At 43.8% G+C, this 72089-nt stretch overlaps 2 protein-coding genes across 2 annotated transcripts; one reads left to right on the top strand and one right to left on the bottom strand.

Moving 5' to 3' along the window:
• The first annotated feature begins 22523 nt into the window (after positions 1 to 22523).
• Positions 22524 to 27837, top strand: LOC123140184 (probable alpha,alpha-trehalose-phosphate synthase [UDP-forming] 7). The gene is made up of 3 exons (XM_044559900.1): positions 22524 to 24713; positions 25553 to 25826; positions 26938 to 27837. The coding sequence occupies exons 1-3, from the start codon at positions 22657 to 22659 to the stop codon at positions 27313 to 27315; spliced, it is 2709 nt and encodes a 902-aa protein (XP_044415835.1). The 5' UTR covers positions 22524 to 22656; the 3' UTR covers positions 27316 to 27837.
• Positions 27838 to 29113: 1276 nt separating this feature from the next.
• LOC123140200 (gamma-glutamyl hydrolase 1) lies at positions 29114 to 33531 on the bottom strand. The gene is made up of 10 exons (XM_044559901.1): positions 33138 to 33531; positions 32416 to 32502; positions 32140 to 32229; positions 31735 to 31829; positions 31104 to 31164; positions 30729 to 30818; positions 30452 to 30514; positions 30098 to 30186; positions 29611 to 29703; positions 29114 to 29499 (listed from the first exon to the last, which is right to left on the bottom strand). Exons 1-10 carry the CDS (start codon positions 33447 to 33449, stop codon positions 29466 to 29468), a joined length of 1014 nt encoding a protein of 337 aa, XP_044415836.1. The 5' UTR covers positions 33450 to 33531; the 3' UTR covers positions 29114 to 29465.
• Positions 33532 to 72089: the final 38558 nt, after the last annotated feature.

A 72089-nucleotide genomic window follows, 5' to 3' on the forward strand; every position in this document is an offset into this window, starting at 1 on the left:
CATCGTGAATACCTCAAGGATCATCTTATTTATCCCTGATATGTTATAGTTCATCACGAAGCTCTAGCAGCTCGGTGGCAATGACTTTGGAGAAACATCATTATCTCATTTGGAAGATCAACTCCCACTCAATTCAAGTGATTGTTGCACTCAGACAATCTGAGCACAAGCTCAACGATTGAGATTTTCTCCCTTAGTTTGCAGGCTAAGAGAATCGTCGGAGGTCTTATACCTCTTGACGTGAGCACGAGCCTGAAATCCCAATTTCAGCCCTCGAAACATCTCATATGTTCCGCGATGTTTCGAAAACGTCTTTGGTGCCTCTACTTAAACCATTTAACTGAACTATCACGTAGTTATCAAAACGTGTATGTTCGATGTTCGAAACATCCACAAACGACGTTTGGGGTTCAGCACACTGAGCAGTGCATTAAGGACATAAGCTTTCTACTGTTCGCATAATCGCTACTATCAACTTTCAACTATATTTTCTCTAGGAACATATCTAAAACAGTAGAACTAAAGCGCGAGCTACGACATAATTTGCAAAAGGTCTTTTGACTATGTTCAGGATAATTAAGTTCATCTTATGAACTCCCACTCAGATAGACATCCCTCTGGTCATCTAAGTGATTACATGATCCGAGTCAACTAGGCCGTGTCCGATCATCACGTGAGACGGACTAGTCATCATCGGTGAACATCTTCATGTTGATCGTATCTACCATACGACTCATGCTCGACCTTTCGGTCTCCGTGTTCCGAGGCCATGTCTGCACATGCTAGGCTCGTCAAGTTAACCCTAAGTGTTTTCACTGTGTAAAACTGTCTTACACCCGTTGTATGTGAACGTAAGAATCCATCACACCCGATCATCACGTGGTGCTTGGAAGCGACGAACTGTAGCAACGGTGCACAGTTAGGGGAGAACACTTCTTGAAATTTTGTAAGGGATCATCTTATTTACTACCGTCGTCCTAAGCAAACAAGATGCATAAACATGATAAACATCACATGCAATCAAATAGTGACATGATATGGCCAATATCATTTTGCTCCTTTTGATCTTCATCTTCGGGGCTCCATGATCATCATCGTCACCGGCACGACACCATGATCTCCATCATCATGATCTCCATCATCGTGTCTTCATGAAGTTGTCACGCCAACGACTACTTCTACTTCTATGACTAACGCGTTTAGCAATAAAGTAAAGTAGTTTACATGGCGTTCTTCAATGACACGCAGGTCATACAATAAATAAAGACAACTACTATGGCTCCTGCCGGTTGTCATACTCATCGACATGCAAGTCGTGAATCCTATTACAAGAACATGATCAATCTCATACATCACATATCATTCATCACATTCTTCTTGGCCATATCACATCACATAGCATACCCTGCAAAAACAAGTTAGACGTCCTCTAATTGTTGTTGCATGTTTTACGTGGCTGCTATGGGTTTCTAGCAAGAACGTTTCTTACCTACGCAAGACCACAACGTGATATGCCAATTGCTATTTACCCTTCATAAGGACCCTTTTCATCGAATCCGTTCCGACTAAAGTGGGAGAGACTGGCACCCGCTAGCCACCTTATGCACCAAGTGCATGTCAATCGGTGGAACCTGTCTCACGTAAGAGTACGTGTAAGGTCGGTCCGGGCCGCTTCATCCCACAATACCGTCGAAACAAGATTGGACTAGTAACGGTAAGCATATTGAACAGCATCAACGCCCACAACTACTTTGTGTTCTACTCGTGCAAAGAATCTACGCAATAGACCTAGCTCATGATGCCACTGTTGGGGAACGTAGCAGAAATTCAAAATTTTCTTACGTGTCACCAAGATCTATCTATGGAGAGACCAGCAACGAGTAGAAAGAGAGTGCATCTACATACCCTTGTAGATCGCTAAGCGGAAGCGTTCAAGTGAACGGGGTTGATGGAGTCGTACTCGTCGTGATTCAAATCACCGATGATCAAGTGCCGAACGCACGGCACCTCCGCGTTCAACACACGTACAGCCCGGTGACGTCTCCCATGCCTTGATCCAGCAAGGAGAGAGGGAGAGGTTGAGGAAGACTCCATCCAACAGCAGCACAACGGCGTGGTGGTGATGGAGGAGCGTGGCAATCCAGCAGGGCTTCGCCAAGCACCACGGGAGAGGAGGACGACTTGGGAGAGGGGGAGGGCTGCGCCAGAACTTCGTCTATAGCTCCCATGCGCCTCCCCACTATATATAGGGGTGGAGGGGCTGGTTTCTTGCCCTCCAAGTCCATTGGGGCGTTGGCCAAGGTGGGAGGAAAGAAATCTCATTATTTCCTTCCCCACCGATTGTTATCCCCCCTTTTTAGGGATCTTGATCTTATCCCTTCGGGATATGATCTTATTCCTTCTAAGGGGGGATCTTGTTGCGCCTTGACCAGGGGTGTGGGGCCTTGCCCCCACTACCCACGTCCATGTGGGTCCCCCCATGCAGGTGGGCCCCACTCCGGAACCTTCTAGAACCTTCCCGGTACAATACCGAAAAATCCCGAACATTTTCCGGTGGCCAAAATAGGACTTCCCATATATAAATCTTTACCTCCGGACCATTCCGGAACTCCTCGTGACGTCCGGGATCTCATCCGGGACTCCGAACAACATTCGGTAACCACATACAAACTTCCTTTATAACCCTAGCGTCATCGAACCTTAAGTGTGTAGACCCTACGGGTTCGGGAGACATGCAGACATGACCGAGACGTTCTTCGGTCAATAACCAACAGCGGGATCTGGATACCCATGATGGCTCCCACATGTTCCACGATGATCTCATCGGATGAACCACGATGTCAAGGACTTAATCAATCCCGTATTCAATTCCCTTTGTCTATCGGTATGTTACTTGCCCGAGATTCGATCGTCGGTATCCAATACCTTGTTCAATCTCGTTACCGGCAAGTCACTTTACTCGTTCCGTAACACATCATCCCGTGATCAACTCCTTGGTCACATTGCGCATATGATGATGTCCTACCGAGTGGGCCCAGAGATACCTCTCCGTTTACACGGAGTGACAAATCCCAGTCTCGATCCGCATAAAACAATAGATACTTTCGGAGATACCTGTAGTGCACCTTTATAGTCACCCAGTTACGTTGTGACGTTTGATACACCCAAAGCACTCCTACGGTATCCAGGAGTTACACGCTCTCATGGTCGAAGGAAGAGATACTTGACATTGGCAAAGCTCTAGCAAATGAACTACACGATCTTTTGTGCTAGTCTTAGGATTGGGTCTTGTCCATCACATCATTCTCCTAATGATGTGATCCCGTTATCAACGACATCCAATGTCCATAGCCAGGAAACCATGACTATCTGTTGATCACAACGAGCTAGTCAACTAGAGGCTCACTAGGGACATATTGTGGTCTATGTATTCACACGTGTATTACGATTTCCGGATAATACAGTTATAGCATGAATAAAAGACAATTATCATGAACAAGGAAATATAATAATAATACTTTTATTATTGCCTCTAGGGCATATTTCCAACAGTGACATGACAAACAACATGGCTGAATGTTTAAACATGGTGCTAAAGGGTGTCCGTGCATTGCCGGTGACAGCAATAGTAGAGTATACATTCCAGAAGTTGAATGTCTATTTTCAAAAGTATAGTGAAGAAACATCCAACTTGATGTCCGGGAAAAACAAGGCCAAAAACATGTACAAGTATCCACCAAAGGTCGACGATTGGATGGAATACCAAGCAAGGAAGGCGGATTCACACAAAATCCAGTCCTTTGATAACATAGAATTGATTTACCAAGTTGATGAGCACGGTGGAATGTTGCGTGACGGCGTGCCATATGGAGGTGGCTCCTTCAAGGTTTATCTTAAGATGGGCGCATGTTCATGCGTGAGGCCTACATTGCATCATCTCATGTGCTCTCACTTGATGGCTGCATCTCACACTAGAAATGTGAGTGTCAACATGACCAACAATGTAAGATTGGAGGAGTATTCGATCGATGCAGTCAAAAATACATGGGCTGCAAGGTTTCATCCCTATCTATACCAATCTAAATGGTCGGAATACCATGGACCCCCACTATACCCTGATTTGGAAATGAAGGTGGTGACACATGGAAGACGGAAGACAAAGCGTTTCTTGGGTGACATGGATGATTGGGGTGGTGGATTTCGTAAGGAATGGGGGAGCCAACATTTTGCAGAGCCTCGTGATATCAGTTGTTGCGGTGAATGTAACAACGAGGGGCACAATAATAGAGGTTGTAGCTCAAGGGGCAAAAGAAAGAGATCAAAACAAAATGGTGATGCTGGTATCAGCTGTGGTGATGGTGGAGCTCGAGGACGTGGCCGTGGTGACGGTGGAGATTGAGGTGGTGATGGTGGTGCTTGAGGACGCGGCTGTGGTGATGGTGGAGCTCGAGGACGTGGATGTGGTGATGGTGGAGCTCAAGGACGTGGCTTCGCTTATTGGCTTGGGGTGTGAAACAAATGTATGTGTGGAATTTATGTATGTCGTGAATCTTTTGGGTGGTCGAACTTATGTATGTGTGGAACTTATGTATGTCGTGAACCTTTAGTATGGTTGAACTATGTATGTGTGGAACTATGGAAGTTAAGAACTTATGTATGTGTGGAATCAATGTACGTGGTGGTTGAACTATGTATGTATGTCAGGAAGTTGTGATAAAAGCTGCAACTATGGAAGTTACAAAAAAACAGAAACCACCTAAGTTTTAAAAAAGTGAGCATGTCGCCCTATCTTAAGGCGTCGTGTTTGTAAGTATAGCACCCCGAGGCAGGGCACCATACATGGCGCCCAGAAAAAATGGATGGCGCCCCCAACATGAGAAGCTTACAAATTTTAGGACTTAGCCATTTTCGACGACCATGGCGCCCTGGGCTGGGGCGCCATGCTGTCGAACCATGGCGCCATGGAATGGGGCGCCATGCTGTCAACATGCCCAAATTCTGTCAACATGCTGTCAACATGCCCAAATTCTGTCAACTGCAACTATGAATGCTACAAAGTATTGACAAACAAAAATGACATACATCAAAGTTTTCAACAAATAAGTTCACGACATCAAGTAGACAAATACTACAAGTCCTCAACATACATAAGTTCACGACATCAAGTTTTGGACAAATACTACAAGTCCTCGACATACATAAGTTCATGACATCAAGTTTTGGACAAATACCACAAGTCCTCGACATACATAAGTTCACGACATCAAGTTTTGGACAAATACTACAAGTCCTCGACATACATCAACTTGACGACAAATGCATCATTTCCTTCATTTTCCCCACTTAGCAGGTGCATCATCCTTCCCCTTCACTAAGCGCCTTCTTCTCTATAGCTGCGGCACCTCCTCTTCCTCCTCCTCCTCTGAGGCGGCCTCGATCACCGGGTCCTTACGTGCCTTCCTTGCATATTTTCCCGGAGTATACTTTCCACGCCTTTGACTAGGATGAAGCACATCGGGCATCTGCGAGGTGTTAATCTCATCATGCATCTGTTCACCCCCTCCTCATCCACATCATCAACCGATTCTTTGCCTTGCTGCTAGGTGCCGCTTGATGATGCTCTCGACCTCGAAGCAGTAGGGACGGCGACATCGGTGGAGCGGCAACCTAGTAGAGAACCTACGCCACATGCACAAGACTTGCTCCGCTATGAAATTGACATATCATGAAGTTAGGAGATATACCTCAAAAATGTGTGTGGAAAGAAAATTATCGAATGTCATACCTCAACAAAAAATTTAAGCTTGTTGTATGACTCTTCACCTGGAGGGTACTTGAGTGCCTCATCGGCGTCGTTGACATGCTTTGAGAGCTCGTTTTGCTATTGGACACAATAGGAAAAATCATTTTGGCACAATGTAGGCAAGCATATAGATATAACGGTAACTTACCACAAAGCGGATAGTTGGCGCCGAGTCATACCGTCTACCATATCTAATAAGCCTGTTGTACTCCATATTGGCCATCCGATCAAAACCTGGATTGGGTTCATGTAATATGTCCCCTGGCGAAATGCGAGTGCGTTAAGTTGAGTACGTGCAACGGAACGAAACCGCACAAGATAATTGTTGAATGCTTCCGTATCAAAAGGCCGTGGGGGAGGCTTAGAAGTGGGTTGACGCAATGAAAGCTCAATCTTATTGAGCTTGTGCTTGAACTCCTGGATATACATGTCATGCTCTCGGTCCCATTTTTTATACTCTTCTGCTTCATCTTGTCGAGACTACATAGCATTTGACAATTGCATTTTCATTACTATCTCGAAAACAATGGAGAAAGCATTGAAGTGCTAAACACTTACCTGTGCAAATGTAGCGAAGTGTCCTTGTACTTCGACGGGGTCTCTTGAAATAAGCCAAACTGTGTCATAACTCATTGTGTCTGATAAAACTCAACATCATAATAACAAATCAACGGGAAATGCATCCGCCATAAGTGTGCTTCCTGTAGACACTTTGTGTTAAGTCTGAAAGTAATAAAACCAGCTCCCCTACCAGTATTGCCCTCTGTTCCGTACGGTTCCCAGGTAACCTATAAACAAAGATTAAGAACAAACTACATTGTTAGTATGATTTTTGTAAAACCAAATAAACCTTAGAGACAAAGCAAGAAGCTACTAAAGATAACCTGCTCCGGGGTCATGATGTCCAGCTCATTGCAGTAGTGCAAATACATCGTCTTTGAATTGCCAACAAAACCTTCAACCTTGTCCCACTTATACGCCCATGTAGGCATACGGTATGGGTCATCATAATCATCCCACGGGTCATAACCCTTTGGTGTCGGCTGCCCTACTGGTAAGTGCTCCCAACTCCAGATCGATAATAGAAGTATCGGACCACCGATGTTGGCTTCCTTTGACTCTACGATGTTTCTTGCATTCGTGCCCCTGCGACACGCCTCGTCCAGCTACACGCCTCGTCCAGCTACACACAAACAAGAAATATGTCATTACAAACTAGAGAAAATTTCTACATGGTGAACACACTATTATAAGCAAGACTACTTACTTGACGGTACAAATAAGCCAACGCCGTCGTACCCCAACTAAGTCCATGCTCCCACCCACCAAACAACTTAAGCCACATAAAGGAAGCGTTCACGCCAATGCCGTCAGAGAAAAGAGTCCGGCTGACTACATACCACAAGTATGCCCTGGTATACTGCTGCACTGTTTCATCGTCTGCATCAGTCGGGCATTCCCCAAAGTGTTCAGCAATCCAATGATAACTTACACCGACGGACTTCCCTTGTACCACTGGCTCCCTCCCTATGAGTCCAACCATAATCTCATGCCATCCATCAAAATTTGTGCTAAAACAAATAGGCTCTCCTTTGATGGGAAGGCCAGTGATCAGAGAAACATCCTGCAAAGTGACCGTCATCTCCCCAGCATAGAAGTGAAAAGTATGTGTCTCATGGCGCCATCGGTCAACGAGTGACGTGATCGCACAAGGGTTCATCTTTGGCATCGAACGAGACACGAGTGAGATGAAAGGGAGAAGCCCCGTCTTCCAGATATACTCAGTGTATTGCTCGTCATACTCCATCTTGTCATGAACCGAACCGGACCTCAGGTGAAACTGATCAAAAACCCTTCCTTCATCTGCCATGAACCGTCCATGATGCAATTGATCATACGATGGATGGATAAGAGAAGCCATCCTGCAAATTACAAATGTATATGGTAAGCCCCGTTGTCATTTGCAAATATCCGCAAAATTTCTACACTTATTCTTCTTCCATACACCATATATGTGCATATAAATTTCTACAATATCATACACCATATATTTGCACTAATTTTTCCATACACCATATATGTGCGTACATATCCTAACCAAATTCATAGCACTTTCATAAAAATCCTACATCATACATATTCTAAGCCATACATATCCTAAATCACACTAATCCCCACATTATCACACAAAAATCCACTATCCATTTCAACAAAAGGATGAACTAGGGTTTCACCCAAATCAATCAAATGCAGAGATTTCAACCAATAGAAAGAGGGGAACGGGAGGGGAATACCTTGAGGATTCGAAGGGCAGCCGGATCCACCAATCTTCAGCTCAGATCCGCAGCTCTTGAGTGGGGAGAGGGAGGGGCGATTTGAGGGGCGCCATGGTTGGGAAAGAACAGATGGAGGAGAGAAAGAAAGAACGGAGACCAGAGGGGCTCGGGCGGCGATGTGGTGAAGGGGTATGGCACCCCAGGCCGGGGCGTCGTGGTTCAGCCCATGGCGCCCCGGGCCGAGGCGTCATGGGCCCAAGGCCATGCCGACGCACATGGCGCCTTTGACCGGGGCGTTATGTTATCTAGCATGGCGCCCCGGGCGCGGGCGTCATTGCGGGTAGGGCCATTTTACGAAATATTTTCAAAAGAGGGCCATTTTATGCTGAACTTTAGCCAAAGGGTCAGTTTTGTGATTTTTCACCTCCCTGTTCTTCTAAAAAATGACACTGTCATAGCCTAGGTGTGCCGGTCTGCAGAGTTCATCGAGGGTTTGCCTCAAAGAAGAGCCTAGCCTAGTAGCCTGCGTTTCTAGCGCTATCCACGAATTATTATGACAGTTTGAGCCATGTGTGGCCTGTTGCTGTGGCTATTGGTACAGTCTCCTGTTTCAATACAGTCCAGCAACCTGAACTTCAAATTACGCGGCGCGCCACCGCTCAGCCCTGAAAAAGACTGGGAGCGAACGATCTGGAGCACCAATCCAAAAGGAAAATCAAATCAAAAGCCGAGACGGGCGCAAAAGGGCGGTCCCTCCAAAAAAATAGAAACCAGCGTTCAAAATGGAAACGGATCCCTATCCACATCGCACAATCGCACATGGCCCGAGTGTAACTGTCAACTCTCTTGCCTGCCGTGCCGCGAGTGTCAAACGGAAAGCCAATGCGCTCGCTTTCACTAGCCCCGGCCCATCCGCTTGCCTTTTTTGCCGATCGAGACGGCGCCTAAAGAGAAAGATCCGCTCGAAATGGCCGAGGACACATACATCCAGTGGGAGCAAATCGTAGAGCCTGCTCGAGTGTCTACAGCACGGGAAAGATGCAAGAGAGCTCATGCTTCTTTCTCTCCAATATTGAGGATGGGGCGTCTACCCGTTGGCTGGGCAGCTGAGCTTGCTGCCAGCCCACCCGAGTTCAAGTCTTGACTTGCTTCTATAAAAAATGCCAACGAGTGTTAGCCCTTGAGTTGGTCTTTTTTCCCCTTTTCAATATTACTCCTTTGTCGTCTTAAAAAATGAGGAGAAGAAAAAACCTTGTTGTCTGATAAGTCATGCTTTACACATTAAGTCCATATATATGATTTTCAAATCTCGGATACAAATGGTTTTAGATGACGTCCCTCCTTTCCATAATCTAGTGCGTATAGATTTTTCAAAAGGTCAAACTTTACAAACTTTGACCAGGTTTTTAAAGATAAAAGCATTCATTAGATACATCATGAGAAGTATATTCATATTGTATATATTTTTTTATTGTTGACATAAATAATTTTCTCTATAAATTGGTTACAGTTCGGAAATTTTGATTATTCAAACAATCTATAGGCACTACATTATGGAACGAACAAAGTATTATCTAAAGATTAAAAAGTTTGACTGTGGGAAATATAAATCGACTAAGATGCTGGTTCTTGTAAAACCACACTCATACAAATTTTTCTCCTTTCTCTAAAGACACAAGGGAGTAAAGTAAAAGAGGGGAGGGCGGGAGAATGTCCAGTGTTCCAGGAGCAGCTAAGCTCAGGTGCTCCCGTGTGAGCTCCACCGTGGTCATCTGCGGAGCCCTTGGACCTGCACATAATTAAGGGACTTCTAGAGGGGCTTTTCACAAAAATTCCAAAATAGGAAAACGAACTTGCGGCAGCGGTAAAAATTGCAAAAAATGGTATTGAAGGTTTCTTAAAATATGGAATTCTTAGGCAAAAGAAGCGACGTAAGGCGGGGCCCATGCGGGTGGGTCCCTGGCCACACCACCTGGCCATGTGGAGGCCACGCGTGACACCTAGCACCTCCCAGCACTTTCTGGAATCGTATGAACTTGGAAAAAATTATTAAAAATCCCCAGGGTTTTGGAGCTCCGTAGGTATGAATTTTCAAAAAAAAAATCAAAAACATGAAAAAAAACAACTCTGGGGACTGAATTAATAGGTTAATCCAGAAAAAAAAATTGTTATAAAAAGTTTTTAGAAGTGATAGTATTATAATAACATAAAATAATCAAAAAATATAAATACTTTTGAGACGTATCAGTTCGCCATATGCATGAATGTTGTTGATTGTCCAAACCAACTAGATCTTGAAAATCCCTCTTTAAAGATCTTCATACCCATCAATAATCCTTGCAAATGTGGCCTGTGACTTGGAAGGGGAGTAGACAGAAGAGTGTGAAACACCAAGAAAAACACACTAGCAACACCTGTTATCTCGACTTGTTTAGTTCAATAGTTGAGTTTCGTGTCACTTTTGGAGCCAACTAATAGAGACAACATACTGCCAATTTTATAAGACAGATGCACAAACTCAAGAAAAATAATAAATAGTTGTGTGCATCACTTGATGACGGGGAAAGGGGTTGTTACACCGGCCTTTTGAGAAAATATCTTAGTTCCCTCATCTCTTTGAAGATACAAAGGAGTAAACTAAAGGGAGATAAAAAACCATCATGGTCAAGAGATTTTCACTACTGGGAACAAGCGGGGGTGCTTATGAGCCGCATTGTCTTACTGGTCAAGCTCACACCATCTCGAAGGTTTTCGTCATGCAACTCAGGTGTTCACCATATGCACGAGTGTTGTTGGCCATCCAGCCCAACTAGATCTTGAAATCCCTCCTTAAAGATTGTCATGCTCGTCAACCATCCTTGCAAAGGTGTTCCGGGTTATGGAAGGGGAGAAGACAGAAGAGCGTGCAAGACCGAATAAATTAGCTTGCAATAGTCTTTATCTCCACTTGTTTAGTAAAAAACGTCAGCTCCATGTTTTTTTCGAGCAATTAACAGAGAAGACATATTGCCATATATCAAAAACAAGTGCGCAAACTCAACGGAATTAATAAATTGCACTTAATGCACATGAGAGGGGGATACCCCTGCTTTTCGAAAAATTGCCTTATTTCTCCTCTCTCTCCGAAGGAACACAAAAGTAAAGTGAAAGGAGGAAAAAATAATGATGATCAAGAATTTTTCACTAGTGGGAACAAGGCTCAATGTCCATGTGCCACCATTGCCTTGTTGCTCAAGTGAACGTCATCTTGAGGATTTTCACCTTCCAGCTTAGGTGTTCACCAAATGCATAAGTGTTGTTGGCGATCCACCCAACCAAGATCATGAATTACCTCATTAAAGATCCTAACGCTCGTCAACCATCCCTGTGGAGAAGACAGAAGATCATGCAACACCGAGGAAAACACACTAGTGGCATTGGTTATTTCTACTTGTTTAGTCAATTTGTTGAGTTCCCTCAGACTTTTTGATCCAACTTATAATAATACATGCTGCCATATATCTAAAACATATGCACAAACTCAATTAAATTAATAAATGGATGTGTGGATCACGTTTTGTAGGGGAGAGGGGGTTACATATGCTTTTTGAGAAATTATCTTGTTTTCTTCTCTCTCCGAAGACATAATACTAAAGTAAAGAGAGGGAAACCCCCATCATGATCAAGATAATTTTTCACTACTAAGAACGAGGAGCAATGGACACTCGCAACCATTGCCTTACTGGGAAAGCTAACATCATCTTGAGAGTTTTCACCATGTAGTTCAGGTGTTTACCATATGAATGAGTGTTGGTGACCGTCCATTCCAACTATATCTTGAATTTCTTCATTAAAGATTGTCACACTCATCAACCACTTGCAAAGGTGTTCTGGTTTATTTAAGGAAGAAGATAGAAGAGCGTGCAACATTGAGTAAAAACAGTGACATTTGCTATCTCCCCTTGTGTTATTCATACATTGAGTTGTCTCTCTCTTTTTTATCCAATTAATAGAGAAGACATACTGCCATATATCTAAAATAGATGCACAAACTAAACTAAATTGATAAATGGTTGTGTGCATTACAGTGTAGGGGAGAGGGGTTACACATGGTTTTCGAGAAGTTGTCTTGTTTGTGTTGTCTCCGAAGAACAAACAAGGGAGGGAAAACCATCATGATCAAGAGATTTTTAACTACTGGAAAAAGGGGCAATATATGTGTGCCACCATTGTTTTACCAGTCAAGTTAACGTCATTTTAGGGGGTTTCACCAAGCATCTCAGGTGATTACCATGTGCACGAGTGTTTCCTACGATCCACCCAGCTAGATCTTTATTTTCTTCACTAGAGATTGTCACACCCGTTAGCTATCCTTGCAAAAGTGGTCCATACAAGGAAGGGGAGAAAACAGAAGAGAGCACAACTCTTAGTGAAACACACTAATGATATCCGCTTGTTTTGTCAAATGTTGAGTTCTCTCACACTTTTGAGTCAAATAATAGAGAAGTTACCGCGGCACATCTAAAACATATGCACAAACTCAACGAAATGATCAATGGATGTGTGCATCGCTAAAAACAGGGGAAGAGGGGGTTACACCTGCTTTCTGAGAAACTATTTTGTATACCCTCTCCCGGAAGACACAAATAAGTACAGTAAAGGGAGGAACAAAAACAACATGATCAAGAGTCATTGCCTTACTGGTCAAGCTAACATCACCGTAAGGGTTTTCACCATGCAGCTATGGTGTTTACCATATGCATGAGTATTGCTAACTGTCTGAAGGAAATATGCCCTAGAGGCAATAATAAAGTTATTATTTTATATTTCCTTATTTCATGATAAATATTTATTATTCATGCTAGAATTGTATTAACCGGAACTTTATACATGTGTGGATACATAGACAAAACACTGTGTCCCTAGTAAGCCTCTACTAGACTAGCTCGTTAATCAAAGATGGTTAAGTTTCCTAACCATAAACATGTGTTGTCATTTGCTGAACCGAATGGACAAGACCCATTCGTTAGCTTAGCATTATGATCATTCGGTTTTATTGCTATTGCTTTCTTCATATCAAATACATATTCCTCCGACTATGAGATTATGCAACTCCTGGATACCGGAGGAATGCGTTGTGTGCTATCAGACGTCACAACGTAACTGGGTGATTATAAAGATGCTCTACAGGTATCTCTGAAGGTGTTTGTTTGGTTGGCATAGATCGAGATTAGGATTTGTCACTCCGAATATCGGAGAGGTATCTCTGGGCCCTCTTGGTAATACACATCATAAGAAGCCTTGCAAGCAAAGTGACTGAAGAGTTAGTTGCAAGATGATGTATTACTAAACGAGTAAAGAGACTTGCCGGTAATGAGATTGAACTAGGTATGAAGATACCGACGATCGAATCTCGGGTAAGTAACATACCGATGACAAAGGGAATAACATATGTTTTCATGACGGTTCGACCGATAAAGATCTTCGTAGGATATGTGGGAGCCAATATGAGCATCCAGGTTCCGCTATTGGTTTTTGACCGGAGAGGTGTCTCGGTCATGTCTACATAGTTCTCGAACCCGTAAGGTCCGCACGCTTAACGTTCGATGACGATATTGTATTATATGAGTTATGTGATTTGGTGACCGAATGTTGTTTGAAGTCCCGGACGAGATCACGAACATGACAAGGAGTCTCAATATTCGAAAGGTAAATATTGATATATATATATATATATATATAGGACGATAGTATTCAGACACCAGAAGTGTTTCGGAGGCTACCGGGTACATATCGGGTCACCGGAAAGGAGTTTCGGGCAACCCCGACAAACATATGGGCTTAATGGGCAGAGGGAGGGGCAGACCAGCCCAGCCCACAAGGGGCTGGGGCGCCCCTTTTCCTGGCCGCATGCCCTAGAGGAAGGAAAGGAGGGGGCGCCACCTCTTCCTGCCTTTCCCCCTTGGTGGGAGAAAGGAAAGGGGGGGGGGCACCTCCTCCTTCCTTCCCCTCATTGCCAAAAGAAGGAAAGGGGGGTGGCCTAGGGCAGGAGCCCAATTAGGATCCCTCCTACTTGGGGCACCCCAAGGCTGCTCCCCTCCCCCTCCCACCTATATATACATGGGGAGGGGCGTGTAGAAGACACAATAACATCAACTATTGTTAGCCATGTGCGGTGCTCCCCTCCACAATTTACGCCTCCGGTCATATTCCTGTAGTGCTTAGGTGAAGCCCTGCGCGGATCACTTCACCATCACCGTCACCATGCCGTCGTGCTGACGGAACTCATCTACTTCCTCGATGCTCTGCCGGATCAAGAGTTCGAGGGACGTCATCGATATGAATGTGTGCAGAACTCGGAGGTGCCGTACGTTCGATGCTTGATCGGTCGGAACAAGAAGAAGTTCGACTACATCAACCATGTTGTCAAACGCTTCCGCTTTCGGTCTACGAGGGTACATAGACACACTCTACCCCTCTCGTTGCTATGCATCTCCTAGATAGATCTTGAGTGAGCGTATGAATTTTTTTGAAATTGCATGCTACGTTTCCCAACACTCTCCACCCCAACTAGACCTTGAATTCCTTCATTAGAGATCATCATGCCTGTCAGCCATCCCTGCAAAGGTGGTCCGGGTTGTGTAAGGGGAAAAGACAAAAGAGCGTGCAACACTAGGTAAAACACGCTAGCGACATTTGTTTTCTCCACTTGTTTAGTCAACTCGTTGAGTTCCTTGTCACTTTTTGAGCCAATTAATAGAGAAGACATACCGCCAATTTTCTAAAGCAGGTCAAGAATCTCAATGAATTTAATAAGTGGTCGTGTGCACCACTTAGTGCAGAGGGAGAGAGGGTTACACCTGCTTTTTGAGACATTATCTTGTGCATCCTCCCCAAAGACACAAATAAGTAAAGGGAGGGGAAAACCATCATGATGTAAAAAATCACTACAGAAACAAGGGTCAATGTCCGTGCACCGCCATTGACTTATCGGTCAAGCTAACATCATCAGGGTTTTCACCATTCAGCGCTGGTGTTTACCATATGCACGACTGTATCTGACCGTCCACCCCAACTAGATCTTGAATTCCTTCATTAGATATCATCATGCTCGTAAGCCACCCTTGAAAAGGTGGTCCGTGGTGTGGAAGGGGAGAAGACAGAAGAGCGTACAACACCAAGTATAATGCGCTAGCGATATTCGTCTGTCCTCTTGCTTAGTAGAACTTCGAGTTCACCCTCTCCTTTTGAGCTAGTTAATAGCGAAGACATACCGCCATTTATCTAAAACAAATACAAAAACTCAATGAAATTTTAAAAAATGGTCACGTGCATTACTTAATGCAGGGGAGAGGGCTACACCCGCTTTTTGAGAAATTGTCCTTTTTCTCCTCTCCTGGTAGACATAAATAAGTAAAGTAAAGTAAAGAGAGGGAAAATCATTATGATCAAGATTTATTTCACTACTAGAACAAGGGGGAATGTCCATGTGCTGCCATGCCTTACCGGTCAAGCTAACGTCACCATGAGGGTTTTCACCCTACAACTTAGGTGTTTATTGTATGGATAGGTGTTGTTGGTCGTCCACCCCAACTAGATCTTAAATTTCCCCATTAAAGATGATCACATTCGTCATCCATCCTTGCAAAGGTGACGAGGTTGTGGAAGGGGAGAAGAGGGAAGAGCGTTCAACAATGAGTAAAGCACGCTAGTGACATTCGTTATCTCCACTTGTTTAGTCAAATTTTTGACTTTCCTCTCGCCTTTTCATCCAATTAATAGAAAAGACATACTGTTATTTTTTCTATAACATATAAAAAAACTCAAGGAAATTGATAAATGTGTGTGTGCATCACTTAAGGGAGAGGGGGCTACACCTTCCTTTCGAGAAGTTATTTTGTTTCTCCTCAATACACAAATGAGTGAAGTAAATGGAAGGCAAAAGCCATCACGATCAAAGATTTTCCACTACTGGGAACAAGGGGCAATGCTCGTGCACCGCCATTGCCTTACTGGTCAAGCTAACATCATCTTCAGGATGTTCATCATGCAACTCAAGTGTTCACCATATAAATGGGTGTTGTTGAACATCCACGCCAACTGGATCTTGAATACCTTCATGCTCGTCAACCATCCTCGCAAAGGTGGTTTGGGTCACAGAAGGGGAGTAGACGAAAAAATGTGCAACATCGAGTAAAACACGTTAGCAATGAAGGAAATATGCCCTAGAGGCAATAATAAAGTTGTTATTTTATATTTCCTTATTTCATGATAAATGTTTATTATTCATGCTAGAATTGTATTAACTGTAAACTTGATACATATGTCCCTAGTAAGCCTCTACTAGACTAACTTGTTGATCAAAGATGGTTAAGTTTCCTAACCATAGACATGTGTTGTCATTTGATAAACGAGATCACATCATTAGGAGAATGATGTGATGTACAAGACCCATTCATTAGGTTAGCACTATGATCCTTCAGTTTTATTGCTATTGCTTTCTTCATGTCAAATACATATTCCTCTGACTATGAGATTATGCAACTTCCGGATACTGGAGGAATGCCTTTTGTGCTATCAAACGTCACAACGTAACTGGGTGATTATAAAGATGCTCTACAGGTATCTTCGAAGGTCTTTGTTGGGTTGGCATAGATCAAGATTAGGATTTGTCAATCCGAGTATCGGGGAGGTATCTCTGGGCCCTCTCGGTAATACACATCATAAGAAGCCTTGCAAGCAAAGAGACTAATGAGTTAGTTGTGGAATGATGTATTACGGAACAAGTAAAGAGATTTGCCGGTAATAAGATTGAACTAGGTATGAAGATACCGACGATCGAATCTCGGGCAAGTAACATACCGATGGACAAAGGGAATAACGTATGTTGTCATAACGGTTCGACCGATAAAGATCTTCGTAGAATATGTGGGAGCCAATATGAGCATCCAGGTTCCGCTATTGGTTATTGACCGGAGAGGTGTCTCGGTCATGTCTACATAGTTCTCGAACCCGTAGGGTCCGCAAGCTTAATGTTTGATGACGATATTGTATTATATGAGTTATGTGATTTGGTGACCGAGTGTTGTTCGGAGTCCCAGATGAGATCACGGACATGACGAGGAGTCTATAAATGGTCAAGAGGTAAAGATTGATATATAGGACGATTGTTTTCGGACACCGGAAGTGTTCCGGAGGGTACCAGGTACTTATTGGGTCACCGGAAAGGAGTTTCGGGCATCCCCGGCAAAGATATGGGCCTTATGGGCCAAGTGAGAGAACACACCAGCCCTGGTGCACTCCTATAGAGGCCAGCCCTATGAGGAGGAGAAGGAAAGAGGGGAGGGCAAGAAAAGTGTGGATTAGGATTCCTACTTCCTTCCCTCTGTTGGAGATATGCCCTAGAGGCAATCATGTATGATGATATTTCCTATGTGTTTATGAATAAAGATAGTCCTTGGACATTATCAATGATGTGTATCAGCAAGTACGTGACTTGTTTGTGGGACTATGCATTGTATGATGACTGTCCTAAAAGGTCCCTAGTCGAAAGGGCTGTGTGGACGCGCAGCCGACTAGACTAGCATATGACACGGTCGATGGCTTGGTCTCACTAGCCATGGAGCATTGGATGCTAACCGGATAATATGGACTTGGAAAGGTCTAGTCGGATTCAACGTAGTCGGATCCTAGTCGAGATAAGGTCTGAGTCAGACAGACCCAACTATGAGATGCAGCTATATGTCATCTGTGAGTCTCTAGTACAACATACGTTCTATGTCCTAAGACCTGAGCTGACGCATGTACTCGGGATGGTGACAGACTTGCTTTGGGCCGACCAAACGCTACTCCATGACTGGGTAGTTACAAAGAAAGGTTTCGGGCTTGTCCAGACCCATGCTGCGAGACGTGGTCGAGCAAGATGGGATTTGCCCCTCCGATTAGGAGAGATATACTCTGGGGCCCTCGTGTGATCCGACCAGGATAAGCATGGCCATGCGACTAGGATTATGAGATAATCCGGATAGTGGTCGGAATCACTGGAACGAGAAAGAGGTCGGGCTAGCACAAGGATGACAGTCTCGCCTTGAGCCCGACAACATATATCATGAGGCAAAGGGAACAAAAGTGTGACATGTTGTACAGGTTCACCTAACCAGCTTCATAGTCTGCTTGGTGGTCGGCACGCCTTGCTAGAGGCCGCTACCAACCGTGCAGGTCGGAGGTGATCCGAACTATGACCAAGCTGACTTGAACCTAAGGGGTCGCGCGCTTAAGGAAAGGAACCTACGAGGTCGGTTCGTAGGACACTAGTCGGATGTGATCCAAACTGGACTAGGAACGTGACTGAGTAGACTTTGGGCTTTAGGGTCCGTGCGAGGCCCAAATGTTGAGCCTGCGACGGACGCCTATATAAAGTGGAGGTGCGGCACACTCATGCGGTTGATCGCTTTGGCGCTGTGACTAGGGTTTGCATGTGTTGCGAATAGCCACCTCCACTCGCCGCCGACTGTGTGATAGGACCTAGTAGTCCGCCGCACGGTGTTCCTCCTGCACGTGCGGATACCGTTAGAGGCGATGCACTTGCGCCGCTCCGGCGAACTTGTACATGGGATCGGACGACCGGCTGTTCGAGGGAGATTGGACGAGGAGGAGACGATCCACACGGACGCGCTACCTCAACTCTACTTCCGCTGCACGGCACTGTGCGTCTAGTGGTAACGACCTGTGATCCATCTCCCATAGCATGTTCCTGGATGTTCTGCGTGTAGGAATTTAAATTTGCAGTCGACGCACCCTACCGTAGATTCCAACACCCTCTCCCCCTCTTTCCTTCCCCCTCGGTTATATATGGCAGGGGGGCGCGCGGCTTGGGAGGGACTCCAAGTAGGATTCCTCCTACTTGGGCGCCTCCTATGGCTGCTCCTCACTCCCTCCCACCTATATATATGAGGAGGGGGCACCTAGCACACAACGGACAATTGCCTAGCTGTGTGCGGCGCCCCCCTCCACAGTTTACACCCCGGTCATATTCTCATGGTGCTTAGGCGAAGCCCTGCGAGGATCACTTCACCATCACCGTCACCGTCACCATGCCATCGTGCTGATGGAACTCATCTACTACCTCGATGTCTTGCTGGATCAAGAAGACGAGGAACGTCACCGAGCTGAACGTGTGAAGAACTCGGAGGTGCCGTACGTTTGGTACTCGATCGGTGGAGCGCGAAGAAAGTTTGACTACATCAAACACATTGTGAAACGCTTCTGCTTACGGGCTACGAGGGTACGTAGACACACCCCCCCCCCTCGTTGCTACATCTCCATGGATAGATCATTGCGTGTGCGTAGGAATTTTTTTGAAATTGCATGCTACGTCCCCCAACAAGCAACACCCAGTATCTCCACTTGTTTAGACCAACCGTTCAGTTCCATGTCGCTTTTTGAGTCAATTAATAGAGAAGACATACCGTCAATTTTATAAAACAGATGCACGAACTCAAGAAAATTAATAAATGGTTGTCTGCATCACTTGATGTAGGCGAGGAGCTTACACTTGCTTTTTGAGGAATTATCTTGTTTATCCTCTCCCCAAAGACACAAAGGAGTAAAGTAGAGGGAGAAAAAACCATCACGTTCCAGAATATTTTCACTAGGGCAATGCCCGTGCACCGCCATTGCCTTACTAGTCAAGCTAACCTCATTTTGAGGGTTTTCATGATGCAGCTCAGGTGTTCATCATATGCACGAGTCTTGTTGGTCATCCACCTCAACTAGACATCAAATTCTCTAATTAAAAATTGTCATGTTCGTCAATCATCCTTACAAAGGCGGTCCGGGTTGTGTAAGGGGAGAATGCATAAGAGTGTGCGAGACCAAATAAATCACACTTTGCAATCAATATTATCTTGACTTTAGTCAAACGTTGAGGCCCCTCTTGCCTTTTGAGACAATTAATAGAGAAGGCATACCGCCATATATCTTAAAAAATTCCGACAAAAGGAATTAATAAATGTCCTTGTGCATCCCTTGATGCAGGGGAGAGGGGGTTACACCTGATTTTCAAGAAATTATCTTGTTTCTACTCTCCCCGATGACACATATGAGTAGTAAAGGAAGGAAGTCACAGTCAAGAGTTTTTTTTCACTACTGGGAGCAACGGGCAATGTTAGTGCGCGATGATTGCCTTACCGGTCAAGTTAAGGTCATCTTGAGGGTTTTCACCATGCAACTATGGTACTGGCTGTCCACCCTAACTAGATCTTGAATTCCCTCACTAAAGATTGTAACACTCGTTAACCATTCTCCAGAGGTGGTCCGAGTTGTGGAAGGGGTGAAGACAGAAGAGCTTGCAACACCGAGCAAAACACGCTAGCAACAGTCGTTATCTTCATGTCTTTAGCTAAACCTTTGAGTTCCCCGTCGCTTTTTGAGCCGATTAATAGAGAAGACATACCACAAAATTTCTACAACATGTGCACGAGCTCAAGAAAATTAATTTTATAAACTTATCAAGAAATTATATTGTTTCTCCTCTCTTCAAAGACGCAAGGGAGTAAAGAAAAAGGAGAAAAACATATCGATCAAGAGATTTTCCACTACTGGGAACAAGGGGCAATGCATGTGCGCCGCCATTGCTTTACTGGCCTAGCCAATGACATCTTGTGCTTTTTCACCAAGCATCTCATGCTTTCGCCACATGCATGTGTCGCTAACTATAACGCCATTACTAGATCTTAAATCCCTTCACTAAAATCATCATGAACGTCGACTAAGCGTGCAACGCAAGTAACACTAAGAAACCCGCTTCTGCCTTGTGCACGCGTGCAAAGACCCATGATCGATGAAGACATTGGCAATTGAAGGGAAGAGATCGAGTCGTAGTCAAAGCAATTGTGGCTCTACACACAAGCTACAGTGTTGTCATCACAACTTGTTATTCACGGTAGAGCTCGTCCAGAACACTCTTAAAAATATCTGAAAAAAGACATCACACAATTACGAAGAGTTTGAACAGACCATAGGTCAATCTGGTCATGTAATAATGCAGAGTTTTAAAAAGTTATTGACATACTCCCTTCGTTTTTATTTACTCCGCATATTAGCTTTGACCTAAGTCAATCTTCATAAAGTTTGACCAAGTTTATCAAAAATAATTTTAACTTTCACAATAACAAATATATATGTTATGAAAATATATTAAATGGTGATTCTAATGGTTGATTTGGGATTGTGCATGTTAATAATTTTTTGTATATATAACTTGATTAAATGTTACAAAGTTTGACTTGAGACAAAACTAGTATGCGATCGAGGGGTGCTAGTACATCACTACAATGGTATAATAGTAGTACTATACAATTTACAACACACGAAGGCCAACAATATGGCCCCAGCCCCACTGATCCTCACCTGGAGATTCCATCGTCAAAAGCTTGACCAGTACGTACAACAACTTGCCTTACGCTACATGGCCAACTGGCTATACTATATCATCAGATATTCCTAAACCAAATTGCACCACTGGATTGAAGTTGAACCTACCTAGCGGCAACGGCAAAGGGCACGTTATCCGAATAAAAATCAAGGGATATGCTATGCTGGTCAGACTATCATCATGGGTTGGGTGGCCAGTGCGCCTGCTGCCTCACGCTTAATTAGCCACTAAGATTGCTTGTCCTTTTTTCCTCGAAAGACAGAGCTAGAAGACACTGCCCTTCTGTTCGCTAGCTGTTTGTTAGCTGGTTGTCTGTCGCGCGAATTAATTAGGGATATCCTGCGCGCGACGCTCCTCGTGGCGTCCGTCTCGATGGATGACCGTATGCCTACCTGGAATGGGCATCCGAGGGCGACGTGGCCACGGACGGTCGCAGTCGCGGCCTCGCTGACATGCCGCGCGTGCCACGGGTGGCCCATGTGGCGCCACATCACCGGAGCGGCGACGCTGGCCACCTCACCGCAGATCAAATTCGTGGACAGCGTTGCGCCTAGTCACGGACACATCTGCAGCGTCGGCATCATGTCGACGCGGCGGCGCGGCTGCCGGACGCGTGTCCCGGGCCACCGCGTTTGGGCTATCGCTGTCGCTCGCTTGCGGGAACGGGAAGGGGGACCGGGACGTCTCATGAAAGCGCCGGACCAAATGGCCTGGGGAATTCTTTATCCACAAGCTGTAGCCCCCGGCTGATCTCGTCCGTCAATCGCGTGCGCGGAGCCATCCCGTGCGTCCGTTTGGGTGGGCCCCAGGGTCGTCAGGTGGCAGCGTGACGCCAGCTGGAGCCGGTGGGGCACGCACCACCTTATCCTCTTTTCTCCGCCGCGTGGTCTGTCTGTGTGGGCAGGGTGCACTGCGCCGGCGGGTGACAGGAATGGTAGGGCCCATCGGTCGGTGAGGGGTGGACCAGGAGGCAGGCGCCGTGCGCCGAGTCCAGCAAGGGGGCAATATACTGTGTGCTCGTCTTCCCCGTCGCCCCACTTCGGCTCCCCATTCCCCCGAACTCCAAAACGCCGGATCGGTCAAAGGCGCGGGCGGACCTAGGGTTTGGATAAAACACTCGCCATTCCGCGGATCCGGCGGGGATCGATCCGGGGGATTCAGCCATGATGTCGAGGTCCTACACCAACCTGCTCGACCTGGCGGCGGGGAACTTCGCGGCGCTCGGCCCGGCCGGCGGCGGGAGGCGCCGGTCGGGGTCGTTCGGGTCGAGGCGGATGCCGCGGGTCATGACGGTGCCCGGCACGCTGTCGGAGCTGGACGACGAGGACGACGAGCGGGCCGCCACCAGCAGCGTCGCCTCCGATGTGCCCTCCTCCGCCATCTGCGAGCGCCTCATCGTCGTCGCCAACCAGCTCCCCGTCGTCGCGCGCCGCCGCCCCGACGGCCGCGGCTGGGTCTTCTCCTGGGACGACGACTCGCTCCTCCTCCGCCTCCGCGACGGCGTCCCCGACGAGATGGAGGTGCTCTTCATCGGCACCCTCCGCGCCGACGTGCCCGCCGCCGAGCAGGACGAGGTCTCGCAGACCCTCATCGACGGCTTCCGCTGCGCCCCCGTCTTCCTCCCCGCCGACCTCTACGATCGATTTTACCAGAACTTCTGCAAGGGCTACCTCTGGCCGCTCTTCCATTACATGCTCCCCTTCGCCACCGCTCAATCTCCCAATGACAACGGTGCATCTGCCGGTGGTCGGTTTGAGCGCGCCTCATGGGAGGCCTATGTCCTCGCCAACAAGCACTTCTTCGAGAAGATCGTTGAGGTCATCAACCCGGAGGACGACTATGTTTGGGTCCATGATTACCACCTCATGGCGCTGCCCACCTTCCTCCGCCGCCGCTTCAATCGCCTCCGCATCGGATTCTTCCTCCACAGCCCATTCCCCTCATCAGAGATATACCGATCCCTCCCTGTCAGAGAGGAGATCCTCAGGACTATGCTCAACTGTGATCTCATTGGATTCCACACATTCGATTATGCCAGGCACTTTCTGTCTTGCTGTAGTAGGATGCTGGGGATAGAGTACCAGTCAAAGCGTGGATATATTGGTCTGGATTACTATGGTCGCACTGTTGGGATCAAGATCATGCCAGTGGGAATCCATATGGGTCAATTGCAGTCAGTGCTGCGGTTACCTGAAATGCAGCAGAAGGTTGCTGAGCTGCGGCAGCAATTTGAGGGCAAGACTGTGTTGCTTGGTGTGGATGACACAGATATCTTTAAAGGCATCAATCTGAAGCTTCTTGCATTTGAGTATATGTTGAAGACACATCCTAAGTGGCGGGGCAGGGCTGTGTTAGTACAGATTGCTAACCCAGCACGTGGGAAGGGAAAGGATATTGAGTCCATTCGGGCTGAGATTCAGGATAGTTGTGAGAGGATTAACAGAGAGTTTGGCCAGTCCGGGTACAGCCCAATTGTTCTCATTGATCGGAATGTCCCAAGTGTGGAGAAGCTTGCATATTATACGGTCGCTGAGTGTGTCGTGGTGACGGCTGTGAGGGATGGGATGAATTTGACCCCATATGAGTATGTTGTCTGTCGACAGGGCATACCTAGCTCTGAGTCTGCACCTGAGGTGAGTGGGCCACGCAAGAGCATGCTAGTTGTCTCGGAATTTATTGGGTGCTCACCTTCACTGAGTGGTGCCATTCGTATTAACCCATGGAATGTTGAATCAACGGCGGAGTCACTAAATGAGGCCATATCAATGTCAGAGCGTGACAAGGAGCTGAGGCACGAAAAACATTACCGCTATGTAAGCACACATGACGTTGCATATTGGTCAAGGAGCTTTATCCAGGACCTGGAGAGGGCTTGCAAGGATCATTTCAGGAAGCCATGTTGGGGCATTGGATTGGGATTTGGATTCAGGGTGGTGGCACTAGACCCAAATTTCTCAAAGCTTAGTTTTGATTCAATTATAATGTCTTATGGGAGATCAAAGAGTAGAGCTATATTTCTTGACTATGATGGTACATTGGTGCCACAGGCTTCTCTCTACCAGAAACCGAGTGAAGAATTAGTAAGCATCATTAATACCCTATGCTCGGATAAGAACAACATCGTCTTTATTGTCAGTGGAAGAAGCAAGAATAGCTTGGGATCAATGTTCTCCTCATGTCCAATTCTAGGCATCGCGGCAGAGCATGGCTATTTCTTAAGGTACAATTTTTTATTACCACTGTTGTACATTTTGCTTCAGATTAACAGTGAAGTCTGTACTTTATTCAGACATAATAGGAATAGGAGTCTAGGTCAACTGCAGATGCAAAGGTCTCAGTGTTTTCTGCTTCATCGAGCAAATAGCAATCTAGTTTACTTTTGTTGGTTTTTCTTGTATCAATAGGAAATTCTTCATTTGTTCCTTGTCAGGCTACTACATGCACCAGTTGTTTGTTTGGTACTCCCTCCATGAAATTAGGGCGTCAGGTGGGAGAATAACGCAGTGCTTGACAAAATACCCCTCCCTCGGATCTGCTTTACTGATTCACATTATTATCTGTCGCTGCATGCACATAGCATGATTGGCTAAGGCTGCGCATTCTGCTCCTCTATAGCATTCACACTCTAGGATTGGCCAGCGTGAGGCCCATATTAAACGGATGCTTGTTATCGAGGCGCGTGGAGCGAGTATTTTGCGGCGCTTTTCAAGGGTAAATCTGGGAAATAAACTGCATGAGATTCTCTCCTTAATTGCTGTGCTCAGAATTGTACGCCCTCCTTTGGCGATCGGAGGGAGTACTTCACTGTAATGACCAACTAGCGGAGTCAGTAATTAGGACTTGTAGGTTCATGCACCTTATGTTCATTAAACTCGTGTACCAGGTTCTGCTTTTACTTCACACACGTCATAAGATGTTTGTTCATGTTTCTTGGCTGCCCATTTCTGTTTAGCGTTTTTATTACCTGGGGAGAATGGAGATCGTTGCAGACTGATCATGATTTTTAGAATCCACTGGAGAATTAAATAGATGACGAAACACTATGTTTCCATATTGTAGGTGGACAAGAGATGAAGAATGGCAAACCAGTACCCAGTCCCCAGATATTGGATGGATGCAGATGGCCGAGCCAGTGATGAATCTTTATACAGAAGCAACTGATGGATCCTACATTGAAACCAAAGAGACTGCTTTGGTGTGGCACCATAGGGATGCTGACCAAGGCTTTGCGTCTTCTCAGGCAAAGGAGATGCTTGATCACCTGGAAAGTGTACTAGCAAATGAAGCAGTCTCAGTCAAGAGCGGCCAGTTCATTGTTGAAGTCAAACCTCAGGTTCGCCATTACCATTTGTTGCATTACATTAGACGAGGTCACCAATTTTTGTGCCATCCATAGAGTACATGCGCACATGATTTTCCCTTCATTTGTACTCCCTCTGTCCGGAAATACTCGTCGGAGGAATGGATGTATCTAGATGTATTTTAGTTATAGATACATTCATTTTTAGGCATTTCTCCGACAAGTATTTCCGGACGGAGGGAGTATCTGTATGAGATAACCTATGACTTGCTCTGCATTTAGCTGGTGCCCCTACCTGATGTTCGCATAATACTTCTGTGTCAATCACACAAGCCATGTTGTTTCTTGTACATTACAGTGGGCCTCGATCACATGCCCGTAATTCTAAGTCTGCTTGTAATCAGTTTCCTGCTTTTTTGCTGGGTTTGGCTGGCGCTACGTCCGCTGATTCGGTGAATTAATTAGCCAGATGAGCTGCGTCACATGCAAGCGTGAGGGGCGATGCTGTATGCAGAATTTAATTAGTTACATTTGTGTAATTGACGCAACGACAAATGCATGCCTGATTTAAAAGTTCCTTCCTCTCTATCCCATTGGTGCATGTGGTCAGCATTGCACGAGGAATTAAATCTTTTCTGTAACTGGTGCCGAGTTAATGTTGCATTGGTCTCAATCTCAGCGTTTTGGCCAACGGGCCTTTTAAACCCAGACGGATGAAGTAGTCACTAGGCTTCTTGTACATTACAGCGAGGCTTCTATATTTATTACCTTCACAACTTTACCCTGTTGTGAATACCTTTCAGTTTTACGTTAGGTAAGGAGTATATTGTTTTAAAACAAATTTGTGATTTGTATTCAAAATTTATTCTCTTTATGTGGCCTTGCTTGCTTCACCATATCAACAATATAAACTGTCCTTGTTTAGTTGTTTACATGAGTACTGTCATACGCAGTGCATGCATCATATTGCATCCACTTCTTTCCCTCTTTAGATGCTTTAATTTTTTCAAAAATGTCATTCAATCAGAAGTATGGAAATTGACCACAATGGTTTTACTAAATTATTTCAGGTTTTTATTTTTTCTGATCTTTGCATTGCTGCTGAATTTCCATTAATTCGCTTGGTTGTCTCTTTGTACTGCAGGGTGTTAGCAAAGGTCTTATAGCTGAGAAGATACTTGCATCAATGAAGGAGAAAGGTCAACAGGCAGATTTTGTTTTATGCATTGGTGATGATAGATCCGATGAGGATATGTTTGAAAATATTGCGGATGCCATGAAAAAGGGCATTGTTGCTCCAAAAACACCACTGTTTGCATGTACTGTGGGGCAGAAACCGAGCAAAGCCAAGTTCTACCTGGACGATACATATGAAGTAGTCAGTATGCTGAGTGCACTAGCAGAAGTTTCAGAACCAGACCCAACGGCAGGCTTGACAGATGACTTGGCTACATCAGTCTCCTCGTTAGACATCGGTGATGAACAAATACAGTTCAGTAATACAAGGATAGAAGGATCTTAGCCTGGAACTGAATCTGCATACTATGATGCTTTGACTCACTAAAACTATTTTCTTTGATCCGAAGCGGTGGAAGCAGTGGGTAAATGACCCACAGCAGGGCAAAAACTATCTTACAGGTCACAATCATTAATTTCTTGGACTCATGATTCATTGTAGAGAAGAAAATGTGTTTCTCCTGGTGGACAAGGAGTTATATAGTCTGAAGCTGCAGAGAGAGGGGTTACAATCTGGTAGCTACAATAGCCTCGTTCCTCAGTTGGTTACTGCATTTCAGTGCGTTGGCTGCAAGAAGACTCATATGTGCATAGCTGATCTTTCATGCTCTTCTGTTCTCCGTGATATGGAGAATATTGGTGTTAAACCTGTGAAAGGACAACTGTTGCAGCTTGTCTGTCGGCTTGATTAACAAAAAGATTGTCTAGTCAAGAAACCTAGTTTTTCTTTTCTTGTAATGTTGCGCAGGTGTCTGACTATCAAGGATGAGATTCAGATGATAATTTGACAGCGCTATGTGCACCCTTATATCTGGCTATGTTTTACCTTAGGTTGCTATATATAATTCATAATGTCATGAACTTATAGTAGTTTGTATTGCTGATGATCACTAAAAAAAATAGTGTGCTATAGCATCGCTATAGCCTTTGAGAGGAGCCGCTGCTACGCTATAGCCAATTTCTTCGCCATGGCTGCTATATATCACACTAAATTACACAATAGCATGCTAAATTGTGCTAAATCACATAAGCTTTTAGCGTCGCTATTTCATAGACGGTTGGAACTCAAGCCCAATTGTTTTCCACGGCCAAAATCAAGACCTTACCTCTCCCAGTTCCCTACTCATGGCGTGTTGAGATGTGCTCGTCATGGCGTGCACGCTAGCTGCCGAGACTTGTGGAGCGGCGATGGAGCTGGTGAGGGAGCTCGTGGAGGGAAAGCTCATCGGCGCCGAGGACTCCGCCACTCCATTCCTCCCTCTCTTCTCAAAACCACCACGGCTAGGAGGTGGCACGATGTTGCAGCCATCTGCGTGACCTGCAAGTGGGTCATCGGCACCCACAAGCAAGTGCTGGTCTGTTGCTCTCCAGTTCTTAATGTTGTGGTCTAGAGATGTACTGATGTAGCATCGCAATTAGCAGTTATTGAATTCATGCTCCAGCCAACTCATTCAAAAAGTCCGAACTAATGAAGAAAGGCGGGCAATATACTTCAACAGTGATTTTAGCTATAACATGGTGAAATACTACAAAAGTGGGGCATATCTATTACTCCAGTGTCAAAAAACGTCTTACATTATGGGATAGAGGGATTATTTTTTTTCCTGCAAAACACTATTTGATTTAGCATCCACTATACTATAGCGTCCAAAGGAGGCTGCCACTAAATCACATAGCCTACTATTTTTGAAAAACATAGCCTGCTATTTTTTTCACTAGCTGATGATACTTGGCCCTCGCTCGGTGTTAGTTTTTGCTTATAAATGTTTTGCCTGAATGAGGCAGCACCGCGCAAGGAGATTTTTTTTTAATTTTCAGGTGCAGCACAGGGAGATTGACAGACCTATTTTTCGTCCATCATCATTAGAACTTGGCACGATTAGTATCATTAGCTTACCTCAACTCTTAAGGCCGATGATAAGTAAGGTTCCCAGTTGTGTTTTTACTGTTCCCCTAAAAAAAAGGTTGTGTTTTACTGACTATTCATCACGAGTCTGAGAAAGAATAGATTGCACTTGTGTGGTGCTCCTATGCTAGAAAGATTCAAAGTGGGCATCTTTAGAAAATAAATAGTACTGTAACAGTTAGGAAGAGGATGCTCTTATTTTTATTCCGAAAATGGCAAACGTCACAACTAGCGACGCTCCTCCTGAACGCTGATACTGACAACCATTGTTTACAAATGATCTGTACCACTGAACTGAGCATCAGTCAATGGCGAACGTACTGACTACTGTGATAATACAAGATGAACAACACCTCGGAGGAGGATGCTCTTATTCACTCCGAAAACCGAAACATCACATCAAGGTTACAAATGATCTACACCACTGAACCGAAGGTCTCATCAGTACAATAATACACCACATGGTACACAATACTGTAATGTACAGCACAGTGAGAGAAGAACCGCGGCTGCAAGCGTCGGCTCCAGCCTCAGGAGAAGAGGTACACCAACTCGAAGGATTTCCTGCACAAGGCATGTCACGTATCCATTTACTTAGCGGGTGGATGGAGAAGCAGACGGTGCAGCACTGTAGTACGTATGAAGCTATATACAAGACCAGCGGAGGCGACTTACGAGGTTTTCCCGGAAAATGTAGGGCTGTAGTTGTAGATCAGGTTGTCCAGCACCTTGTCAGCAGGAGGCCTGTTGGGAGACTTGCGGGCTTGGCTGTTTCACGACAGGGCAAACCGTGAGATAAACAAACACAGTGTCACTTCTCGATAGTTGCATATGTATGAAAAGTATGGAGTTCCGAATTCATGTCCGTTTGGAGCATCGATGTTTTAAAAGCTATGCCCCCTTAATTAGGGGGTTGTGATGGGTGATAAACTGTGAACTCGGTTCATTTTTTTTTGAAACGGAAATGGGCAAAAAGCCAGAAGCAAGTTGCCCAACGGGAACACACATAAGGCTGAAGGCCTATAACTGCTTAGCAGGGAGCTACGACACCATAAAATAAATTTGAACAGGTAATTTGCCATCTGTGCATTATGGTCAATGCATATGTGAATAACCAGATGCCATGTTGCTTATAACGAATAAAAAAAATGGTATTACAGACCTGATAAAATAGTTGGCAAAATTTTGAGTCACTTGTACCGCGTCCTCGCTGTGTGGGATCATTGGTTTACCCCACTCGAAAATGGCTTTCTGCAGTAAGTGAACAAGCTAATTACGATCTAACCTCTGAAGATATCATGTTTACCCAAGTGACCAGTGGCCACATGAAGAAATATCACGGCCTGAATATAGTTTATAAAGACAAGACATTTTGATAGCAGCCTAGCGATATATAATACTGAATAATACCAGACAACAATAAATGTGATGCAAAAATATACATAGTTCTATGAACACATTAGTGGATTTACATCTCCAATTTCAAAAATAAAGTGTACCACTACAGTCAGCATACCTCAGGATGCCACTGAGTGCAAGTGATCGGGTATTTCTGTGCTTCGACGGTTGAGATGTAAACCTGATTTGCCAAAGGAAAGGGAATCAATTTGTTGTATCATACGATGACTCGACAATCATTTACTAGGATTAAATATTTGGAAGAAGATTTTCCAGATTCTTCATCAAAGTTGTCTTCTATATACATTGATTTAGCACTTCCCTCTGAATTAGGCTGGTTGAGATTTCAAACCAGTTAAGTATACAAGGTGTAATAAAAAGATGACATATTGTACCTCACCGTTTTCATCAGGGGATGTGGTCAGAATCTTGAAGAAACTTGATAAGGCATCATTCTCTCGCATTCTCTTCGGAGATATACCATACTTTGACCAGTTAAGAAATTAAACCATGTTAGGGAAAATAAGGAGATAAAGATACTTGTTCTTCAATCTGCATAATAAGTTGCTGCTTCAAAATCGCCAGCCATTTTCTCTAAAAAAATCGCCAGCCATGATTTGGCTCAACTAAGTGTATCATATCAATGTTAATTTGAGCTGAGGTCGAAGATAAGATGTGATGAGCATCCAAGATGATTTTTCTTCTAACACAAAATGACACATTTGGGTGTGTGTTCAAGGAAAAAAAAGAGCACCCAGAATTCTACTTACTTTGTGATTTTGCATGACAAGACAACTGGTGCTGAGTTTCTGGATGAGATCAGGATGAAATCTGTGAATTAGATCATTTTTTATTAGACAGGTATACAAGGAATATTATAAGCCAAGCCACAGAGAGTCAATGAGCTAGCAATAGAAGGCCGTATTCGTGCCATAAATAAAGTAAAGAGGAACAAGGTTATATCATAGACAGATAAATAGAAAGGTATTTGAAATATGCTAGTGATGTCATAACATATGTCTTTTTTACTTTACCACTACGGATAACCTCGAGAATAGTGCCTGTGTTTCAGGGAGCAATCTAGATATAATATCTACTTCTGAAATCTAACCAACTGCATAGTCGACACCAATTTATTTTCCTTTTGTTATTTCAAATTTGAATGGAACATATTGTAAATGTTAATCTTAACTGTATTTTCTCTGTAAAGAAGAACCTAACTTCCGTAATATTTTCGTACAGAGGAGAGGGCAAGAAACATGGCTGCAAGTGCCCATGCAGACTTTCAGTCGAGGAAGGTGGGAAAACTGCAGTTTAACGCCAATACAATTTTTAAATAAAAGGCTCACGTGACCATGCAGCACCCATCTTTAAAAATATATTATTTTTTAGAATCCCTACCTTTCAAACACTGATCCCTGGAGTGAAGAATAATTGGGGAACTGAAGAGTTGATGCTTGATCTGAGGCGTGGAATGACTCCAAAATATTATTGTCCTAATACCAACATAGAGAAAAGAGCCAGTTGTCAGTTTGTAGATACAATACACAAACTTGGTATGGAACACACCAAGTGTCTATGTCCTGTTCAGGGAACAGAACAGTGCAGCCAACCAGCCGGTTCTTCACTGCATCACATGAGGCAAGAGCAAATGTATACTTTTAAATTCTAACACATCACAGATATCTCAATTTGAGACTGTCCTAATAATATAAGAAATTCAAATTATTTTTGTACCTTAGCAACTAAATTTGCATGTTGACGTCTGTAATTTTTGTTCATTATCTTAGAAAAAGGAGAAATTACCTTGCTCACAATCATGCTTACAAGCTCAAAGCCAAGACACTGTGCAAACAATGGAAATGGAACTCCTGCATCATTTTTGTCCAAGACATACTACAGAAGATAAACAAAGAAAGTGAGAATTATCCAGTAACGTCTGGTCCCATTCTGTGTGAACTAGGACCAATAATATGATGTTACCATACTGTGATATAGTATGTTCTTAATAATGGAAGCAAGTACAGAGCAGAAGTGAATAGCATGTCTGAAACACATAGAAGCTGCCAAATAGATAGGTACCTGAAACACTTTCTTAATCGTCTCAAAATATGGACCCCTCTTTACTGATCCACCAGTAAACAGCACGCCGTTCACCAAACTGAGTTTCTGCAGTAGAGAAGGGACACCGGCAAAACTATCAGTAATTACTACCTGAGAGATAATATGTAGGTACTACTGAGCAAGCAGGGGGCTACCAAGTAAAAGTAACTAACAGGTGATCTGTTGTCCTGAGATCAAATGACTGCAGAACACGAACAATATTTAATTATTTATAGTAGTCAGAGACATGATAGGTTAACTGTTTCATCTTGATCTGAAACAGATGAACAGTAACATAAGCTAGTCAGGCACGTGCTAGGGTAACTGTTTCATCTAGATCTTTCTTTAAACCTGCTTCATCGTGATCTGAAACAGATGAACAGTAACATAAGCTAGTCAGACACTGAGTGATCAAGTCACGATCCACCTTGCTATTGATTTGCCATTCCTATGTAAACATGTACTCCACTTTAAATGTGGAGAAATTCTAAATAATCAGAACTACCAGATGTTCCGTTTTGCACTGTCAGAAAATGATTTAAACTGGTACATACAGTACATAGTTAGTTGACTAACAAGGATTTTGGTTTGACTTCCAAAGAACTGGCAGTTGTCAGATAGAACTACACTCACATTTAAGCAGCAGAAAGAAAAAGGGAGAGACTGAAGGGGGAGGGAGGGAGGGATCTGGAAGCGCTGACCTCGAGGAGGCGCTCGTCGGGCTCGTTGTAGATGAGCGGGATGACGCGGGCGCCGCCGGCCTCGACGAACTTGACGTAGGAGGCGCCGATGTAGGAGGTGGAGGTGCCGTTGTCGATCCTCCCGGCCGCGCCGTCGCCCGGGTGCGTGACGATGCCGATCACGGGGCGGTCGTAGACGGCTGGGTCCGCCGGCGTGGCGCAGGCCCCGGCGCGCGGCAGCCGGATGACGCCCGGCGCCGCCGCCGCCGACGAGGTCCCGAGGAGGGCGAGCAGGAGGAGGAGGGGGAGCAGGTGCCGGGGAGGAGAAGCCATGTGGAGCTGTGGACAATTGGACTGTGCCGGCTGGGAGTGGGCTCGCTTCAAGCAGGTCGCTTTTGTTATCGCCTCGTGGCTGGACGGGAGAGGAGGATTTACTGAATAATAATAGGAGCATGTGGTTCGCGCGGCGATCTAAAAAATGGATCTGCTGGGAAGAGTGGCGGAACGTGCAAACCTCACGTGTTTTCGAAAATAACAACTGCCCCCTAGGCGTTAGCACTTTGGGCATCTCCAGTGGTTTGGCCCCAAGGGCAACCGGTGAAGTGTTTTTGACGTTTGCGCAGGCGTTTTTTTCAGTCTGGGTGCGATCGAGTTCCCAGCCGCGCCCCCAGGTTTCGGCTTTCCCGCTACCAGATGGGGCAGGCGAATCTGAGTGCGTCGGCGGCGAGTAGATGTACTGAGTGTTGAGGCCGGCGGCGAACACGGGGGAGGGAGTGCGCGGGTCGTGGTTGAAGCCGGACGGGGACACGCGCGGCGCCGCGCCATGCGGGAAGGTGATGTTGGGGTTGAAGCCGCCGTGCGCGTCGCCGTCGGCGTAGCCAGGCGAGGCCGTGTACCCCCATAGTGGCGGCGAGAAATTGGCCAGCGACGCGACGCTCTGCTGGCTCCCCCACGCGGATTGCGGGCACTGGCTGCCCTGTTGAGGCGGAAGGTTCGCCATCCCCGTGCGAGACGCTCCCTCCTGCTCCGCTGCCACCGCCGCGGCATCCCTGACCTTCTTCAAGATGAGCTTGTTCCGTCGGTCGCCGGTGACCGCCTCCCTGGGACAAATGTCGGCGTTCCACCGGGCGTTCGACATGCCCGGCAGCCTTGCCTTCGGCGCCCTGGCTTCCTCTTCTTTGGCCGGACGGACTCAGTGGCTTGGCGAGGGGGCGCATACTTCTTCGGCGGCATGGTAGGCGGATCAGAGGAGAGAATGGCGGAAGTGGTGGGGGAGAAGGGCGATACCGGGGAAATGGAGGGAAAGGGGGAAGAAAATGGCGGGAAATAGGCCGGTGTCACCGACATTACGAGCCCACACGCCTTTTTGCTTCAGCTGGCGCCCGCTGGTGTGCTGGGTTCGAGTTGGGTTCGCCGGTTGTAATTTCGGCCCAAGCCGGCAATAAACGAGGATCGAGGGGGGGGGGGCGACTGGGCCCTTTTCCCGCCATCGGTGCTAAAAAAGGTGCCCTAGGGGGCCTGTTGGGGGCGACTGGAGATGCTGTTAGCAGCAGTAGTAGCAAAGCTGCTAAGAGCATCTACAGCCGGACTTTGCAAATTTGACCCCTCAAACGCCGCGGACAGTGACTGTGCACGCCTCAAAAAATGCATTCCACATCCGGATATCTTAAATTAGAAACCTGGAATCTATATTATTACATGCAACGTGAAACCTAATCTAAATGGAGCTCGCGTGGTGCCGCTCCCCGCTTGCCCGGCTCCGCCCTGGCCATGTCTGATGGCTGGCTGCGCTCCTCGAAATGTTGGTCCGGTCGCCGTCAAGGTAGAGCAGGGCATGAGACACGAGCTGGCTCACGGGACTCAATGCGCCGTTGTCTCCCATGCCCTACTCTTCCTCATCGGAGCCTGGAACCCGTTGGGTGCCGGTGGACGTCAGGTCGATGATTGATCCACCCGGGGACGAGCCGCCGACGTCCACCACGATGCGGTTGCATCGCCCGGACTGATGCCCCATACGGGCGCCGGAGAATGCGACTCCGCCTCGCCGACGTCCGCCGCCGCCTCCCGCGCCCAGTGCCTTGCACGGCGGGCACGCCGTGCCATGGCCTCGTGGGACGATGGTGCGTCCCGAATATCGGCGTGCCAATGGAGGGATTGCGTGTCCGCCAACGCTTTCGGACGCCAGACGGACCGCACGGCCTCCAGTGAGGCAGCTGCGACTGGCCTAGCGCCGGATCCATGCCCCATTTGGGCGGACGCAATGAATTCCGGGCGGTTGGAGTTCAAGTGCAGCCGTGCACGAGCCTCCTCCCAAGCGCGGCGGAGCGCAAGCCAGACGGCCATCTCCTCCCCGAGGCCGCGTGGGATGAGTTTGGGGTCGACGGATCGGGAGGTGATGGACTCGGATCCGCTGCCCGCCATGCCGGAGACGGCTGGAAGGAGCCGGAGACGAGCTTGTGTGGCGGAGGAGAGAGGAGTAGATGGGAGTGAACTTGTTAGGGTTTGGGCCGGTGAGTGGATGGAGAGGAATTTATGTGGGGTCGGGTGAGCCAGCGTGGGCCGGGTCCGACGTGGCGTGCGTGCCTGGCCCCCATATTCGCCCCATATTTGGGCTGGGTATGGGGGTGCCGGTCAGGCCGGGCGTTTGAGGGCCGTTGGAGGAGCCCGTCAGGGTAAAAAATCGTGACCGGGCAACCTGTCCAGGCATATAAGGTGGGTTTGAGGCGCCCGACTATAGATGCTCTAAGATCCACATCTCGTCATGTGCAAGACATGTGCGACGTAAGAACATATGGCGCCCCAAACCCCACTCAACGCCCGGACGAACGTCCAGTCAGTGATAGCTAAAGAAAAGCCGACTCAGACGGACATCTCAAACAGGTGTCAAACGCTCAGGTTGATCGGCACCTGTCATATCCAACTCCAATATAGGGCTGATATGGAGAGGCACGACCGAGCGCATCCGCCACGTCGGACTCACGGTGGGGTCCCACATGGAATCGCTCGGAAACCCACGGTACGACGGACGTCTCCTCGGTGGGGTTACGAACGTCGTGTGGCACCACTCTGACTCGCCGTCCGAGGCCAAATCCGGCTATTTAGGCCGGCAGGCGTCCCCCAACCCCAGCCACATCCGCCTCCTCCCTCTCCGTGCCGCCAGCCCGAGCCAATCCACCTCTCTCCCGCACCACCGCTCTTCCCACGCCGTTCGGGTTCGCCATGGCCTGACAAAAGAAGACGACATATGCTATGCTCATGCCGGAGCACTGATACGTCTCCAAGTATCTATAATTTATGAAGCATTCATGCTATTATATTATCTGTTTTGAATGATTACGGGCTTTATTATACACTTTATATTACTTTTGGGACTAACCTATTAACCGGAGGCCCAGCCCATATTGTTGTTTTATTGCTTGTTTCAATATTTCGAAGAAAAGGAATATCAAACGGAGTCCAGACGAAATGAAACCTTCGGCAGCGTGATTTTTGGGAAGAATATGATCCGAGAGACTTGGAGTTCACGTCAGAAGATCCTCGAGGAGGCCAGGAGACAGCTGGGCGCGCCCCCTATCTCGTGGGCCCCTCGAGCACCCCCCGACCGACTTCTTTCGCCTATATAGTCCCACGTACCCTAAAAACATCAACGAAGAAGATAGATCGGGAGTTCTGCCGCCGCAAGCCTCTGTAGCCACCAAAAACCTCTCGGGAGCCCGTTCCGGCACCCTGCCGGAGGGGGGATCCCTCACCGGTGGTCATCTTCATCATCATCCCGGCGATCTCCATGAGGAGGAGGGAGTAGTTCACCCTCGGGGCTGAGGGTATGTACCAGTAGCTATGTGTTTGATCTCTCTCTCTCTCTCTCTCTCTCTCTCTCTCTCTCTCTCTCTCTCTCGTGTTCTCTCTCGTGTTCCCTCTATGGCACGATCTTGATGTATCCTGAGCTTTGCTATTATAGTTGGATCTTATGATGTTTCTCCCCCTCTACTCTCTTGTGATGGATTGAGTTTTTCCTTTGAAGTTATCTTATCGGATTGAGTCTTTAATGATTTGAGAACACTTGATGTATGTCTTGCCGTGCTTATCTATGGTGACAATGGGATATCATGTGACACTTGATGTATGTTTCGGTGACCAACTTCCGGGTTCCGCCCATGAACCTATGCATAGGGGTTGGCACACGTTTTCGTCTTGACTCCCCGGTAGAAACTTTGGGGCACTCTTTGAAGTACTTTGTGTTGGTTGTGTTGGAAATATGCCCTAGAGGCAATAATAAAATGATTATTATTATATTTCCTTGTTCATGATAATTGTCTATTATTCATGCTATAATTGTGTTATCTGGAAATCGTAATACATGTGTGAATAAATAGACCACAACATGTCCCTAGTGAGCCTCTAGTTGACTAGCTCATTGATCAACTGATAGTCATGGTTTCCTGACTATGGACATTGGATGCCGTTGATAACGGGATCATATCATTAGGAGAATGATGTGATGGACAAGACCCAATCCTAAGCATAGCACAAGATCGTGTAGTTCGTTTGCTAGAGCTTTTCCGATGTCAAGTATCTTTTCCTTAGACCATGAGATCGTGTAACTCCCGGATACCGTAGGAGTGCTTTGGGTGTACCAAACGTCACAACGTAACTGGGTGACTATAAAGGTATACTATGGGTATCCCCAAAAGTGTCTGTTGGGTTGACACGGATTGACACTGGGATTTGTCACTCCGTATGACGAAGAGGTATCTCTGGGCCCACTCGGTAATGCATCATCATAATGAGCTCAAAGTGACCAAGTGTTTGGTCATGGGATCATGCATTACGGTACGAGTAAAGTGACTTGCTGGTAACGAGATTGAACGAGGTATTGGGATACCGACGATCGAATCTCGGGCAAGTAACGTACCGATTGACAAAGGGAATTGTATACGGGGTTGCTTGAATCCTCAACATCGTGGTTCATCCGATGAGATCATCGAGGAGCATGTGGGAGACAACATGGGTATCCAGATCCCGCTGTTGGTTATTGACCGGAGAGTCATCTCGGTCATGTCTGCGTGTCTCCCGAACCCGTAGGGTCTACACACTTAAGGTTCGATGACGCTAGGGTTGTAGAGATATTAGTATGCAGTAACCCGAAAGTTGTTCGGAGTCCCGAATGAGATCCCGGACGTCATGAGGAGTTCCGGAATGGTCCAGAGGTGAAGAATTATATATAGGAAGTCCAGTTTCAGCCATTGGGAAAGTTTCGGGGGTCACCGGTATTGTACCGGGACCACCGGAAGGGTCCCGGGGGTCCACCGGGTGGGGCCACCTATCCCGGAGGGCGCCATGGGATGAAGTGGGAGGGGAACCAGCCCTTGGTGGGCTGGTGCTCCCCCCTTGGCCCCCCCTGCGCCTAGGGTTGGAAACCCTAAGGGTGGGGGTGCCTCCACTTGGCTTGGGGGGCAAGCCACTGATGACCCACAAGTATAGGGGATCTATCATAGTCCTTTCGATAAGTAAGAGTGTCGAACCCAACGAGGAGCAGAAGGAAATGATAAGCGGTTTTCAGCAAGGTGTTCTCTGCAAGTACTAAAACAAATGGTAACAAATAGTTTTGTGATAAGATAAATTGTAACGAACAACAAGTAATAAAAGTAAATAAGGTGCAGCAAGGTGGCCCGATCCTTTTTGTATCAAAGGACAAGCTTGGACAAACTATTATAATAGGAAAAGCGCTCCCGAGGACACATGGGAATATCGTCAAGCTAGTTTTCATCACGCTCATAAGATTCGTGTTCGGTACTTTGATAATTTGATATGTGGGTGGACCAGTGCTTGGGTACTGCCCTTACTTGGACAAGCATCCCACTTATGATTAACCTCTATTGCAAGCATCCGCAACTACAACAAAAGTATTGAGGTGAACCTAACCATAGCATGAAACATGTGGATCCAAATCAGCCCCTTACGAAGCAACGCATAAACTAGGGTTTAAGCTTCTGTCACTCTAGCAACCCATCATCTACTTATTACTTCCCAATGCCTTCCTCTAGGCCCAAATAATGGTGAAGTGTTATGTAGTCGACGTTCACATAACACCACTAGAGGTTAGACAACATACATCTTATCAAAATATCGAACGAATACCAAATTCACATGACTACTAATAGCAAGACTTCTCCCTTGTCCTCAGGAACAAACGTAATTACTCACAAAGCATATTCATGTTCATAATCAGAGGGGTAATAATGTGCATAAAGGATCTGAACATATGGTCTTCCACCAAATAAACCAACTAGCATCAACTACAAAGAGTAATCAACACTACTAGCAACCTACTAGCACCAATCCCGGACTTGGAGACAAGAATTGGATACAAGAGATGAACTAGGGTTTGGAGATGAGATGGTGCTGGTGAAGATGTTGATGGAGATTGCCCTCTCCCGATGAGAGGAGCGTTGGTGATGACGATGGTGATGATTTCCCCCTCCCGGAGGGAAGTGTCCCTGGCAGAACGACTCTGTTAGAGCCCTAGATTGGTTCCACCAAGGTTCCGCCTCGTGGCGGCGGAGTCTCATCCCGAAAAGTTCTTCTTGATTTTTTTATCATCGAAAGACTTCATATAGGAGAAGATGGGCGTCGGAAAGCCACCAGGGGGCCCACCAGGTAGGGGGGCGCGCCCAGGGGGGGAACGCCCCCCACCCTCATGAGCAGGGTGTGGGCCCCCTGGCCTTCATCTTTGGCGACGATTTTTCTTTATTTATTTCAAGGTATTCCATGGAGTTTCAGGACTTTTGGAGTTACATAAAATAGGCCTCCAATATTTGCTCCTTTTCCAGCCCAGAATTCCAGCTGCCGGCATTCTCCCTCTTCATATAAACCTTGTAAAATAAGGGAGAATATCCATAAGTATCGTGACATAACGTGGAATAACAGCCCATAATGCAATAAATATTGTCATAAAAGCATGACGCAAAATGGACGTATCAGCCACCCCCTTGGCGGCCGCCCCCCTTGGAGATTGAATCTCCTAGGGCCGGCGCCCCCCCTAGGTGCCCTATATAAAGAAGGGGAAGGGAGGGCTGCGCACCCCATGCTCCTGGCACCTCCCTCTCCCTCCGCAACACCTCTCCCTCTCGTAGTGCTTGGCGAAGCCCTGCGGAGATCGCTACTGCGTCCACTACCACGCCATCGTGCTGCTGGATCTCCATCAACCTCTCCTTCCCCCTTGCTGGATCAAGAAGGAGGAGACGTCTTCCCAACCGTACGTGTGTTGAACGCGAAGGTGTTGTCCGTTCAGCACTAGGATCATCGGTGATTTGGATCACGACGATTACGACTCCCTCAACCCCGTTCTCTTGAACGCTTCCGCTCACGATCTACAAGGGTATGTAGATGCACTCCTCTCTCTCGTTGCTAGATGAACTCCATAGATTGATCTTGGTGAAGCATAGAATTTTTTTATTTTCTGCAACGTTCCCCAACAGTGGCATCATGAGCTAGGTCTATGCGTAGTTTCTTTGCACGAGTAGAACACAAATTTGTTGTGGGCGTAGATGTTGTCAATTTTCTTGCCACTACTAGTCTTATTTTGCTTCGGCGGCATCGTGGGATGAAGCGGCCCGGACCGACCTTACACGTACGCTTATGTGAGACAGGTTCCACCGACTGACATGCACTAGTTGCATAAGGTGGCTAGCGGGTGTCTGTCTCTCCCACTTTAGTTGGAGCGGATTCGATGAAAAGGGACCTTATGAAGGGTAAATAGAAATTGGCATATCATGTTGTGGCTTTCACGTAGGTAATAAAACGTTCTTGCTAGAACCCTATTGCAGCCACGTAAAAACATGCAACAACAATTAGAGGACGTCTAACTTGTTTTTGCAGCATATGCCTTGTGATGTGATATGGCCAAAAGTTGTGATGAATGATATATATGTGATGTATGAGATCATGTTCTTGTAATAGGAATCACGACTTGCATGTCGATGAGTATGACAACCGGCAGGAGCCATAGGAGTTGTCTTAATTATTGTATGACCTGCGTGTCAATGATTAAACGCCATGTAATTACTTTACTTTATTGCTAAACCGTTAGCCATAGTAGTAGAAGTAATAGTTGGCGAGCAACTTCATGGAACACAATGATGGAGATCATGATGATGGAGATCATGGTGTCATGCCGGTGACGAAGATGATCATGGTGCCCCGAAGATGGAGATCAAAGGAGCTATATGATATTGGCTATATCATGTCACTATTTGATTGCATGTGATGTTTATCACGTTTTTGCATCTTATTTGCTTAGAACGACGGTAGTAAATAAGATGATCCCTCATAATAATTTCAAGAAAGTGTTCCCCCTAACTGTGCGCCGTTGCGAAAGTTCGTTGTTTCGAAGCACCACGTGATGATCGGGTGTGATAGATTCCAACGTCCACATACAACGGGTGTAAGACAGATTTACACATGCAAAACACTTAGGTTAACTTGACGAGCCTAGCATGTACAGACATGGCCTCGGAACACAAGAGACCGAAAGGTCGAACATGAGTCGTATGGAAGATACGATTAACATGGAGATGTTCACCGATGATGACTAGTCCTTCTCACGTGATGATCGGACATGGCCTAGTTGACTCGGATCATGTATCACTTAAATGACTAGAGGGATGTCTAATCTAAGTGGGAGTTCATTAAATAATTTGATTAGATGAACTTGATTATCATGAACTTAGTCTAAAAACCTTTGCAAAAATGTCTTGTAGATCAAATGGCCAACGCTCATGTCAACCTCAACTTCAATGCGTTCCTAGAGAAAACCAAGCTGAAAGATGATGGCAGCAACTATACGGACTGGGTCCGGAACCTGAGGATCATCCTCATAGCTGCCTAGAAAGCATATGTCCTAGAAGGACCGCTAGGTGAAGCACCCACCCCAGAGAACCAAGATGTTATGAACGCTTGGCAGTCACGTGCTGATGATTACTCCCTCGTTTAGTGCGGCATGCTTTACATCTTAGAACCGGGGCTCCGAAAGCGTTTTGAGAAACACAGAGCATATGAGATGTTCGAGGAGATGAAAATGGTTTTCCAAGCTCATGCCCGGGTCGAGAGATATGAAGTCTCCGACAAGTTCTATAGTTGTAAGATGGAGGAAAATAGTTCTGTCAGTGAGCACATACTCAAAATGTCTAGGTTGCACAGCCGCTTGTCCCAGCTGGACATTAACCTCCCGGATGAGGCGGTCATTGACAGAATCCTTCAGTCGCTCCCACCTAGCTACAAGAGCTTTGTGATGAACTACAATATGCAGGGGATGGTGAAAACTATTCCCGAAGTATTTTCAGTGCTGAAGTCAGCGGAGGTGGAAATCAAAAAGGAACATCAAGTGTTGATGGTCAATAAAACCACTAAGTTCAAGAAAGCCAAGGGTAAGAAGAACTTCAAGAAGGACGGCAAGGAAGTTGCCGCGCCCGGTAAGCCAGTTGCCGGGAAGAAGCCAAAGAATGGACCCAAGCCTGAGACTGAGTGCTTTTATTGCAAAGGGAAGGGTCACTGGAAGCGGAACTGCCCCAAATACTTAGCGGACAAGAAGGCCGGCAACACTAAAGGTATATGTGATATACATGTAATTGATGTGTACCTTACCAGTACTCGTAGTAGCTCCTGGGTATTTGATACCGGTGCGGTTGCTCATATTTGTAACTCAAAGCAGGAGCTGCGGAATAAGCGGAGACTGGCGAAGGACGAGGTGACGATGCGCGTCGGGAATGGTTCCAAGGTCGATGTGATCGCCGTCGGCACGCTACCTCTACATTTACCTACGGGATTAGTTTTAAACCTCAATAATTGTTATTTAATGCCAGATTTGAGCATGAATATTGTATCTGGATCTCATTTAATACGAGATGGCTACTCATTTAAATACGAGAATAATGGTTGTTCTATTTATATGAGAGATATGTTTTATGGTCATGCCCCGTTGGTCAATGGTTTATTCTTGATAAATCTCGAACGTGATATTACACATATTCATAGTGTGAATACCAAAAGATGTAAGGTTGATAACGATAGTCCCACATACTTTTGGCACTGCCGCCTTGGTCACATTGGTGTCAAGCGCATGAAGAAGCTCCATGTTGATGGACTTTTAGAGTCTCTCGATTATGAATCATTTGACACATGCGAACCATGCCTCATGGGCAAAATGACCAAGACTCTGTTCTCCGGAACAATGGAGCGAGCAACCAACTTATTGGAAATCATACATACTGATGTGTGCGGTCCGATGAGCGTTGAGGCTCGCGGAGGCTATCGTTATGTTCTCACTCTCACTGATGACTTAAGTAGATATGGGTATGTCTACTTGATGAAACACAAGTCTGAGACCTTTGAAAAGTTCAAGGATTTTCAGAATGAGGTAGAGAATCAACATGACCGAAAAATAAAGTTCTTACAATCAGATCGTGGAGGAGAATATTTAAGTCACGAATTTGGTACGCACTTAAGGAAATGTGGAATCGTTTCACAACTCACGCCGCCTGGAACACCTCAGCATAAGGTGTGTCTGAACGTCGTAATCGCACTCTATTGTATATGGTGCGATCTATGATGTCACTCACCGATTTACGGCTATCATTTTGGGGATACGCTCTAGAGACAGCTACATTTACTTTAAACAGGGCACCGTCTAAATCCGTTGAGACGACACCATATGAATTATGGTTTGGGAAGAAACCTAAGCTGTCGTTTCTAAAAGTTTGGGGATGCGATGCTTATGTCAAGAAACTTCAACCTGAAAAGCTCGAACCCAAGTTGAAAAATGCGTCTTCATAGGATACCCTAAGGAAACCATTGGGTATACCTTCTACCTTAGATCCAAAGGCAAGATCTTTGTTGCCAAGAACGGGTCCTTTCTGGAGAAAGAGTTTCTCTCGAAAGGAGTAAGTGGGAGGAAAGTAGAACTCGATGAAGCACTACCTCTTGAACCGGAAAGTAGTGCAGCTCAGGAAAATGTTCCTGTGGTGCCTACACTGACAAGAGAGAAAATTAATGATGATGATCAAGGTACTTCGGATCAAGTTGCTACTAAACTTAGTAGGTCCACAAGGACACGTTCCACACCAGAGTGGTATGGCAACCCTGTCCTGGAAATCATGTTGTTAGACAATGGTGAACCTTTGAACTATGAAGAAGCGATGGCGGGCCCAGATTCCAACAAATGGCTTGAAGCCATGCAATCCGAGATAGGATCCATGTATGAAAACAAAGTATGGACTTTGACAGACTTGCCCGATGATCGGCGAGCGATAGAAAACAAATGGATCTTTAAAAAGAAGACGGACGTGGATGGTAATGTTACCATCTATAAAGCTCGACTTGTCGCTAAGGGTTATCGGCAAGTTCAAGGGGTTGACTATGATGAGAGTTTCTCTCCCGTAGCGAAGCTGAAGTCCATCCGAATCATGTTAGCAATTGCCGCATACTATGATTATGAGATATGGCAGATGGACGTCAAAATGGCATTCCTTAACGGCTATCTTAAGGAAGAACTGTATACGATGCAGCCGGAAGGTTTTGTCGATCCTGAGAATGCTAACAAGGTATGCAAGCTCCAGCAATCCATTTATGGGCTGGTGCAAGCATCTCGGAGTTGGAACATTCGCTTTGATGAGATGATCAAAGCGTTTGGGTTTATGCAGACTTATGGAGAAGCCTGCATTTACAAGAAAGTGAGTGGGAGCTCTGTAGCATTTCTCATATTATATGTAGATGACATACTTTCGATGGGAAATGATATAGAACTTTTGGACAACATTAAGGCCTACTTGAATAAGTGTTTTTCATTGAAGGACCTTGGAGAAGCTGCTTACATATTAGGCATCAAGATCTATAGGGATAGATCGAGACGCCTCATAGGTCTTTCACAAAGCACATACCTTGATAAGATATTGAAGAAGTTCAATATGGATCAGTCCAAGAAAGGGTTCTTGCATGTATTGCAAGGTGTGAGATTGAGCTCGGCTCAATGCCCGACTACGACAGAAGATATAGAAGAGATGAGTGTCATCCCCTATGCCTCAGCCATACGGTCTATTATGTATGACATGCTGTGTACCAGACCTGATGTAAACCTTGCCGTAAGTTTGGTAGGAAGGTACCAAAGTAATCCCGGCAAGGAACACTGGACAGCGGTCAAGAATATCCTGAAGTACCTGAAAAGGACAAAGGACATGTTTCTCGTTTATGGAGGTGACGAAGAACTCGTCGTAAAGGGTTACGTCTACGCTAGCTTTGACACAGATCTGGATGACTCTAAGTCACAAACCAGATACATGTATATTTTGAATGGAGGGGCAGTAAGCTGGTGCAGTTGCAAGCTGAGCGTCGTGGCGGGATCTACATGTGAAGCGGAGTACATGGCAGCCTCAGAGGTAGCGCATGAAGCAATCTGGATGAAGGAGTTCATCACCGACCTAGGAGTCATACCCAATGCGTCGGGGCCAATCACCCTCTTCTGTGACAACACTGGAGCTATTGCCCTTGCCAAGGAGCCCAGGTTTCACAAGATGACCAGGCACATCAAGCGTCGCTTCAACTCCATTCATGAAAATGTTCAAGATGGAGACATAGATATTTGCAAAGTGCATACGGATCTGAATGTCGCAGATCCGTTGACTAAACCTCTTCCGCGAGCAAAACATGATCAACACCAGAACTCTATGGATGTTCGATTCATCACAATGTAACTAGATTATTTACTCTAGTGCATGTGGGAGACTATTGGAAATATGCCCTAGAGGCAATAATAAAATGATTATTATTATATTTCCTTGTTCATGATAATTGTCTATTATTCATGCTATAATTGTGTTATCCGGAAATCGTAATACATGTGTGAATAAATAGACCACAACATGTCCCTAGTGAGCCTCTAGTTGTCTAGCTCGTTGATCAACTGATAGTCATGGTTTCCTGAGTATGGACATTGGATGTCGTTGATAACAAGATCATATCATTAGGAGAATGATGTGATGGACAAGACCCAATCCTAAGCATAGCACAAGATCATGTAGTTTGTTTGCTATAGCTTTTCCAATGTCAAGTATCTTTTCCTTAGACCATGAGATCGTGTAACTCCCGGATACCGTAGGAGTGCTTTGGGTGTACCAAACATCACAATGTTACTGGGTGACTATAAAGGTATACTACGGGTATCCCCGAAAGTGTCTGTTGGGTTGACACGGATCGAGACTGGGATTTGTCACTCTGTATGACGGAGATGTATCTCTGGGCCCAATCAGTAATGCATCATCATAATGAGCTCAAAGTGACCAAGTGTTTGGTCACGGGATCATGCATTACGGTACGAGTAAAGTGACTTGCCGGTAACAAGATTGAACGAGGTATTGGGATACCGACGATCGAATCTCGGGCAAGTAACGTACCGATTGACAAAGGGAATTGTATACGGGGTTGCTTGAATCCTCGACATCGTGGTTCATCCGATGAGATCATCGACGAGCATGTGGGAGACAACATGGGTATCCAGATCCCGCTGTTGGTTATTGACCGGAGAGTCGTCTCAGTCATGTCTGCGTGTCTCCCGAACCCGTAGGGTCTACACACCTAAGGTTCGGTGACGCTAGGGTTGTAGAGATATTAGTATGCAATAACTCGAAAGTTGTTCGGAGTCCCGGATGAGATCCCGGACGTCACGAGGAGTTCCGGAATGGTCCGGAGGTGAAGAATTATACATAGGAAGTCCAGTTCGGCCATCGGGAAAGTTTCAGGGGTCACCGGTATTGTACCGGGACCACCGGAAGGGTCCCGGGGGTCCACCAGGTGGGGCCACCTATCCCAGAGGGCCCCATGGGCTGAAGTGGGTGGGGAACCAGCCCCTGGTGGGCTGGTGCGCCCCCCTTTGCCCCCCCTGCGCCTAGGGTTGGAAACCCTAGGGGTGGGGGCGCCTCCACTTGGCTTGGGGGGCAAGCCACCCCATTGGCCGCCGCCCCCCCTTGGAGATTGGATCTTCTAGGGCCGGCGCCTCCCCCTTTGGGCCCTATATAAAGAAGGGGAAGGGAGGGCTGCGCACCCCATGCTCCTGGCGCGTCCCTCTCCCTCCGCAACACCTCTCCCTCTCGTAGTGCTTGGCGAAGCCCTGCCGAGATCACTACTGCATCCACCACCACGCCGTCGTGCTGCTGGATCTCCATCAACCTCTCCTTCCCCCTTGCTGGATCAAGGAGGAGACGTCTTCCCAACCATACGTGTGTTGAACGCGGAGGTGCTGTCCGTTCAGCACTAGGATCATCGGTGATTTGGATCACGACGAGTACGACTCCCTCAACCCCGTTCTCTTGAACACTTCCGCTCATGATCTACAAGGGTATGTAGATGCACTCCTCTCTCTCGTTGCTAGATGAACTCCATAGATTGATCTTGGTGAAGCGTAGAATTTTTTTATTTTCTGCAACGTTCCCCAACAGGTTGAATAGATGAATCTAAGATTGTGTGATGCTTATCATATAATCATGCCCACTGATACTTGAGATGACAATTGAGTATCTAGGTGACATTAGGGTTTTGATTGATTTGTGTCTTAAGGTGTTATTCTAGTACGAACTCGTGAATAGATTGATCCAAAAGAATAACTTTGAGGTGGTTTTGTACCCTACCATAATTTCTTCGTTTGTTCTCCGCTATTAGTGGCTTTGGAGTGACTCTTTGTTGCATGTTGAGGGATTGTTATATGATCTATCTATGTTATTATTGTTGAGAGAACTTGCACTGGTGAAAGTATGAACCTTAGGCCTTGTTTCCTACCATTGCAATACCGTTCACGCTCACTTTTACCGCTTGCTACCTTGCTGTTTTTATTATTTCAGATTACAAATACCTTTATCTACCATCCATATTGCACTTGTATCACCATCTCTTCGCCGAACTAGTGCACCTATACAATTTACCATTGTATTGAGTGTGTTGGGGACACAAGAGACTCTTTGTTATTTGGTTGCAGGGTTATTTGAGAGAGATCATCTTCATCCTACGCCTCCCACGGATTGATAAACCTTAGGTCATCCACTTGAGGGAAATTTGCTACTGTCCTACAAACCTGTGCACTTGCAGGCCCAACAACGTCTACAAGAAGAAGGTTGTGTAGTAGACATCAAGCTCTTTTCTAGCGCCGTTGCCGGGGAGGTGAGTGCTTGAAGGTATATCTTTATATCTTGCAATCGAATCTCTTTGTTTCTTGTTTTATCACTAGTTTAGTTTATAAAAGAAAACTAAAAAAATGGAATTGAGTTTGTCTCATATGCTTCATCTTTTTAACATCTTCCGTGAGAATGATGGTAAGGAAAATTGTGCTCAAGTGCTAGAAGAAGAAATCTATAAAATGTTTGTCACTAAATCTTTGAATGATGAGCATGATTGCAATGTTGTTAGTATGAACTCTTTGAATATCCATAGTACTAATGATGATTGCACTAGTCATGATGAAAATATCTCTTATAAGCATGTCAACTTTTGTGGAGTGCATGTTTGCATGAACACACCGAATAGAGAAGATATATATTGCAAGAGGCATAAGCATTTAGAAACTAAATTGTTGAAAGAAAAGTTAAATGGGAGTGCTGAAAATTTACATTTCCTTTGCCGTACTTGTGAACTATGCAATGAACGTGGTCATCTACATCTCCTATGCAAATTATTTCATGATCGAACCATGTCCAAAAATTGTGATGATTTGATTTCCCTTGCACATTATAATGAACTTAGTTTGCTTTTTGGTTATGAGGAATTGAAAAGTTTAACTAAGAATGTTCCAGATTTTGCCCTTAAGAAATTCCTTGATATTGATCCAGAGAAGATTTATTTGTATTGTGCGGTGAATTGCATTGAAAATCCTTATATTGCCAATTACATAAAGAAAAGAAAGCAAATAGAAGATGATGAGAATACTAATGAAAGGGAAGAGACTTCCCAATCTCGTCCTATTATTTATTATGATGAATCAGGTAACGAGGAGGAGCTTTCTATTCAACCAATTCCATCAATAAAGAAGGTTGAACCCACACATAATGTGAAGAAGAAAAGGAAGAGAAGGAGCAACAAAGGTAAAAAGGTATCCCTCTCAAATGATATTGCTCCTACTACTCATTGTGATGATGATAATTGCTATACTATTGGTGCTATCCATACTATTAATGATGAGAATGATTATGCTTATGATATGAAAAGGCCCAAGCTTGGGGATGCTGCGTTTGATGAGGATGACATATTTGAGAATATATTTGCTTAAATTAATGTTTGTCCCAAGCTTGGGGATGCTATGTTTGATGAAGATGATATTTTTAGCCTCCCAAGTTTTGATATGCAAAGTTGTTATGATGATAGCATGCCTCCTACTTATGATGATTATATTGATGAAAGTGGGTTTGGAAGAGTGTCAACTTTAGGAAGTAATGATCCCACTATTTTGGAGGATGTTGAATCTTATTTTGATGATTATGGAAGTGGATTTGTAAGAGTGTCAACTTTATTTAGTGATTCCACTATCTTGGGAGGGGTTTAAATCGATTATGATGAGAACAAAGTTGCTACTTATGATGATTATTGTGATAAAACTTATGCTATAAAGAGTGGTGATGATTATATTTATAAAACTTGTCATGATTGATTACCCTTTTTCTGAACATTACTCTTTTAATGTGGAAACGATTTATAGTATTCAAGTCTCTTATGATACTCCCACCATTCCGAATGAGAAGAATTTTGCTTATGTGGAGAGTAGTAAATTTTCTATGCTAGTAGATCATGAAAAGAATGCTTTAGGTGCTGGTTATATTGTTGAATTCATTCATGATTTTACTAAAAATTATTATGAGAGAGGAACATATGCATGTAGGAATTGCAATAATATTAAGTTTCCTCTCTATGTGTTGAAATTTTTGAAGCTATGCTTGTTTTACCTTCCTATGCTAGTTGATTATTGTTCCCCTAAGTTGTTTGCTCACAAAATCACTATGCATAGGAAGTGTGTTAGACTTAAATGTGCTAGTCTTATTCTTCATGATGCTCTCTTTATGTTTCAATTCTTATCTTTTATGTGAGCATCATTGCCATCATCATGCCTAGCTAGAAAGGCATTAAAGAAAAGCGCTTGTTGGGAGACAACCCAATATTTACCCTTACTGTTTTTGTGTGTCCACATGATTACGCTACTTTAGTAATCATGTTTTATAGCTTTTGTTTCAATAAAGTGCCAAATAGAGCCTTTGGGAAGCTTGGGTGAAGTCTATATGATCTTGCTGTAAAAAACAAAAACTTTGCGCTCACGAGATTAGCTGCCATTTTTTTACCAGAGAGCGCTTTTAGGTTGATTATTTTTTCAGATGATTAATAAACCAATTCCTCAGGTCCACCAATTTAGTTAATAATTTTTGGAGTCCCAGAAGTATATGTTTGATACAGATTACTACAGACTGTTCTGTTTGACAGATTCTGTTTTCTATGTGTTATTTGCTTATTTTGATAAATCTATGGCTAGTATGTAAGGGTATGAACCATAGAGAAGTTGGAATACAGTAGATATTACATCAATATGAATAAAGAATGAGTTCATTACAGTACCTTAAAGTGGTAGTTTGTTTTCTTATACTAACAGAGCTTACGAGTTTTGTTTTGAGTTTTGTGTGGTTGAAGTTTTCAAGTTATGGGTAAAGATTCGATGGACTATGGAATAAGGAGTGGCAAGAGCCTAAGCTTGGGGATGCCCAAAGCACCCCAAGGTAATATTCAAGGACAACCAAGAGCCTAAGCTTGGGGATGCCCCGGATGGCATCCCCTCTTTCGTCTTTGTTCATCGGTAACTTTACTTGAAGCTATATTTTTATTCAACACATGATATGTGTTTTGCTTAGAGCATAATTTTCTCTTGTTAGTATTTGCTTATTGTTATTTAGAATAATGTTTTGCATCTTTATTTTCAATAAAAATCTCAAGGATAGCCTTTACCATGCTTATTTTGCTAGTATACATGTTGCTGTTTGAAAACAGAAAGTTTACCGCTGTTGCAAAAATTCCCTAGAAAAGTCAGAGAGTGATATAATGTTGAATATTTTTGCATAATGAGATCTGATAAATCTTATACAGCGTAGTATTTTTCTTATAATTTTTGGAGTTAGGGAAGTATGATGAATCTTGCATTCTTTACAGACTATACTGTTTTGGCAGATTGCTGTTATAGTTGCATTGTTTGCATATGTTTGCTTGTTTAATGATTCTATTTGAGGATAGGAGTATTAAATATGCAGAGACATTTAGTATGCAATGTTGAATAATAATGTTAGTAATATGTTACAGTAGAAAATGATAAGGTTTTTGCATTGGTTTATACTAACTTATCTCACAAGTTCTTGTTGAGTTTGGTGTGAATGAAGCTTTCAAGATTTAGGAAACCGAGATAAAAAAAGAGTTAAGGAGACACAAAATCTCAAGCTTGGGGATGCCCAAGGCACCCCAAGATAATATTTCAAGAAGTCTCAAGCATCTAAGCTTGGGGATGCCCCGGTAGGCATCCCACCTTTCTTCTTCAACAATTATTGGTTAGTATCGGTTGAACCTAAGCTTTTGCTTCCTCACATGAGTTGTGCTATCCCTGAAATGTCATTCTGTTTTGTTTTGCTTGCTATTTGAATAAAATACCAAGATCTGAAATTCTTAAATGAGAGAGTGTCTTCACATAGTTACATAATCATTTAACTACTCATTGACCTTCACTTATATCTTTTTGGAGTAGTTTGTCATTTACTCGTGTGCTTCACTTATATCCTATGAGTAAATGGTTGAATGAGTTGAATGTCATAAATCTGAAATTTATATATGCTTTATTTGCTTATCTCATGGGGAGTAATGACTCCACATCTACGAAGTGGAGGTTGTAAATTTATTGACGGTTAGCAAGCATTGTATTGGTCATTTGAATAATTCATGAAAGAATATTGAAGGAAGAGAGATTTCACATATAAATATATTATCATGGACATCTTTTATAATTGTGGGAACTCATTAAGTATGACATGCTAAAGAGTTGATGTTGGACAAGGAAGACAATGTAATGGGTTATGCTTTCTCACATCTCAGTTATAGTATATTGTCATGGATCATTCAAACATGTTGAGCTTGCCTTTCCCCCTCATGCTAGCCAAAAATTCCTAGCACCAAGTAGAGATACTACTTGTGCTTCCAAATATCCTTAAACCCAGTTTTGCCATGAGAGTCCACCATACCTACCTATGGATTGAGTAAGATCCTTCAAGTAAGTTGTCATCGGTGCAAGCAATAAAAATTGCTCTCTAAATATGCATGACTTATTAGCGAGGATAAAATAAGCTTTGTACGATCTTGTTATGGAAGCAATAAAAGCGACGGACTGCATAATAAAGGTCCATATACAAGGGGCAATATAAAGTGACGTTCTTTCGCATTGAGATTTTGTGTATCCAACCCTAAAAGCACATGACAACCTCTGCTTCCCTCTGCGAAGGGCCTATCTTTTACTTTATGTCTTTTACTTTATGCAAGAGTCAAGGTGATCCTCACCTTTTCCTTTTCCATTTTATCCTTTGGCAAACACTTTGTGTTAGGGTGATCCTGATATATATATCCAATTGGATGTACGTTAGCATGAACTACTATTATGACATATAAACATGCTAGAAAAGGTGATTGAAATTATCATTGATCAAACTTGTGCACCTTCTAGCATTCACACTTCATAAATTCTTTCTTTTATCATTTACCTACTCGAGGACGAGCAGGAATTAAGCTTGGGGATGTTGATACGTCTCCAACGTATCTATAATTTATGAAGCATTCATGCTATTATATTATTTGTTTTGAATGATTACGGGCTTTATTATGCACTTTTATATTACTTTTGGGACTAACCTATTAACCGGAGGCCCAGCCCATATTGCTGTTTTATTGCCCGTTTCAGTATTTCAAAGAAAAGGAATATCAAACGGAGTCCAAACGGAATGAAACCTTTGACAGCGTGATTTTTGGGAAGAATATGATCCGGGAGACTTGGAGTTCACGTTAGAAGATCCTCGAGGAGGCCAGGAGACAGCTGGGCGCGCCCACCCCTCCTGGGCGCGCGCCCTGTCTCGTGGGCCCCTCGAGCACCCCCCGAACGACCTCTTTTGCCTATATAGTCCCACGTTCCCTAAAACATCAACGGAGAAGATAGATCGGGAGTTTCGCCGCCGCAAGCCTTTGTAGCCACCAAAAACAACTCGGGAGCCCATTCCGGCACCCTGTCGGAGGGGGGATCCCTCACCGGTGGCCATCTTCATCATCATCCCGGCGATCTCCATGACGAGGAGGGAGTAGTTCACCCTCGGGGCTGAGGGTATGTACTAGTAGCTATGTGTTTGATCTCTCTCTCGTGTTCTCTCTCGTTTTCCCTCTATGGCACGATCTTGACGTATCCCGAGCTTTGCTATTATAGTTGGATCTTATGATGTTTCTCCCCCTCTACTCTCTTGTGATGGATTGAGTTTTTCCTTTGAAGTTATCTTATCGGATCGAGTCTTTAATGATTTGAGAACACTTGATGTATGTCTTGCCGTGCTTATCTATGGTGACAATGGGATATCATGTGCCACTTGATGTATGTTTTGGTGACCAACTTGCGGGTTCCGCCCATGAACCTATGCATAGGGGTTGGCACACATTTTCGTCTTGACTCTCCGGTAGAAACTTTGGGGCACTCTTTGAAGTACTTTGTGTTGGTTGAATAGATGAATCTGAGATTGTGTGATGCTTATCGTATAATCATGCCCACGGATACTTGAGGTGACAATGGAGTATCTAGGTGACATTAGGGTTTTGATTGATTTGTGTCTTAAGGTGTTATTCTAGTACGAACTCTTGAATAGATTGATCCGAAAGAATAACTTTGAGGTGGTTTCGTACCCTACAATAATCTCTTCGTTTGTTCTCCGCTATTAGTGGCTTTGGAGTGACTCTTTGTTGCATGTTGAGAGATTGTTATATGATCTATCTATGTTATTATTGTTGTGAGAACTTGCACTAGTGAAATACCGTTCACGCTCACTTTTATCGCTTGCTACCTTGCTGTTTTTATAATTTCAGATTACAAATACCTTTATCTACCATCCATATTGCACTTGTATCACCATCTCTTCACCGAACTAGTGCACCTATACAATTTACCATTGTATTGGGTGTGTTGGGGACACAAGAGACTCTTTGTTATTTGGTTGCAATGTTGTTTGAGAGAGACCATCTTCATCCTACGCCTCGCATGGATTAATAAACCTTAGGTCATCCACTTGAGGGAAATTTGCTACTGTCCTACGAACCTGTGCATTTGCAGGCCCAACAACGTCTACAAGAAGGTTGTGTAGTAGACATCAAGCACCGATTCCAAATTGAGGAGGAGATCCAGGCGAGGCGCGCTGCCTGCATCGCAACTAGCCTGCCTTCGAACTCGCCGGAGTCGAAAGAGAAGGAAGAGGAGCAGTAGCTGGCTTCGATGAAGATGGCGGATCCGGAGGGGGACGAGGCGGAGCAGCCGGCTCCCATGTATAATTTACGAAATCTTAAAAAGGCCATGAATACATGGCAGGAGGTGGTTCTAAAATTTAGTCCCACCCCAAAAGTTTAGGAGGTTGAAACCTCTTTATTCAGTTTGTTCTCCCCACTCCACTGTGTGATGGATTGACGAGAGAAAATGAATACCACACAAGAGAAATAGATGGGCATGGAGGGTAGAGCCGACCTCAAAATCTTTGCACCCTCGCACCTTGGTTGCGTGAGATTCGTCATCTGCAACATTTATTGGCATCATGGAGGAATTCCGAAAATGGGCACTTAGAGGGTGTTTGGTTCCAGGGACTTTTTTGTGTTGGGACTAAAAGAAGTCCCTAGCAAACCAAACAGGGTGAGACTTTTTGCTAAAAGTCCTTAGAAGCACCTCCTTGAGAGTCTTTTTTAAAAAGTCCCAAGGACTAAAAAATGTCCTAGGACTAGAGAACCAAACACCACCTTAAACTAGTGGAACCAGCAAATACATGCAACATTTCTTTTACGGAAATTAGCTAATCATCCATAATTGGCACAACTAAGATGGTATTATCCCCATACTTGACTATGGTGTAATTATGATCATTTTGCTAAGACCGTTTTTTAAATAATAATTTTTTAGATTTCCAAAACATTTTTAAAAATTATGAAGATTTATTAAAAAAGTTCAAATATTTTTGAAATCATGAAAACATTTTCGCAACTCATGCACATTTGTTTTTGAATTGACAAGCATTTTTTGAATTTTGGGAACAAATTTTGCAATTCACTTACATTTTATTTGTTTTGATAACCATTTTTCGAATTCATGATTTTTTGTGAAGACATGATTTTTTTACTTTGAGAACAAATTTAGAATTTTATGAATATTTACTCAAAATTCATGTATTATTTGCCAATTGTTTTTCAATCCATGATTTTTTTGAACACACAAACTTTTTCAAAATCATGAGCTTTTATTATTTCTTGATTTTTTTTCAAAATCATAAAAATTTATGATTCTTGACTAGTTTTTGATTTCACGAATATTTTATGATTTCTTGATTTTTTTTCTAAAGACTCACATGTTTTTTGAAATTCGCAATTCTTTGTAATCCCGAATTATTTTAAAGAAGAAAAAGGAAAATCAGAAAAGAAAAAAACGAAATAAGAAAATGGTGGGCGTCCTGCCTTGCACATGGGCGCTGGGAAAGAAGCCAGCCTGCAGCCCCTCGCTCCACCAGACGAGACCTTGGGCCGGCCCATGTTTGGGGCCCGTATAGCTTTTATTTTTATTTATTTTCATTCTTTGTTTGTTTTAAGTTTTTGTTGCTTCTGTAAAAATTTTGGGCATTTAAATAATAGATTTTTTTAAAAAAAACTCTGCACTAACGCAAAACAAATGTTCCCAATTTCTAACATATTTTTACAATTTTAATTATTTTTTGTTTTTTGATTAACAAAATTTGAATTTAGGATGCACATGTTTTGAATTTTGATGAACTTTTTGTATTTTCTGAACAAAAGTTCAATGCACATTTTTTTGAGTTTGATGAACAAATTTTTAATTCGAGAACATGCTTAGGATTTGATGAACTTTTTTATAAAAATCATGAACATTTTGAATATGATGAACATTTTTTATCTCGATGAAAACATTTGAATTTCTTGAAATTATTTTGTATTCGAGAACATTTTGTAACTAGATGAACATTTTTTATGAAATCATTTTTTTTGAACATGATGGAGTTTTTTTCATTTACATGTTTTTTTAATGCAATGAACAAATTTGGAATTTCAAAAAATACTCACCGATTTGAAAGAATGTTTGAATTTCTGAAAATGCACTTGAATCAAAAAACAAAAAGAAAAGAAGAAGAATTTTTAAAAAAGAAAAGCAAAAACAAAATGAAAAGATAAGGACAAAATTGAATAAAAGAAGAGAAAAATAACTCAAAAAAAAAAGAATAACCGGAACTTTCCCAACACCGGAAACAAGCAAGATGGGCCGGCCCAATTGTTTTGCAGCGGGAGGCGGTTGCAAAACAATTGGGCCGGACGCCTCCCGCCTCCCGCTGCAAAAAATGTTCGCGGTTTTTATTTTGTAAGTAATTTCATAAAAGTTCCATTTTACAAAATTTTGTTCAAAAGTTCAAAAAAATAGCAGTTTAAAATTTGTTCGGGGTTTCATAATTTTGTTCACAACTTCAAAAAATCGTTCACATTTTTCAAAAACATTTTCTGCAGTTTCAATTTTTTTGTGCACGTATGCAAAAAAATGTTCCTGTGTACAAAATATGTTCAGAAATGACAAAAATGGTCGCACTTTTTCAAAATATGCACCTTCAGAAAAAATGTACAATTTATTTTAAGAGATTCATTACAGTGTGTAATTCTGGTTCGATACAGTAGACAAGTCTTGTTGTACGGTTGTGCCAGTTATTAAATGTGCACGTTGGTTTGCCACAAGCAATGCTAGTCAGGTGGAGTGGTTTGGAGCATGCACTTCGAAGGTGTAGGTCGCAGGTTCGAGTTTCCATCGCTCCTTCCTACCCCTATTTTGCTTTCTTTTTTTTCCGTCGGTACAGCGCGATGGGCCGGCCCAGTCAGGCTGCGCCATTGTGTGTGGCAATGACATTTTAACGCAAAGCGCGTCCAATAGGACCTCCCCGTGTAGTTGGTACCCAGCAAGGGTGTATTTCATGATATAATAAACATTTATCATGATATAAGGAAATATAAAATAATAATTTTATTATTGCCTCTAGGGTGTATTTCCTTCAGTTTCTCACTTGCACTAGAGTCAATAATCTAGATTACATTGTAATGAATCTAACACCCATGGTTTTGATACTGATCATGTTTTGCTCGTGGAAGAGGCTTAGTCAATGGGTCTGCCACATTCAGATCCGTATGTATTTTGCAAATCTCTTTGTCTCCATCCTTGACCAAATCTCGAATGGAGTTGAAGCGTCTCTTGTGTGTTTGGTCTTTTTGTGAAATCTGGATTCCTTCGCTATGGCAATTGCTCCAGTATTGTCACAAAAGATTTTCATTGGAACCGATGCACTAGGTATTACACCTAGATTGGATATGAACTCCTTCATCCAGACTCCTTCGTTTGCTGCTTCCGAAGCAGCTATGTACTCCGCTTCACACGTAGATCCTGCCACGACGCTCTATTGAGAACTGCACCAACTGATAGCTCCACCATTCAATAAAAATACGTATCGGATTTGCGACTTAGAGTCATCCAGATCAGTGTCAAAGCTAGCGTCGACGTAACCACTTACGACAAGCTCTTTGTCACCTCCATAAATAAGAAATATATCCCTAGTCCTTTTGAGGTACTTCAGGATGTTCTTGACCGCTGTTCAGTGATGCACTCCTGGATTACTTTGGTACCACCCTGCTAAACTTATAGCAAGGCACACATCAGGTCTGGTACACAACATAGCATACATGATAGAACCTATGGCTAAGGCATAGAAAATGACTTTCATTTTCTCTCTATCTTCTGCAGTGGTCGGGCATTGAGTCTGATTCAACTTCACACCTTGTAACACATGCAAGAACCCTTTCTTTGACTGATCCATTTTAAACTTCTTCAAAACTTTATCAAGGTGTGTGCTTTGTGGAAGTCCTATCAAGCGTCTTGATCTATCTCTATAGATCTTGATGCCTAATATATAAGCAACTTCACCAAGGTCTTTCATTGAAAAACTCTTGTTCAAGTATCCTTTATGTTATCCAGAAATTCTACATCACTTCCAATCAACAATATGTCATCCCCATATAATATTAGAAATGCCATAGAGCTCCCACTCACTTTCTTGTAAATACAGACTTCTCCAAAAGTTTGTATAAAACCATATGCTTTGATCACCTCATCAAAACGTATATTCCAACTCCGAGATGCTTGCAGCAGTCCATAAATGGATTGCTGGAGCTCGCACACTTTGTTAGCACCTTTAGGATCGACAAAACCTTCTGGTTGCATCATATAAAACTCTTCTTTAAGAAATGCATTAAGTAATGTAGTTTTGGCATCCATTTGCCAGATTTTATAATCATAAAATGCGACAATTGCTAACATGATTTGGACAGACTTAAGCATCGGTACGGGTGAGAAAGTCTCATCGTAGTCAACTCCTTGAACTTGTCAAAAACCTTTTACGACAAGTCAAGCTTTATAGAAAGTAACATTACCATCAGAGTCAATCTTCTTCTTGAAGATCCATTTATTCTCTATGGGTCGCCGATCATCGGGCAAATCCACCAAAGTCCACACTTTGTTCTCATACATGGATCTAATTTCATATTTCATGGCCTGAAGCCATTTATTGGAATCTGGGCTCATCGTAGCTTCTTCATAGTTCGTCGGTTCATCATGGTCAAGTAACATGACCTCTAGAACAAGATTACCATACCACTCTGGTGCGGGTCATGCTCTGTTTGACCTATGAGGTTTTGTAGCAACTTGATCTGAAGTTTCATGATCTTTATCATTAGCTTCCTCTAAAGTTGGTGTAGGCATCACGGGAACAAATTTCTCGGATGAGCTACTTTCAAAATTGAGAGTAGGTACAATTACCTCATCAAGTTCTACTTTCTTCCCACTCACTTCTTTCGAGAGAAACTCCTTCTCTAGAAAGGTTCCGTTCTTAGCAACAAAAATCTTGCCTTCGAACTTGTGGTAGAAGGTGTGCCCAATTATTTCCTTAGGGTATCCTATGAAGTCGCACTTCTCCGATTTAGGTTCGAGCTTATGAGGCTGAAGCCTTTTGCCATAAGCATCACATCCCCAAACTTTAAGAAATGACAGCTTAGCTTTGTTTCCAAACCACAGTTCATACGACGTCGTCTCAACGGATTTTGATGGTGCCCTGTTTAACGTGATTGCAGCTGTCTCTAATGCATAACACCAAAATGATAGTGGTAAATCGGTAAAAGACATCATAAATCGCACCATATCTAATAAAGTGTGGTTGCGATGTTCGGACACTCCATTTGTAGCGTCCACGATCCGAATGGACCGAAGTCTCTGTGCATCAGTGTCATCCCTGGATCGGTAATGCTGACACGCACAGTACTCAAGGAATTATAACAAAGTTCAATCACACACTTATTACATCGAGTCCTCATAAATAGTATGATTACACACATATATCATGGCTGAAGGGAGTGAAGGCCATCTAAACTAAATAACTGCGAAAGCTTCGAAGGTAAATGGGTCCATCAACTCCAATGGCAAAGCTGAGTGGAAGACAACCGACCTATCGCACCTTATTCGTCGTCTGAGTAGTCTGCAACATGAGACGTCGCAGCCGTGTAGGTTAGCACATTGAATATGCTGGCAGAGTTACACTGTAAAGCAATGAAATGCAAGAACTATATCTACATGCAGTATTTGGCTGGTGGAGGCTCTAAGTTTATGATTTTGCATAAAGCTAAATTTTTTTCCTACAACAAAGGAATAAATTTATTTAACTACTCCCAAGTTGCCCAATATTTGAGAAGGTAACCCCAACTGAAATCCCAATTAAAAGTATCATCATTAACCCAACAATTTCATTAAGTAAAGAGATCAAATCAATAATTCAAGTACCAGATACTCAAGATATCCATAACCGGGGACACGGCTAACCATGATTAGTGTATACACTCTGCAGAGGTTTGCGCACTTTTCCCCACAAGACTCGACCGCATCCATGATCGGATGATCGAGACATAGTCTTTCTAAAGCACTTACTCTCTATTCCGGGCGGACTGGTACACCTACTTTCCCCTACATCTGCTAGTCCACCTCTTCAAGAGCTCACACAACTTACTCAACTATGCCAGAGCCCATAATGGCTTGTGGCTGCACATGGAAGTTTCTAGCATGAATAATCTTATGATCCCTTTGAGCCTGGGTGAAGAACCTAAGGAAAAATCACACGGGTACTACGGGATTTCCTTAAATAGGCAACACTGGATTCCCCAGGTGCCTCAACCGATCCACCCAGATGTATATTAAAGTTGCCACCTTAATGTTATTCAAGATTAATAACTCTCAAACTTCCATGTGTAAAATCACAATCCAATCCCCGTCTACGAGAATGGCTAAACAATAAATAAGCATAATGTATACTCCCGGTGTGATCAAAAGGTATTAGCACTACAAGAATCTTGTTAATCCATGACGGATTCAGTCTGTCATGGAATAGTGCAAAACCGTTAAGGAGGGAGGTCCATGACAGACTTGGAATCCGTCATGTATATCGCGTCATAATTTGGCAACTGCACTACCATGACAGTTCCCGGCCGTCACCGATCAGTCCCAGGCCCGCCATAGGCCCGGTATTCCATGACAGACTAGTCCGTCATGGATTTACATGACTGTACCAATATATGGACCTCGTATGGCATCTACGTGGCGCCGGTGTGGATCTGACATGGCACACTGCCAGGCCCATTAGCCCATTTTTTTAGTGTGACGGTTTAGTGCATTTATTTTAATAAGGCCCATTCATCCTACCAGCCACATCACAACCAATAACAGATAATTGATCAAACATTCACAACACAAACTGACTTCCATTGAACAGACCCATAATTTGGACCATTTCATAAATTTCTATTCAATTACTTCACTGAGTACAGGCCTTCTAAAATGTGCCAAAAACACATCCAACATTAGTTCGAATGCTCTCAATAACCAGATTACATCAACAAATATACAAGTTGTACACACACACTTTATCATTAGCTTCACCTCTACAGCTCAAACTTCCTTTGCAGCTCTCACCACCAAGGAAACCTGTACAACAAAATGCTTCTGTTACAAAATGGCAAGTTAATTACAACAACAGAAATAGTATTTATTATGATCTGAAACATAAAAAAATCACATGATTTGGACGTCACTCATGAGGTATAGGTAAACCTATATACCTAAGAGTTATGCTAGGAATGCTTTTCTTTCAATAATCAACAATAGTGTTTCGTTGCAGCAACACAACATCGATGGCTAATCACGAGCAACATAGTGCCAAATAATTCAAAGCATTCTGGAGGGCATAGGAGCTTACCCATGCCAGAAGGCTGAGGGCTTAACCTTGTTATGCAGCTGCATGTACCTTTACAAAATTACTGGAAAGAAAACTGCCATGGTTACAAACTAATTATGTGTCATTTTTCTTATGTAAATATATACACCTATCTACCTGTGAGAATAAACCTAATAGGTATATTATATTATCAAGAACAGCCAAGTGGACTGTATTACAAATATAGATTTTACAATGAATCTAATGAAACTAATTCTGTGGTGGAGATGTTGATATAGCTTCCTATAGATTTGGTCCGATTCAATTAATTTGGAATTGAGGAAGCAGATTATAAATAATAGCATTCAATGGTAGAGAAAACAAGAATTAAAGAAATGTTCAAGGTGAAGACATTTTCAAAGTTAAATTGCAGTTAATTTTTTGATTATTATATTTTGATTTGGATAGAGCCAATCAATCAAACCTAGAGAACTTATATAATGGACTATGACAATTTGATCTCTACCAGTAATGCAAGAGCATAAGATATGCATCCAGGCTAGAAGTAATGATGAACATGAGAGCTATGCAGCCAACAATGGTTCGCATAACAGTTCAGGCAAGTGTATCTATATAGTAGTTATGACTGAATACATACTGTGGTGTGAGCATGTAGTAGTGGCTGCTACTGTTGATGAAGGTCCTGAAGAATTAATACACCAAGTTCATTTGTCTCCAGCTCTCTTTAATTATGCCAGTGGGGATGATTCTGTCGTTAAGTTGTCATCGTCAACCTTCCTCACTGATCAGTGGACACCTGAGCTAGGAAATAATCCCCAAATACAGCATGAGCACTATAAATAGCAAACATCGAGAACTTTGAGACACCGTTAGAGAAATCAGAACAAACCTAATAATACTGCATTAGTATATACACTTCACATCACTAGAGAAATATGCCACACAAGTTAATATGTTTCCACAATACAGAAAGACAAAAATGCTAGAACTTAAAGCGACATCCTGTAATACATAAAGTTGATAACTCCCTTTTCCCGATATATCAAACAGCCTTCTGGAAGTGATTGAACGAGTTCAACATTCCGTTTTATTAGGCATTAAGAAGGGGTAAATTCTACTTTTCTCTTTTGGTTCTGGAAAGATACAAAATGCACAGCAGAATAGCAGATACGATTTTGTCCTAAGTTCTGAAATCTTACAGTACGTACAAACGAGAATAACAAGTATATACGCCAAAAACAATGGCATCAATAACAAACAATATACACGATGTGGAGAACTACAAATTAATATATTGCATGGCTTATGTGATTGCTAAATAGTTATTAAGGTGCAAGCCAAGTCAATACACATGACACCAGGAGATGGTCGAATGAAAACAAATGGGAAAATAGTTATTAAGGTACAAGCTGAATCAAGATACATGAACACCAGGAGATGGTTGAATCAAAACACATAGGAAAATACTTATTAAGGTACAAGCTGAATCAAGACACATGAACACCAGGAGATGGTCGAATCAAAACACATAGGAAAATAGGTCTATTATATTAAACATAGCAATTGTTATGCAAAGACTTCAAAAACAAATTTGAGGTTAATATAGCAATCTACCACCCAGAAGTGTTAGGCCTTCACTATACATTTTCCCGTTCATGAGCTGCAGAACTAAAACAAGAGAAATGACAGTGTTAAGCAACAAGGCGTGAAATTCAGTACAGAATGAATAACTGAGGTCATAGATGTTGCGAACATGAGACATGCTAAGATAAGTATGATACTTTTCCAGTTTGAAGATCAACCTTTTCGCACAAATTATTGCTGAACATAAAAGATGGAGATACATATGAAGTGATTACGAGAATCAGTTAATAATACAAGAAAAGAGAAACACACACATCATGCAGCATAGAAGAATTATGCATCGATCATCCATTATGGGTCCAAGATCATGTTATAAGTTTTAAAAATAACTCAGAATAGTTGCCACTTGAGATTCATCGATACCAACTACCGTCAACTAAAACTACGGCTACCTGATTGTCACTGTAATTTTAATCAAACCAAGAAAGCATTAGACAGTTTACTGACTATAAACCTAATTTGCTACTAGACTATAAATGTTATACCGGACAGATTAATATTGAGAAATATTGTAGCATGAGTTAATAGAATAAATAAACAACAAAGAGGAGCCGCTGGATAGAATACAGCAGGACGGCATGGTGAACCAAGTCGGATCTTGCAACTGGAACGGGAGAGTGGGCAGAAGTAACAGTGCTGGGAGGTCGCATACCAGCCATGGGCTGGAGCCGCGCCGGTGACGGACGCGACGCCACAGCCAAAACCCTAGCCATGGGCTAGGGGTCATGGACATGCGCCAGATGCCGGGGACGGTGGATCCAGCCGTACTGGAGGCCGGATGGGTAGGAGAAGAGCTTGTGAGCATGCTGTGCGGTGCTGGACATCGCCGGAATCGGCGGGCATTGCTGGCGGCGCGAGGGTTCGTAGGAGAGAGAGAGATGGGTCGCGAGAGGGGTGGATGGGTGGGGCTTGTGGCGGATCTAGCAGCCGCCGGAGCCGCGAGGTGAGAGGAGGAGAGGGCCGGCGGCGAGCCGAGGGAGTAGGGAGGTGGCGAGGTGGGGGCGATGTGCGGGAGACGATGGGGAATGGGAGGGGGTTGCGGAGGAGGGAGGGGCCGAAGTGGAGGGAGCTAGGGTTAGGGTTTTTTATACGGGGAACAATTAACCGGGCTTTAGCGGGCTTGCGGGGTTGTATCAGCCCATCCATGACAGATTCTAAAAATGTCATCAAAAATCCGTCATGGATTAACAGGTTTCTTGTAGTGTAGGTTCCTACCTCAAGTACTACAACCAAACCACATGTTCCCAATCCTACTCATGCAAATATTTGAGGGGCGATACCAATGCATAGTGAAAACTGGGTATACAAGAGTATGATCAAAGTGTAACTTGCCTTACTGACGATCTGCAAACTCTAGAGATTCATAGTAACAAGCTTTGCCCTCTAGGTAATCTAGCATAGGCAAGCAGTAGCATACATAAGCAATCACTCAAACGAAACAACGAGAAAACCAAGAATAGATCCAAATCAAACACGAAACAAGCAAATGGCTTAAACTAACAAAAAGTAAAACCTAACAACACTATTATCATGTGGATTAGATCTTAACAGTAGGTACAAGTGATTAGCTACGATTTGCAAAAAGAAACAACTCAAACGGAGAAACGAAACTCAAAATACGAACGAAACAAGATCATTTACTAATCTGAACTAAACTCAAATTTTACAGTGTCAAAATCATGTTCAAGTTGGTTAACTGGAAAGAACGGAATGATACGAAGATTTAGGCACTGGTTTCATCTAATTTGGACAAACGAGTAAAAAGTTATGCTAATTTTTAGATCAGTGGCTAAATCACGAGAAAACTATTCGCGGATAGGTCCCTGGCCAAAATTAAACTTAAAAGAAAAAAACTACGGCGCGAACGTTCGCTAACAGAACTAATCCGACGAAAACTGTCCGTTAAAATGAACGAACAAACGAACGTTCGTTATATAGGTAAACCTAAAAAACCGATCTAATCTACTAAACCGAGTAAACAAAAAAGGGAAAAAGACCAAACGGTTTTATACCATTAGCCGAGGTTTGGCCGACGGCGAGATCCGGCGACGGCGGCGGGATTTCCGACGGCGGCGGCGGCTCCTGCGAGGCGGGGCGAGGCGGCACAGGCGATGGTGCGGGGCGGCGGCGGCTGCGTGCGGCGACGACGGCGCGAGGTGCAGCGGCAGCGGAGCTGCTACGGCGGCGGCTGCGGGTGGGGTGGAGAGGTGGCGGGGACGGCGGTATATAAAGAGGGGGGACCCGGGAGGCGACTTGGGTAAGGGGGCGATGTACGAAAGTCCGAGCCGGACTCCCTGGCGGCAGCGACGACTAGCGGGACTCCTCCCGCTCGGAGGACGGCGGTGCGAGGCGATGGGCCGGCTGGGCTTCAGCCTAGTCGGTCCGAGAAGATTTTTTTAAAATAATTTCGACGCGAAGGGAAAAATCCTAAATAAATATAAAAAATTCTAAAAATTCCAGAAACAATTTTCACCGTCCAAACCTAATATTTAGGACAAGATGAACATTTTTCTGGACTAAGATGCAATTTTCAAAAATGCAATTTTTTTCTAATTCAAATAAAATAGCAAATAAAATATCGACAAAATAATAATTTGATTTTAAAAAAAATATTTCTCCAATATTTCTCTCATGTTGAAGAAGTCATATTATATTCTCTCATATATTTTTGATATTGGAAATAATTGGAGAGAAAAATATCTAAAATCAACTTGATCCCCACTTCAAATTTGAAATAAACTCAAATATGAATTTTGTGAAACCTCCAACTCTCTCCTTGGGTCGTTGAGTTGCTTAAGATTTCTAGGATCACAACAAAATGCAAAAACAAATATGATATGCATGTGATGATCTATGTATAACATCTAAATTGAAAATTGGGATGTTACAAACCTACCCCCCTTAAGAAGAATCTTGCCCTCGAGATTCGGGTTGGTCAGCAAAAAGGTTTGGGTGGTCTTTGCGGAGATCTTCTTCTCGCTCCCAAGTGGCTTCCTCGTCGGTATGGTGGCTCCACTGAACTTTGCAAAACTTGATAACCTTGCTGCGAGTAACTCGACTGGAAAACTCGAGAATCTTGACTAGATTCTCTTCATAGGTCAAATCACTATCTAACTGAATTGCTTCCAGTGGCACTATATCTCTCAGAGGAATATTGGCCATCTCTGCGTGGCACTTCTTCAACTGGGAAACATGAAACACATCATGAACTCCTGACAATCCTTCTGGCAATTCCAGCTTGTATGCAACTTCTCCCATGCATTCCAAAACTCTATATGGTCCCACAAAACGTGGTGCTAGCTTTCCCTTGACTCCAAAACGTTTAACTCCTAGAAGTGGGGACACACGAAGATATGCTCTGTCTCTGACTTCCTAAACTATCTCCTTGCGTTTAGTATCCACATAAATCTTCTGCATGGACTAGGCTACCTTGAGTCTATCGTAAATCAACTTAACCTTCTCTTCCGAGTCTTTGATTAAGTCTGGTCCGATCAACTATCGATCTCCAACTTCATCCCACGATAACAGTGTCCTGCACCTCCTTCCGTACAAGGCTTCGAAAGGGGCCATCTTCAAACTGGCTTGATAACTGCTGTTATAAGAGAACTCTGCATATGGCAAATTGTGATCCCAACTAGATCCATAATCTAGCGCACAAGCTGTCAACATGTCTTCCAGAATCTGGTTGACTCTCTCGGTCTGTCCATCCGTTTGAGGATGAAAGGCTATACTAAACTCTAGCCTGGTACCCAAAGTTTCATGCAACTGATTCCAAAACTCTGAAGTAAACTGGGTTCCTCTATCTGATACAATGGTCCTTAGAACTCCATGCAGACATACGATCCTGGTCATGTATATCTTTGCCAACTTAGCACCCGTATAAGTTGTCTTCATCGGGATGAAATGAGCTACTTTCGTCAATCGATCGACTACAACCCATACCGAGTCATAGCCTGAACGAGGTCTGGGCAATCCCGTGATAAAATCCATGCCAAGCTTATCCCACTTCCATTCGGGTATTGGCAATGGTTGTAGCAATCCTGCTGGCTTCTGATGCTCTGCCTTGACTCTCTCACATACATCGCATACTGCTACACATTCGGCAATATCCTTCTTCATTTCTGTCCACCAGAAACTTTCCTTCAAATCTAGATACATCTTAGTGTTGCCTGGGTGAATCGAGTAAGGTGAATCATGGGCCTCCCGCAGAATCAACTTCCTGATTTCTGGGTCATTAGGCACATAAGTACGATCTTCAAACCATAAGGTGTCGTGCTCATCCTCACGAAATCCTTTAGCCTTTCCTTTACCAATCCTTTCCTTTATCTCGGCAATCTCCTTATCCATCTTCTGGGCTTCACTGATCTTATCCAACAAGGTGGACTGAATTTCCAATGCTGCAACATAACCGCTCGGAACTATCTCCAAGCATAGCTCTCGAAGGTCATCTGCTAACTCCTTTGGTAATCCTCCGGTTATTAGCGTGTTAACATAGCTCTTGCGGCTCAATGCATCTGCTACGGCATTTGCCTTTCCTGGAGGATAATGCAATCTCATGTCGTAATCCTTTATGAGCTCCAACCATCTCCTTTGCCTGAGATTCAACTCCTTCTGCGTGAAGATGTATTTCAAACTCTTATGATCCGTGTATACATCACAATGGTTTCCGATGAGAAAGTGTCTCCATGTCTTCAGCGCATGCACTACGGCTGCTAACTGCAAATCATGTGTAGCATAATTCAACTCATGAGGTCGAAGCTGTCATGAGGCATATGAAACAACTCTTCCTTCCTACATAAGCACACCTCCAAGTCCTTGATGTGAAGCGTCGCAATACACTTGGAAATCCTTGCGTTAGTCTAGGAGAATCAACACTGGGGCTGTAACCAAACGTTTCTTCAACTCCTGAAAACTGGCCTCACAATCCTCAGTCCATTTAAACTTGGTGTCCTTCTTCAATAACTCCGTCATGGGTTTTGCAATCTTGGAGAAATTCTCGATAAACCTCCGGTAATATCCTACGAGTCCAAGAAAACTTCTGATCTCTCCAACTGACGTGGGCGCCAACCACTTAGTAACAGAAGCAACCTTGGTAGGGTCTACTACTATTCCTTCTCCGAATATAACATGTCCAAGAAATCCAACTTCCTTTAACCAAAACTCACATTTGCTGAACTTGGCATACAACTGATGTTCTCTGAGCTTCTCAAGAACCAAACGCAAATGCTCCTTATGCTCTTCTTCATTCTTTGAGTATATCAATATATCATCAGTGAATACCACAACGAACTTATCCAAAAACTCCATAAACATTTTGTTCATCATACTCATAAAATAGGCAGGTGCATTAGTAAAACCAAATGACATAACGGTATACTCATATAGCCCATACCTTGTGGTAAAAGCTGTCTTAGGTATATCTTTCTCTCAGATCTTCAACTGGTGATAACCTGATCGAAGATCGATCTTGGAGAAAACTTTAGCTCCTTGCAACTGGTCAAACAAATCATTGATCATCGGCAGAGGGTATTTGTTCTTGATCGTCAACTTGTTAAGCACACGATAATCAACAACCATCCTCAAAGATCCATCCTTCTTCTCCAATAGAAGCACTGGGGCTCCCCAAGGTGATGAATTTGGTCAAATGTAACCTTCCTCTATTAACTCCTTAATCTGCTTCTTAATTTCCTCTAGATCTTTTGCAGGCATCCGATACGGTCTCTTTGATATGGGTTCTGTGCCTGGCAATAACTCAATCAAAAACTCAATGTCACGATCCGGTGGCAAGCCTGGTAACTCTTCCGGAAATACGTCGGGATAATCCTTCACCACTGGTACTTCCTCCTGAACAACTCCTGATAAGGAATTCACCTGAGTCCTCCTCGGCGCATGCCAGGATACATACTTGATCCTCTTCCCTTCTGGGGTGGTGAGAATAATTGATTTACTGGTGCAATCGATGTTTCCTTCAAACTTGGATAGCCAATCCATGCCTAGTATCACATCCAATCCTTGTGAATTCAGAACAATCAGGTCGGTGGGGAAAACATGTCTACCTATGGTTACTGGCAACTGATAGCATCCACTACTAGCCATATACTCCGCTCCTGGGGAACTTACTAACATAGGTGACTTGATACGTCTCCAACATATCTATAATTTTTGATTACTCCATGCTACTTTGTCTACTGTTTTGGACTATATTGGGCTTTATTTTCCACTTTTATATTATTATTGGGACTAACCTATTAACCGGAGGCCCAGTCCAGAATTGCTGTTTTTTTTGCCTATTTCAGTATTTCGAAGAAACAGAATATCAAACAGAGTCCAAACGGAATAAAACCTTCGGGAACGTGATTTCCTCACCGATCGTGATCCAGGAGACTTGGACCCTACTCCAAGAAGTGCCAGAGGCGGTCACGAGGGTGGAGGGCGCCCTCCCCCTTGGCGCGCCCCCTGCCTCATGGGCCCCCTGTTGCTCCACCGACGTACTCCTTCCTCCTATATATACCTATGTACCCCCGACAGATCATATACGGAGCCAAAAACCTAATTCCACCGCCGCAACCTTCTGTATCCGCGAGATCCCATCTTGGGGCCTGTTCCGGAGCTCCCCCGGAGAGGGCATCTACCACAGAGGGCTTCTACATCAACACCATAGCCTCTCCGATGAAGTGTGAGTAGTTTACTTCAGACCTTCGGGTCCATAGTTATTAGCTAGATGGCTACTTCTCTCTTTTTGGATCTCAATACAATGTTCTCCCCCTCTCTTGTGGAGATCTATTCGATGTAATCTTCTTTTTGCGGTGTGTTTGTTGAGATCGATGAATTGTGGGTTTATGATCCAGCTTATCTATGAACAATATTTGATTCTTCTCTGAATTCTTTTATGTATGATTGAGTTATCTTTGCAAGTCTCTTTGAATTATCCATTTGGTTTGGCCAACTAGATTGGTAGTTCTTGCAATGGGAGAAGAGTTTAGCTTTGGGTTCAATCTTGCAGTGTCCTTACCTAGTGACAGAAAGGGTTGCAAGGCACGTATTGTATTGTTGCCATCGAGGATAACAAGATGGGGTTCTTATCATATTGCATGAATTTATCCCTCTACATCATGTCATCTTGCTTAAGGCATTACTCTGTTTTACTTAATACTCTAGATGCATGCTGGATAGCGGTCGATGAGTGGAGTAATAGTAGTAGATGCAGAATCGTTTCGATCTACTTGTCTTGGACGTGATGCCTATATACATGATCATACCTAGATAATCTCATAATTATTCGCTTTTCTATCAATTGCTCAACAGTAATTTGTTCACCCACCGTAGAATACTTATGCTCTTGAGAAAAGCCACTAGTGAAACCTACGGCCCCCGGGTCTATTCTCATCATATCAATCTCCATTACTTTATTTACTTGCTTTGTTTTTACCTTGCCTTTTACTTTTCACTTTGCATCTCTATATCAAAAATACCAAAAATATTATTTATCATCTCTATCAGATCTCACCCTTGTAAGTAACCGTGAAGGGATTGACAACCCCTAATCGCATTTGTTGCGAGTAGCTATCATTTTGTGTAGGTACGAGGGACTCGTGCGTGATCTCCTACTGGATTGATACCTTGGTTCTCAAAAACTGAGGGAAATACTTACGCTACTTTACTGCATCATCCTCTCCTCTTCGGGGAAATCCAACGCAGTGCTCAAGAGGTAGCAAGAAGAATTTCTAGCGCCATTGCCGGGGAATTTTCACAAAAGTCAACCATACCAAGTACCCCTCACAATCCCTATCTCTCGCATTACATTATTTGCCTCTTGTTTTCCTCTCCCCCACTTCACCCTTGCCGTTTTATTCGCCCTCTCTTTCCCAATCTCCTCCTCTCTTTCTCTTTTGCCTTCTCCACTTGCCCTTCTGTTTGTCCGTGTGCTTGCTTGCTTGTCGTCGTGTCTAATTCTTTATCTTCTCTGTTATCTCCCGATAATGAAGTTTTAAATTTTAAACAAAGGGAGGGAGAAAATCTGAAAGACGCTTGGTATAGAATTTGCAATGCTCAAAATAGATCTACCAGAAAGCAATATACTTCAGTTCTTCTTCGTAATTTTTACGTAGGTGCTAATCCTTGGTATAGATATATCCTTGATACCATTACTGGAGGGAATTTCTTGGGTAGCCATACTTTTGATTCCTATAATGCTTTAATAGATTTATTCGGTACCCCACCTCTTTTGATTAATGGAACTACGTTAACTTTGGAGCATGTTATGCAAAGGCTTGAAATTATTGAGAATAAAGTTGCTACCATTGAATCAATTGAAAATCTTGATAAAAAGATCCACAATGAAATTACTCAATATGGATCTAAGGTAGGATTGACTTTGAAGAATTTTAAAGAAGAAGAACCCATAGTTAATGAGAAAATAAATCTAGATTCCACAAGAATCGATAAACTTGATGGTATCATTACCAACTTGGGAACTGCCTTTTCTTCCGTACAAAACACTCCAAGTTCTTCTACTAAATATACTAAGCTAATTTATGTTCCTAAGAATAAGGGTGAATTATCTAGTAAGGAAACTGTGGATCTTAAATCTATAAGTGTTCATCCCAATGTTTTTACTTTCATTAAGGAACCTTTTGCTATAAATGAATTTTTCGATCTTTTGCCTGAAAATTTGACAATTACTAGA

Source organism: Triticum aestivum, chromosome 1B (genome assembly GCF_018294505.1).
Source record: "Triticum aestivum cultivar Chinese Spring chromosome 1B, IWGSC CS RefSeq v2.1, whole genome shotgun sequence".
Lineage (NCBI taxonomy): Eukaryota > Viridiplantae > Streptophyta > Magnoliopsida > Poales > Poaceae > Triticum > Triticum aestivum.

What these genes read in the sequence shown, in the direction of transcription:
- LOC123140184 (XM_044559900.1), top strand. Translation starts at nt 22,657, where the DNA reads ATGATGTCGAGGTCCTACACCAACCTGCTCGACCTGGCGGCGGGGAAC. An exon ending in GAGCATGGCTATTTCTTAAG is followed by an intron (nt 24,714 to 25,552) that starts GTACAATTTTTT and finishes TCCATATTGTAG; the next exon opens with GTGGACAAGAGATGAAGAAT. An exon ending in TTGTTGAAGTCAAACCTCAG is followed by an intron (nt 25,827 to 26,937) that starts GTTCGCCATTAC and finishes TTTGTACTGCAG; the next exon opens with GGTGTTAGCAAAGGTCTTAT.
- LOC123140200 (XM_044559901.1), bottom strand. Translation starts at nt 33,449, where the DNA reads ATGGCTTCTCCTCCCCGGCACCTGCTCCCCCTCCTCCTCCTGCTCGCC. An exon ending in TTTGCCAACTATTTTATCAG is followed by an intron (nt 29,704 to 30,097) that starts GTCTGTAATACC and finishes GTCGTGAAACAG; the next exon opens with CCAAGCCCGCAAGTCTCCCA. An exon ending in ACATTTTCCGGGAAAACCTC is followed by an intron (nt 29,500 to 29,610) that starts GTAAGTCGCCTC and finishes TGCCTTGTGCAG; the next exon opens with GAAATCCTTCGAGTTGGTGT.